General features: G+C 36.1%; 6 protein-coding genes across 8 annotated transcripts; 4 read left to right on the top strand and 2 right to left on the bottom strand.

Moving 5' to 3' along the window:
* Positions 1-7,618: 7,618 nt before the first annotated feature.
* On the top strand, positions 7,619-8,376 carry LOC145095105 (uncharacterized). The gene is made up of 2 exons (XM_079033045.1): positions 7,619-7,667; positions 7,772-8,376. Exons 1-2 carry the CDS (start codon positions 7,619-7,621, stop codon positions 8,374-8,376), a joined length of 654 nt encoding a protein of 217 aa, XP_078889171.1.
* Positions 8,377-9,722: 1,346 nt separating this feature from the next.
* On the top strand, positions 9,723-11,078 carry LOC145095103 (uncharacterized). Its single transcript, XM_079033044.1, has one exon. The coding sequence runs from the start codon at positions 9,723-9,725 to the stop codon at positions 11,076-11,078; it is 1,356 nt and encodes a 451-aa protein (XP_078889170.1).
* A 501-nt stretch (positions 11,079-11,579) lies between these two features.
* On the top strand, positions 11,580-15,433 carry AE7 (MIP18 family protein (DUF59)). 2 transcript variants are annotated; one of them, XM_079029547.1, is made up of 6 exons: positions 11,580-11,681; positions 14,378-14,533; positions 14,646-14,750; positions 14,844-14,943; positions 15,050-15,095; positions 15,174-15,433. In XM_079029547.1, exons 2-6 carry the CDS (start codon positions 14,403-14,405, stop codon positions 15,272-15,274), a joined length of 483 nt encoding a protein of 160 aa, XP_078885673.1. In that variant the 5' UTR covers positions 11,580-11,681; positions 14,378-14,402; the 3' UTR covers positions 15,275-15,433. The 2 variants fall into 2 exon arrangements, with proteins under 2 accessions (XP_078885673.1, XP_078885672.1); XM_079029546.1 differs by lacking the exon at positions 11,580-11,681 and adding an exon at positions 13,697-13,853.
* A 662-nt stretch (positions 15,434-16,095) lies between these two features.
* LOC145091755 (26S proteasome non-ATPase regulatory subunit 13 homolog B) lies at positions 16,096-18,365 on the bottom strand. The gene is made up of 6 exons (XM_079029545.1): positions 18,097-18,365; positions 17,218-17,664; positions 17,069-17,149; positions 16,805-17,001; positions 16,623-16,722; positions 16,096-16,530 (listed from the first exon to the last, which is right to left on the bottom strand). The coding sequence occupies exons 1-6, from the start codon at positions 18,244-18,246 to the stop codon at positions 16,345-16,347; spliced, it is 1,161 nt and encodes a 386-aa protein (XP_078885671.1). The 5' UTR covers positions 18,247-18,365; the 3' UTR covers positions 16,096-16,344.
* Positions 18,366-30,760: 12,395 nt separating this feature from the next.
* On the top strand, positions 30,761-35,527 carry LOC145091754 (secretory carrier-associated membrane protein 4-like). The gene is made up of 11 exons (XM_079029544.1): positions 30,761-30,947; positions 33,595-33,714; positions 33,785-33,847; positions 33,952-33,985; positions 34,093-34,281; positions 34,414-34,507; positions 34,595-34,640; positions 34,720-34,787; positions 34,903-34,951; positions 35,043-35,108; positions 35,217-35,527. Exons 1-11 carry the CDS (start codon positions 30,894-30,896, stop codon positions 35,247-35,249), a joined length of 816 nt encoding a protein of 271 aa, XP_078885670.1. The 5' UTR covers positions 30,761-30,893; the 3' UTR covers positions 35,250-35,527.
* Positions 35,528-35,683: 156 nt separating this feature from the next.
* LOC145091753 (Tetratricopeptide repeat (TPR)-like superfamily protein) lies at positions 35,684-39,234 on the bottom strand. Of its 2 annotated transcripts, none has more exons than XM_079029542.1 (2): positions 38,891-39,234; positions 35,684-38,616 (listed from the first exon to the last, which is right to left on the bottom strand). In XM_079029542.1, the coding sequence occupies exon 2, from the start codon at positions 38,402-38,404 to the stop codon at positions 35,891-35,893; it is 2,514 nt and encodes an 837-aa protein (XP_078885668.1). In that variant the 5' UTR covers positions 38,405-38,616; positions 38,891-39,234; the 3' UTR covers positions 35,684-35,890. The 2 variants fall into 2 exon arrangements, with proteins under 2 accessions (XP_078885668.1, XP_078885669.1); XM_079029543.1 differs by having other exon boundaries at positions 39,144-39,231.
* Positions 39,235-72,089: the final 32,855 nt, after the last annotated feature.

Raw genomic sequence — 72,089 nt, 5'->3', positions numbered from 1 at the left:
CTTAATAAATCATCCTATCAAGTTGCTATGGTGAAGGCAACCCAAAAGGACCATACACAACGGGGTCAAATACTTGCCTAATATAGTTGCAGCCTTAGACACTATTCCAACAGTCTCCCACTTGGATAAGTCTAGTAACTATATGCACAAGTACAATTCGGTTTGCAATCGTAGCTCTCAAAGACGCTGTCAAACTCTGATCTAATCAATCTTGTCCTTTAGATAAGGGATCGTACAGTCCTCTGTTAGATATCATGCTGACAATCCTATGGAATAGTTAGTCAAGCATTTAGGTTTCTCGATCTCTGATTTATTCGACATAGAACTTAATCGAACACATCAATCCAGTTCTGACCGGGCCCGGCACATAAGTCAAATCAAATCATCGAGCGGCCGAGATATCGCTTTTACCTTCTTAGATAAAAGTCACAGATAAACTTGACTTATATGCATTTACTTATTCATTAACCAACTATACACAACAATGTGTTTTATAACACCGAGTTACTGATGCGTTTTCGCATTATCAATGTACAATCAATTAACAAATAACAAACCATATATCTAGGTTTTAAGACTATATGATATTATCGTCTTGCGATCACCCTTTTATATCATATTCCATAAGGTGATTCCAGCAAGCGCGGGTTTGTTCCAATGCTCAAAACCAGTTCATAAGCACTCATGAATGTCGCAGCAGCCCTTTACTATGTCTAATACCATTTAGACAATCTACGCACCGATTCACGACAATATTCATTCATATCTACTTCCAACATATGAACGATTGTGGACATTTTGAACAATTCGATTATTCCTAATAAACTCAATTATTCTGGAAGTCAAAACATGCAAAGTGAAACAATAGTTAAACAATTAACATAAGACAGTAACATTACTCATAAATAAAACTCCTTTATTTAATCATCAAATGTTAATTACATTTATCTATTACACGTTTCTAATACTATCTAATCTATGTTAATATCATCCTTCAGCCCAATACTCCTAGCATGCTGCAAGTGCTTAACCCTACTCAGTCCTTTCGTGAGCGGATCTGCTGGGTTATCTTCTGATGATATCCTTTTCACTACGAGTTGTCCTTCTTCTACACGATGTCTAATGAAGTGATATTTTCTGTCGATATGTCTTGATTTACCATGATCCCTCGGTTCCTTGGTCAAGGCAACCGCTCCTTCGTTATCACAGAAAATCTCCATGGGCTCCTTTATGGCAGGTACAACTCCAAGATCACCGATGAAGTTGTTTAGCCATATTGCCTCCTTCGACGCTTCGCTCGCTGCAATGTACTCTGATTCCCACGTTGAATCAGCTACGGTTTCCTGTTTGGAACTCTTCCATGTTACTGCTCCTCCATTTAGGGTAAAGACCCAGCCCGACTGCGAACGGTAGTTGTCCCTGTCGGTCTGAAAACTGGCGTCACTATACCCTCGCACCTTCAAGTCATCACTCCCTCCGAGGACTAAGAACCATTCCTTTGTCCTCCGAAGGTACTTAAGGATATTCTTCACCGCAATCCAATGTGCTCTGCCAGGGTTCCCTTGATATCTACTAACCATGCTCAAAGCGAAGGCTACATCAGGGCGAGTACAAGTCATAGCGTACATGATTGAGCCAACTGCGGAAGCGTATGGTACTCGGCTCATTTCGGCTATTTCAGCTTCGGTACTCGGACTTTGAGTCTTACTCAACTTGGCATTACTTTGTATCGGTAATTCTCCCTTCTTCGAGTTTTCCGTACTAAAAAGTTTTAGTACTTTATCCAAGTAAGTATTCTAACTAAGTCCAATTAGTCTCTTACTTCTTTCTCTTACTATCCTTATTCCCAAAATATAAGAAGCCTCTCCGAGGTCCTTCATAGCGAAGCACTTCCCGAGCCAGGACTTAACCTCCTGCAAAGTCGGGATGTCGTTTCCTATGAGTAATATGTCATCAAAATATAGAATGAGGAAGCTTACTATACTCCCACTGGCTTTGACATATACACATGACTCATCTTCGCTTCGTACAAATCCAAACTCTTTGACTTTCTCATCGAAGCAAAGATTCCATCTGCGAGATGCTTGCTTAAGTCCATAGATGGACTTCTCAAGCTTACACACTCTATTCGGATGCTTCGGATCCACAAACCCCTCTGGCTGAGCCATGTAAACATCCTCAGCCAACTTTCCATTAAGGAAAGCGGTATTGACATCCATTTGCCAAATCTCATAATCATGAAATGCGGCAATTGCTAGCATCACTCTAATAGATTTTATCTTCGCAACTAGTGAGAAGGTCTCATCATAGTCAACTCCGGGAGTTTGAGTAAAGCCCTTCGCAACCAATTGTGCTTTATATGTGTGTACTTTTCCATCCACGTCGGTCTTCTTCTTGAAGATCCATTTGCACCCAACAGTCTTACGTCCGGGCACATAATCAACCAAATTCCAAACTTGGTTGTCATGCATGGATTGGATCTCGCTATCCATTGCCTCTTTCCACTTCGCAGACTTCGGGCCTGCCATGGCTTCCTTATAGCTATTAGGTTCATCAAGATTTATTAGTGTACCATCACTAATATATGTGTCCCCTTCAGTAGTAATATGAAAACCATAAAACTGGGGATGAACTCTAACTCTATCGGAACGTCTAAGAGGTAAGGACTCGTCAGTCGGTTCAACCGGAGTTTCCTCCTCAGGTTGAGTGCCAGCGGTAGAGGTTCCTTCATCTATCGACTCTTGAATCTCTTCAAGCTCGATTTGCCTCCCACTGTCTCCTTGGCTTATGAGTTCTCGCTCTCGGAAAACTCCTCTCCTCGCAACGAAGACAACATTGTCCTTCGGTCTATAGAAGAGATATCCAAAGGATGTCTGCGGGTAGCCGATGAAAATACATCGCTCACTTCGAGGTTCGAGCTTGTCGTGAGTATCTCGTCTTACGAAAGCCTCGCAACCCCAAACCTTGATATGTGCCAATGAGGGAGCTTTCCCTGTCCACATCTCGTGAGGTGTTTTGGCAACCTTCTTGGTAGGGACTCGGTTAAGGATATGGGCGGCAGTCTCTAAGGCATATCCCCAGAAAGAGATAGGTAGTGAAGCACGACTCATCATAGAGAGAACTATATCTAATAAGGTTCGATTACGCCTTTCTGCCACACCATTCAACTGCGGTGTCCTAGGAGGCGTCAATTGTGAAACTATTCCATACTCCTTGAGATAATCGTGGAATTCAAGACTTAGGTACTCTCCTCCTCGATCGGATCGAAGCATCTTGATTTTCCTGCCCAATTGATTCTCCACTTCATTCTGGCTTTTTCTTGATTAAATAGATATACCCATATCTACTATAATCATCGGTAAAAGTCACGTAGAAGCGGTTCCCATCCTTCGTGGTTGATCTAAACGGCCCACATACATCGGTATGTATTAGGTCCAATAGACCCTCACCCCTTTCACATGTACTTGTGAAGGGTGACTTAGTCATCTTTCCAAGTAAACAAGACTCGCATGTGTCATCTTCCCTAAGATCGAATGACTCCAACACTCCATCCTTTTGGAGTTGGGCTATGCGTTTCTTGTTGACATGTCCAAGACGACAATGCCACAAGGATGCTTTATCCATACTAGTGGAAGAATCTATATTCAAAACATCATTTCCTAAGTTATCAACAATCATAACAGTTTCATATATTCCATTACATGGTATAGCTTCAAAGTAAAAGACACCATTTAGATAAGCCAAAATAGAACCATTCTCATTATTAAAAGAAAATATAAATCCTTGTCTATATAAACCATGAAATGAAATGATGTTTCTAGCCATTTCTGGCGAATAGCAACAATTGTTCAAATCTAAACACAAATTATTCCTAAGCACTAAAGAATACACTCCAATGTTGGTCACAGGCAACGATCTTCTGTTCCCCATGATTAGATTGATTCTTCCTTGCTCCACATCCCTACTTCTTCTTAATCCCTGCATATTAGAACAAATGTGGTAACCACAACCGGTATCAAGAACCCAAGAAATAGCATGATTAGAATCGTTAGATTTAATTGTGTATATACCTGCGAAAGATGGCTTGATCTTTCCTTCTTTGATTGCTTGCAGGTACTCTGGGCAGCTTCTCTTCCAATGTCCTATCTTGTGGCAGTGGTGGCACTCTGCCTCCTTCGGGTTAGGACAGGGCTTAGCGGGATCAACTTTGGTCCCACTAGAAGAGGCACCATCTCGGGCTTTAACCTTGCGATAGTTCTTCGATGAAGCTTTCCTCTTCTTTCCCTTTCCTTGACCAATAGCCAAGACAGGAGCAGTAGGCGGATTGGGAGTTGGTGCAACAGACTTGTCTTTGAAGTTGCTCTCAGCAACCCTCAAGAGACCTTGGAGTTTGCTTAGGGTGACCTCTTCTTTGTTCATGTGGTAGGTCATCCTAAATTGGTTGTACATCGGAGGCAAAGAGTGAAGCACCATGTCGATCGCCAAGTCTTCCCCAAAGTCAACATTTAACTTGCGAAGGCGATCGACATACCTTTGCATCTTTTGCAGGTGCACGGTAAGAGACTCTCCATGACCCATCTTAGCGGAAATCATGTTGGTGAAAATCTCATAACACTCTTGTCTCACGTTTTGATGGTATCTCTCCAATAAGTCTTGATGCATCTCGTATGGGTACATGTCCTCGTAGGACTTTTGGAATTCGGAGTTCATGGTGGCAATCATGATGCAATGTACCTTCATTGCATCTCGCTCATGAGTTTCAAAAGCGGTGATTTCAGCCGGAGTAGCGATTTCGGGGTTGATCTTCTCAAGCTTCTCATCGAGGACATACTCTTTATCCTCATATCGAGCAATGGTGCGAATGTATCTTATCCATTCGCTAAAGTTCGTTCCATCGAAGGTGACCTTTTGGCAAAGGCTCATCAACGTGAAAGAACTAGCAGCAGCGTTGTTAGCGTTCGACATCTACAAATAGAAAGGACAAAGATAGATTAGAATAAGAATCCCTAATTATCACCCAATAAGAAAATTAGGGCTAGGATCCAACAATAACATTTACATACTAGAAAAGGGATGCCGTAATCTAACATGAAAATAAATTGAAGGTAAGTGAATGACGATTCACTAATTCTCCATCACAAAAACCTAAACTATTAGTCCTAAGTGTATTGAGAATTCCTAGGTTCGGATGAGATTCATTGAAACTATTCAATGTCATGTTTAAATCTCGATATGCCCCTCTTGTTTGTGACTGGGATACCGAGGATCACATAGCGGGTGTGAATTACCATGCAAATTCACATGGTGCCTTCGTTGTAACGATCACCTATTCGATGTGCCGGTAAACCACACACGCTCCATCGAACTATGATAAACAATGAATCACCCTTTTCCACCTTTACTTAGAACCAATTAGTGTGCCGGTAAACCACACACGCTCCACTAACTTCTTAGCAAGGGTGCAAAGTGTAATTTCATGGGATTGCATCAATTCACTTTTCCTAAAGTAACTAAGATTGGGAAATTTTAAAATATGTGTAGTTACTTTGTATTACTTATTATACTTTTAATGAGAGGATGAGATTTCCCTATCCTACCCGTTCGGCTAACGACCCTCCACCAATCAAGCAAGCGGTGGGTGTGAGTGTACACCCATTAAGCGCCATTTTATAGGCCGCAACCTTATACCCACCTTATACATCGGCTTCGTGAATGAGGCCTACTAACGGTAAGACTAGCATTTATATATATATATATATATATATATATATATATATATATATATATATATATATATATATATTATTCTAGTAATATCATATTAGTATAGGGTTGTATTTTAAACCTTTTAAAATCTAGGGTTTGAAATTTAAAATTGTCTAAATTAAAACTTTTAAATATAAATTTCAAAACTTGAGGACAAGTTTTAAACATTTAAAACATGGAGGATCAAATAACAAATAATTCCAATTAACAATTAATATCCTAATTATCTATATTTGATTTTATTCAAGATTTCTTTTTGAGATAATTACCAAAATAATCAAAACAATTAAGTAATTATCATATAAGGAAATTAAATATTTTATTAGTTGATAAATATCTTTAATTAGATCAAGATTATAGTTATATATATCAAAAAATTGGATTAGGGTTGATCTAATATGATTAAGGTAAGTTTCCATAAGATAATTATGAAAAAATCCCGAATCTGGCCATTCCTGACGCCTGGACTCGCCGAGTGCACAAAGGGACTCGCCGAGTCAGGCCTACTCGTCGAGTCCACTTTGGAACTCGCCGAGTCCATGACTCAGAAACCAAAAATCGAATTTTGCAGGTTTGTTTCAGTTAATCAAGCAACAATTTAATGAAAACCAAGCTAGGCTCTGATACCACTGATGGGTTTTAGCCATAAGAACTTTCCTATGTGCGCATGCAAAACCCTATTGCTTGGATCTAGGCTTTCTTATTAAACATGCTTTGAATCCAAGACTTCTAATGGCTAATTAGGTTAAATAACAACATTGAAACAGATCTAGAACCATACCTTTGAATTCCTTGTTGACCTTGTTGTCTTGGAGCTTCTAGAGTCACAATTGTCACTCCTCTAATGGCTTACAAACACCAATAGCAAGAAAGATGATTTAGGAGAGAGGAGAGGGGAGGAAATCGGCCAGGGTTCTCTTACTTTAGGTGAGGTGCCGATTTCCCTTAGCCATGGGGTCTATTTATACTTGTAGACTCCTTAAGGGTTACAGCCTAAACCCTAATCGGATAATCTTCTCTTAAGGCTATCCAAATCCTTTCCATAGATAAGTCATTGGACGATTTTGAAGCTATCCTAGCTTCTAGAATCCGTCCACTATATATCTATAAGGATTTATAGTCTAAAGCTTAACTATCAAACAATTGACAGTTTATACCCCTTTATTTAATTAATCTCTTTAAGTCACCAAATTAATTCCAATTAATTCTACGACTTATATTAATCAAATAACAATATATTATTCTAAATATTATTCTCATAATATACTAATAATATTTACTCTCTCTTAATAAATCATCCTATCAAGTTGCTATGGTGAAGGCAACCCAAAAGGACCATGCACAACCGGGTCAAATACTTGCCTAATATAGTTGCAGCCTTAGACACTATTCTAACAGAATCATCTAGAAACTAACACGTATTCTAGCTTCGAATCCGTATGTTAGAACATTTAAACGGCTTTCTGATCTAGGACCGCTTGATAATTATAGAGTGGCTTTGAATGCATCGACGGAGCTTGACCAAAGGGTGTACAATAAGCCGATCACATCTGAGGTGTGAATAGTTACATTTATCTTTATTCATTTTAAAATTAAATGTGTCATATTTATTATTATACATATCATATGAATCACCATATTGAACTACACCTTTGCATAGATTGCTAGTATTTGGGTTGAAGGAAATGACAACATCACTGCATATAAAAGAAGTATTATTGTCTATGGGAGGTCTAACTATAGTACTGAAATTCAACCTCATTTTGGTTGTTATGATCCTTTGTCGTATCCTTTATTCTTTCCCAATGGTGAGTCTGGATGGCATCCTAAAATACCAAGATATGGGGTCGCCATGGATGAAATTAATAGTGACAATGAAGACAATGATGAAGGTTCAGAAGGTACGCCTTTAACATTCTTTTACATATTTAAAACATGTAACAGATATTGCCTTAAATATTTGGATATTAAATTTATATTTTTCACATAAATTATGATATCACAGGATCTACTTCAAAAAAAGGCAGAAATACTGTAAGTATGCAGGAATACTATTGTTACAAATTCCAGATACGGTCGAATGATAATGTGATTTTGATGGGAGGGAGATTGTTCCAGCAGTTTGCAGTAGATACCTATATAAAGATTGAGACTACACGTTTGGTTTTTGTTGAAAAGAACCAAACCAAAATTAGAGCCGATTTATACCAGGGCGTTGTTGATTGCATTAATGCCGGTGAGGCTCAACCAAGTAGGGTTGGACAGAGAGTTGTGTTACCTGGAAGTTTCATTGGAGGTCCACGTGACATGCGTCGAAGATTTTTGGATGCCATGGCTTTAGTTCAAGATGATGGAAGGCCTGATATATTTCTTACAATGACGTGCAACCCAAAATGGAAAGAAATCGATGATGAGTTATTGCCTGGACAGTCAACTCAAGATCGATCGGACCTTGTTGCAAGAGTTTTTCATGCTAAGTTAGAGGATCTCAAGGTACAGTTATTCCAGAGACATATAATCGGTGTGGTGGTGTCATATGTGTATGTGATAGAGTTTCAAAAGCGTGGATTGCTACATGCACATTTCCTCTTAATAATGACACATGGATAAAAGATGAATAATCCAGACGATTATGACAAACTTGTGTGTGCGGAAATTCCCGACCCAATAAGGTTTCCTGAAATGCATGATCTTGTCAAAAGTCACATGATGCACGGTCCCTGTGGTAGTTTACGAGAAAAAAGTTCGTGTACGCAGGGTGTGCCAAAAATATGTCGTTTCAGATATCCTAGGCAATTCAATGAAAAGACATCACAAGGAGAGGACTCATATCCATTATATAGAAGGATAAATAATGGAATTGAGGTGACTGTAAGAAATACATCATTGGATAACAGATGGGTGGCTCCATACGACCCAAAGTTGTTAATGATGTTTAATTGTCATATCAACGTTGAGGTTTGTTCGAGTATAAAGTCTGTGAAGTACCTCTTCAAATATGTTTATAAGGGCCATGACAAACAAGTTATCCATATTGATAAAGACCAAGAAAATGTTGTTATTGATGAGATAAAAAAGTTTCAAGACGCACATTATGTGTCCCCTCCTGAGGCATTATGGCGAGTTTTTAGCTTTCCTCTTTCAAAAATCCACCCTTGTGTGATGGCCTTGCAAATACATCTCCCGAATCAACAGTTGGTTAGGTTCAAAGACGGTGACAGAATGGAAGACATTGTTGATAGGGAGAAAGAAAAAAATTCAATGTTGACGGCATTTTTCAAGAAGAATAAAGAAGATTCCAATGCGAGAAAATATTTGTATAAGGATTTTCCCAAACATTTTACATAGAATCGGAGCAACCATTGTTGGAGGACCAGGGAACATAAATCAATGATTGGTCGACTTGTTTATGCTAATCCAGCTGAAGGAGAGAGATACTACCTACGCCTGCTTTTATGTCATATCACTGGGCCTACCTGCTTTGAAGATTTATACACAGCCAATGGTGTATTACACCCTACATTTCGAAAAGCAGCTCTTGAAAGAGGTTTAATAGAGACCGATGATAATTTATCACAATGTCTTGTAGAGGCTTCCTTATTTCAATTTCCCAGCGCACTTAGAAGGTTATTTGCGACGATGCTGATTTTTTGTGAACTAGGAAATGTTTACAAGTTATGGGACGACCATATGATTCTCTTTCTGAAGATTATAGGAAACAATATGGATGTGCCGAGCGAGTGAAAAATATGGTCCTCATCGACATTAGAGTCTTCCTAGAATCTATGAGTAAAAAGCTTAGTGATTACGACCTTCCAAATGTCAGTGCACACATCGATTTACAATCAAGAGGCTATCGTGAAGTGTAAGAAGAATACTCTATAAATGTGGAATACGAAGACTTACATGCGCGGGACTCTCTCAATCCAGACCAGAAGCTTGCATATGATGAGATAATGAGGCATGTGGATCAAAATATTTCGGGTGTGTTCTTCATAGATGGTCCCGGTGGAACTGGAAAGACATTTTTGTACAAAGCTTTGTTGGCCAATATTTGTGCCCGTGGTCTTATTGCACTTGCAACTGCCACGTCAGGTGTTGCGGCTAACAACATGCCAGGAGGGAGAACAGCTCATTCACGATTTGGAATTCCCCTCAATCTTGATAATAACTCGATGTGCAAGATCACTAAACAAAGTGGGAAGGCTCAGATACTTCGCGAGGCAAAGGTAATCATATGGGATGAAGCAGCAATGGCTAAGAGGCAGGCAGTAGAAGTAGTTGATCGGACAATGCAAGACATCACAGATGAGAAGCTCCCTTTCGGTGGAAAGATAATGGTCATGGAAACTGACTTTAGACAAGTGTTGTCGGTCGTGAGTCGTGGCACTCGAGCACAAATTGTCGACTCTAGCTTACAAATGTCGCCACTATGGGCTTCAGTTAAAAGGCTTCGATTAAATATCAACATGAGAGCGGTAAATGACCCATGGTTTTCTGATTTTTTATTACGAGTCGGTGATGGAAAGGAGGAAACATTGGACGAGTCCTATATTCGTATACCTGATAACACGTCCATTCCATACACTGATAAAACTAAATCAGTGGACGCTCTGATTGATGCAATATTTCCTTCTTTGCAATCCAACGGCGCCGATTCAAAATTTATCATTTCGAGGGCGATATTGTCAACTAAAAATGAAAGTGTTGATGAGATTAATAATAAGTTCATCGAACGATTTTCTGGCGAGCAAAAAGTTTACTATAGTTTTGATGAAGCGGAAGATGACAAAAATAACTTATATCCGATGGAATATTTGAACTCACTAAATGTTAGTGGTTTACCCCCTCATTATCTTCGGTTAAAAACTGGTTGCCCTGTAATACTTTTGCAAAATATCGATCCTTCAAATGGGTTATGTAATGGCACCAGATTGATATGTCGAGCTTTCCAACAAAATGTCATTGATGCAGAGATAGTTGTTGGCCAACATGCTGGAAAAAGAGTGTGTTTACCAAGAATTCCTCTATGTTCGTCTGACGATGAGATGTTCCCATTCAAACTTAAGAGAAAGCAGTTCCCAATTCGGCTTAGTTTATCTACGACAATCAATAAAGCTCAAGGACAAACAATTCCAAATGTAGGTGTTTATCTACCAGAATCGGTATTCTCACATGGCCAGCTTTATGTGGCGTTGTCCAGAGGAATATCACGTGTCAATACCAAGGTATTAGTAAAGCCGGAAAAAACGTTTGATAATGATGGAATCTACACATCAAACGTTGTGTACAAAGAAGTGTTATGTGATTAACAAGGTACAATCAACAACTTATTATTTTGCAATTTCTTCAAATATGTATCTTAGATGCTTATTTGATGTTTAATGCAGGGCAGATGAAGTAACATGATTGCAGATTAGTATAGTTTATATATTGGAAATGTTATAAATATACAAAACTACATGGTTGCATATTGTTGTTATTTATATATTGGAAAATCAAGTATGAACTATTAGATGAATTATTTGAGATGTAGACTCAACTTTTGTCGTATTGTATGACTTTGCACCTAGCAAGAAACTATATGTTGAAATGAACTATTCGACACAAAATAGTCTACCAAATGGCCGCAATGAATAGCTCATGTCTAAAGGAAAGTAATCATCACATTAAAACTATCTTCCGAAAGAAAGTTTTTGCCGCCCGGCGCTTAGCGCAGGTAAAAAGCTAGTATATATATATAACCAAACTTCAGGAAGATTTTTCCTATTTAATTAGTCAAAACGCTACGATTTAGGCCTTTCGTTTCTGGTCGCCAATGCCATGAAGGATTTTCGACGACCGTTGTTCAACCGACGGAGCCACCGGCCGGAGACCTTCGATAGCCAGAGCTACACTGTCGCAACCCACCTCAGGTTCCATTCTTTCTTCCTTTTTTTCCTGCTTTCTTTCTTCCTTTTTTTCTGCTTTCTTTTTAAATCGCCAATCTTGATATAAAGTGATACCAAATTCATGGTTATCAATTGATGTTGGTGTTATTATCAATCGATGTTAGTCGATTTCTTTTTTTTCTGCCTTCGATAGCCACAACTACTTGTTTGCAACTTCTGATTTGTTGTTCATATATGATATCTGATGTATTTGTTGTTCATGTTTTTAAGGGTTACAAAAATGGTTCATGTTTGCTGGTTAATAAGTCCAAATATAAAACTGTTAGTTGTAATAAGAAAAATAAATCAAATTGTAATATATACTCAATTCATAAAGCCCTAATAAACATGACACCTAAATTAGGTGTTCCTTAACTTTTGCTTTATCTGTTGTTGTTTCAATTTGTGAACATGTTTTAGTTTTTTTCTGAGTGTTCTAATTTATGTGTGCTTCCTCTAACTTGAATTATTGTAACTTGCGATTACAGACATTTATTAAACTATAATGTTTAATAAAATTAATATGTTAACTATATGTTTGATTTACTATTAACATTTTGAGGGTGTTTGACTTAGCTTTTGAAAGCCAAAAAGTCTTTTTTGTAAAAGATGGAAAAGTCAGGATTCCGTGACTTTTCAAAAAGATGTCATTTACTCTATTAGAAAAGTTGGAAAAGTCAGAATTACCAAACATCTTTTTAACTTTTAGAAAAAAATAAAAGTTAAAAGTCACTTTAAAAGTTATCACAAACACCCTCTTAGTTTCAAAGTAGAAATATTAAATAATAATAATTTGGTAAAAATTATTATTTTAAGGGTAAATGACACAAAAAATACTCTTTTTACACAGAAATTCGATTTTGACACCGTGTTTTTTTGTGCCAATTTTGACACTGTGTTTTCCAGTTTGTTACAATTCTGACCACTTGATCGGTTAACCAGGTTGCATGCTGACGTGGCATGATAACATGTCAGTTTTGATGACGTGGCATGCTGACATGATATGCTGACGTGTCAAAATTGATTTTTTTTTCCACAAAAAACACTAAGTTTTCACTTTTTTCGATTTTAACACTAAGTTTAATTTTTTATTTCAATTTTGACACTATTTTTTTTTGTTCAAATCGAACATCATTTATCAAATTTTGTTCAATTTTGTCTATTTTACATTTGAAACCGTATAAATATATTTTTTTTATTACATTTTAAACCGTATAAATATATTTTTTTCGTTTAAAAACCACATTTTTATTTAAGTACATGGTGTTTTTTTTTTCTATCATTCAAAGCATTAACTATATCATGAGAATCAAACTAACGATAAGCTTCTAATAAGATGTAAAAATTTGATGGGTTGCAAACTTGATATCCGAGTTTTGATCGATTACACGCCTCCAAACCTCCAAACACATTTTAAAGTTGCATATTTAATATAAAATACAATTTTTATATAACTAATACATATTTATACATAAAAATATGGTTTAAGTGTAAAAAAAATGCATTTATACAAAACTATGGTTTTTAAATGAAAAAAAAAACATATTTATACGGTTTAAATATATTTAAAAAAATATTTATACGGTTTTAAATAGAAAATTGTCAACATTGAACAAAATTGGAAAAAATAATGTTTCATTTGGAACAAAAAAACATAATGTCAAAGTTGAATGAAAAAATTAAACTTAGTGTCAAAATCGAAAAAAAAAATGAAAACTTAGTGTTTTTTGTGAGAAACAAAATTCAATTTTGACACGTCAGTTATCATGTCAGAATGTCACGTCATCATCCCACGTCAGCATGCAACCTGATTAACCGGTCAAGTGGTCAGAATTATAACAAGCTAAAAAACACAGTGTCAAAATTGACATGAATAAAAACACTATGTCAAAATTGAATTTCTACGTAAAAAAAAATATATTTTTTGTACCATTTATCCTTATTTTATCTGTATAATTCTATTATCAGGCTAGTATATATAAAGAACCAAACTTCAGGAAGATTTTTCCTATATAATTAGTCAAAACGCTACGATTTAGGCCTTTCGTTTCTGGTCGCCAACGCCGTGAAGGATTTTCGACGACCGTTGTTCAACCGACGGAGCCACCGACCGGAGACCTTCGATAGCCAGAGCTACACTGTCGCAGCCCACCTCAGGTTCCATTCTTTCTTCCTTTTTTTTCCTGCTTTCTTTCTTCCTTTTTTTCTGCTTTCTTTTTAAATCGCCAATCTTGATATAAAGTGATACCAAATTCATGGTTATCAATTGATGTTGGTGTTATTATCAATCGATGTTAGTCGATTTTTTTTTCTGCCTTCGATAGCCACAGCTACTTGTTTGCAACTTCTGATTTGCTGTTCATATATGATATCTGATGTGTTTGTTGTTCATGTTTTTAAGGGTTACAAAAATGGTTCATGTTTGCTGGTTAATAAGTCCAAATATAAAACTGTTAGTTGTAATAAGAAAAATAAATCAAATTGTAATATATACTCAATTCACAAAGCCCTAATAAAAATGACACCTAAATTAGGTGCTCGTTAACTTTTGCTTTATCTGTTGTTGTTTCAATTTGTGAACATGTTTTAGTTTTTTTCTGAGTGTTCTAATTTATGTGTGCTTCCTCTAACTTGAATTATTGTAACTTGCGATTACAAACATTTAACTCACGCAACTGCAGGAAACGAAGTTGATAATTGTAGAAAATGGCACCCGCCTTAATCAATGCAAATCCAGTTGTATATGAAAAGAAGGAACGCCCTGTTCGTAGTAGACCTGGTGATGGCGATTTTGATGAATATGCAACTGAACTCATTGACCAACTAGAAATATTTGATATCCTTCTTCAACTTCATTTAATTTCTTTCATGAATCTCATTTATATTACTATTTTACATAATATACAATATTGAATATCCCCTGTCCTCCTTAGCGTAAGAGTTGTTACACCATATAAGAGACATTAAAGATCCTGAACATCCTTATTCTCTAGAAGAACTGAAAGTAATTACAGAAGATGCCATTGAGGTAGATGACAAGCGTAGCTATGTTCGGTAAGTTATATTTTTTCTTCCTTTTTTTTTTTTATAAAGTTTTATGGTAGTTTTTCTCTCTGTGAGTGTGACATAATTACTAGTTGTTTTCAGTGTCACTTTTACACCAACAGTTGAGCATTGTAGTATGGCGACTGTGATTGGCCTTTGTTTACGTGTTAAACTTATGCGCAGCCTTCCTTCCCGTTTCAAGGTATATAAATTTATACTTTAATTGCAGATTCAATCTTTTTGAAGAAAGTTTTTTGGTCATTATGTTGTATTGAAATATGTTGGTGACTCTACTCTCACTTTATTAGGTTGACATCAAGGTGGCTCCTGGGACTCATGCGACTGAAGATGCAGGTCTTAATTCTCTTTTCTGAATCTGTATATGCACATGCATACATATAATTACTTAATTCTCTTCTTGTGGTTGTGCAGTGAACAAGCAATTGAATGATAAGGAACGGGTTGCTGCTGCACTGGAAAATCCGAATCTGGTTGATATGGTTGATGAATGTTTGACTCCATCTTATGAATGAATTGAATGCATCATCCATTACAGAAACAAAAGTTCAACCAACCAAGACTTTAGATATCTATAAATAATACACATGTAGATCTCTATTTCTTCTAGTGAAAGCTTTTTGTATCCTTGTAGTCATATTTTCACATATAAAATTTATTTGTGTTTTTTGGTTTGGTTTGATGGTTTTGGGTGAATCACCTTTTTCTTATGCATGATATTATCTTAATTACATGCATTAGAGGTCAGGTCATACATATGATGCCCCTAGTCAATAGAGTTTTTATTCCATTCACGAGCTAAAATATTACCATGCTCTTTGGTTGGACCTGTATGTGATGTGATCCTTCAAATTTCAAATCGTAGGAACAGCAACATGTGATTAGTATCAAAAGACTTTGGGATGTAAATTAACACATTATAAAATTACCATATATTTGATTCCATTCAAGTATGGAACTCCTTTGTATACGCTTCCATTATTTTCGTGATCATTTACAGAATAAGTTTAGATAAGAAGAAACATTATATGTATTAATATTATTAAAGGAGAAACAAAGTTATTAAGTAACAATGCACAAGCCCATAAGAATGACCAATGAGTGTAAGATGTAGACATTCAAGCATCTGGTGGACTATAAGGAAACTGTTCTCATTGATAGTATTTAAAAGGAATATTTCAATCATCTATACAAATGAGGAGGGATTGGAACTATATTCATGATTTTATTCAAGGAAATTGACTTGGATTGTATGTTACATTCTTTAGAATTCAATGGAATTTAATTCTGTAATAACTAATCATAAGAGGAACACAAGTCAGAAGTGAAAATATGATTCTCTGAAAGAAAAGCAACAGTTGTGTATATTAAAATCTCCAAAAAGAACTCCAATCCACCCATAAATCAATCAAGAACTCTACGAAAAAAAAAAAAAAAAAGTAAGGTACACATGAGAAGAGAAGAGACGCCTGAAAACAGATGCCAAATTACACAGTGGTGCAAAACCAGTCAGCTCAACATTAATCTCTTGACACTGCTCTTCTTTAGTTTTTTTCAAGAGATTGTTACAGACATGAAGAAGAAGTTAAGAGGCAACTAGATCGGGAGTCTCAGCTTCCACAGATAGCAACGCGGTGTGTACTTTCCCCACCCAGCCATCCAGACGATCACGCAACGACTTAATCTGAGCAATTCCCAGAACCCTTGGCTGCACCCATGATACGTAAACTGTCCCATCAACTTGGTCGATTATACCCTCAATCAGATGAACCTGCAAATGCAATCAACAGCCAACATATATGACATTATTATTTACTAATAATAATAATAATAATAAAACTGTTTTTATACAAATGGACTTACAGATAGACTCTTCATCAGAAGATATTCCACATCTTCAACCGTAAGTTTTGTCCGTTCAGCAATGATGCTCAGTGGAATAGTTCTCTCTTCCGATGGTCGACTACAACCAAACAAAATTACATATAAAAAATCAAACTCAAAACTCTTTTGTCTTTTAAAAGATTATCAAATGAAGAGAAAACCTGAAGATAATTTCCATCAAGCAGAGGATGTTGATCTTTTCCAGAAGTTTCTTTTCGTTCTCCACCAAAGCAGGCTGACCATTAAGAGCAGCTGTATGAACACGACATAATTCTTGATATTTCACTAAATCTCCGGAGTTAAATGCTTCTAGAATGTAGTACAGCCATTCAACCTTTGTCCCTATCAGACTCTTTATCTGCACAAAAAAACGTTCAAATTATGTATCATATCAATTTACAAGAAAACAAAATCAAAATACTCACAATTGGATGTGCAAGCAGCTCCCCAAAATTGTACACATTCTCTCCCAGCAATGCAGATAGCGACAGATCAAATGCAAGATCCTAAAACATAAAACATTTACAAAGCTTAAAGAAAGAAACAACATTTTGAAATTATGATAACTGCATACCAGCTTAAAAGAGTCTGAAAGAGACTCTACTGAGGTGTATGCTAAATAAAGAAGGGCGCTTTTGTAAAACTCAGCAAACTCTTGGCGGGTTTTATGGTACTGAGATGACACCCAGTAATAATTGGCGTATACTGATGGATCAATGTCAGTCATGCTATCAAGAGTGCTCTTTCCATCTTCTAGAAGGTTCTTGCACTCCTTTTGATCACCTTTTTCAAGATTAAAAACGGCTATTTGCATTTTGATGTAAAGAACTGGCTCCTCTATACGTGTCTCTTTTGTGGCTCTGAGCTTCTCAATGACCCCATCAAGGTAACTGATGGCAGCTTCTTTTTCTGAGTATTGCCTTGAGACTATGACTGCAAAGTGTGCTAGCTTGAGGAGGTTGATTTTGGTCTCAAAGTCGGTTATGAAATTGTTATATAGTTGTATAAGAGCATCACCAGCCTGAAATAAAGATTATGGAAGGATTTAAAACAGTATGGATTATATCAGTTTTATTTCTTTAACCAAAAAGTGGGTCCTCTAATTTTCTTTGTCAAACCTGTACTCTTCAAGTTAAGAACAGTATGGATTTTTCAAGATCCATTCTTCTATAAGTATTTTATTTTGTGGACATTGATGTAGTTATCTGTTTATTTCTTTAACCTTCAGAATTTATAGCTATTCTAACGTGAAAATCCTACTTCATTGTTGCCTAACCAGGCACATAATTTTCATCCAGACCCTTGATTTGAATAATAAGAGATAAAATTTTCAAACATCCATAAAATCAAATCAAAGCGAAACCCTAGACTTCTTAACACAAGAGGCAACAAGTTCCATTTCACAGTAAAACCAAATTGCATAGAATATCTTATGAACGTAAGCGAAAGAGACCTGGAAAACGGCAAGAGCAACGAACTGTTCAAGCTTCAGAGTGAGTTGATGCCATAGCTTCCTTTGGTACAGATCGGCAAGCGTATTGTACCAATCCGATAGCTCCGGATGACTACTACGAAGAGAATCAAGATACTGAAGAGCCGCCATCTTCGACTGAATCCGACGACAATGAGCTGCGAGATGGAGCCTCCGGGTAGAAGATTTTAATACAAAACCCTTCCGCTGTATCGTCGGTGTTTTCTTTTGCTCAAAGAAACGAACATGTGGGATTGGAGATAAATTTGAGAATTTGGTGATTTTCCAATCTGGATCTTTGACCCGAACCGAATATCACATGGGTTGTTAGGTTATCTTTCCCAACTCTTTTTGGAGTTGCTAATGTTACAACTTATAACCATTGTTATGCTTTTCTTAGAATAATCACTAATATGAACCAAAATGCATGTCAAATATTATAAAATAACCATTAAAATTCAATAATGTGGACCAAAAGCATGTCAAATATTATAAAGTAACCATTATTTTAGTATTTATCATGAAATAACTATGGGATATGCAAACAAGGATTTTGTGTTTCGCAAAAATAAGATAAATACATATTAACGACGGTATCTATTGACCAAATCATACATTGTATTTTATTTTACAAAAAAATCAGTTGTTTTTAGTCTTTAAGGGAGTAGTAATGTAGTATAGTCATGGAGTTGTCTACAGAGTTAGAGATATATTTTTCCGATTTGTGCCAATACACAACAAATAAGGTGTTCAAAACCAGATATCCGAAATTTCAGATAGTGATTTTTTGGTATACGAATCTGTATCCGAAATTCGGATATCCGAATTTTCAGATACGAATTCGGATACCAAAATCGAAATCCAAAATTTGAACGTTTGAAATTATAAACTTTCATCTATCAATTAATAATCCACAAACAAATAATATTCATTGACTATTAATTATCAAACAAATTAAAATTCATAACATCATTAAATGCATGTGATTAGAGCACATAGCTACACATAGTGTGTATATACTTTTAAAATAAAAATAGTAAAATCATATCAAGTATTCCTTAAACATTAAGAAGCAACATTTGACAGCCTAATTGAAGATAAAACATAAGGTTTTATGTTATCGGGATACGACTTTGCTTCTTTCGTTTGCCTTCACTGGGGTGATAACTCTTCTTGGTCGAATGTATGTTGAATGTTTTTGTGGTCTGTGAACATAGTACACCTTGTACCCTACAAGTACTGTCTCCAGACCTTCAGAGCAATTACCGTTGCTCCTGACTCAAGATCATGTGTTGAATAGTTAACTTCTTGTGTCTTAACCTGTCTTGAGGTATAGGTAGTGACCTTTCCTCTTGCATAAGAACACAACCAAGCCCTTAGTTTGATGCATCGCATTACACCACAAAATCTTCTATCCCCTTTTGGGAGGGATAATTTCGGTGCGGTGCACCAGGCTTACTCTAGTGTTTGGAACACTCTTTCTTGTTTACAGACAAGTCTGGTGCTCCTCATGGTGAGAAACTTGGCTTGGAGAATCTCCTTCTAAGGAGTTTGTTAAGCTCGCTAGGAGGTCCTTGCACCTTGGTTGGAGCTAGACAATAAGGTGATTTGGCTATTGGGGTAGCCCCTGGAACTAAGTCGATTTGAATTCGACTTGACGTTGTGGTGGTAATCCCGGTAGTCCTGCTGGAAAGGTGTTGGGAAAACCGCGTACTTCTTGGATGTTCTGAATGTCCTTCACTTCTCGGCACGTCTCGGCGATGTGTGCAAGGAATGCATGATATTCCTTTCGTAAGCATTTCTGAGCTTGCATACATGAAATGATGAGAGGGTTCGTACTTGGTTCGTCGCTGTAAATAACTAGGGCTTCGTTGTTTAGGGAGGTTAGGACGAACTGCTTTATCAAAGCACCTGATGTCGGCTCGATGTAGACTTAACCAACTCCTACTGATTATGATGTCAAAACCTTGGGGTGGATTAGCTGTCGTGAAGATCTAAAAGAAAGTATGACTACTCATGAATTAGGGAAAAGGATAGGTATTTCTAAGTTTATTCTTACGAAAGCACGATCACTCGCAGTCTTGGGCAGTCTCCGTCCTGAAGTTTATAGTATAGCTCATACCTGGTTCATCAATCACAGTCTCGGGTATACGAGTCGTATAATTAAGATTGAGAAGGTGGGTCTTTGGATTGAACTTTGACGTACTGCACGAGTGGTACTTCGGGGAGTTTTGTTGAGTTTTCTTTGGAAAGGATAAGAAACATGAGGTACTCTATGCATGAGTACTTCGGTGTTCTGGAATGACGGTTTCGCTAGAAATACGTTTTTCGGAGAAGGAGAAGTACGCACGAAACTGGTATAGCGAGGATCAAATTGAGTCAAGTTGTATGATGATATCAGACTTACTTGGAAATAAAGGTATTAGATTTGATCATAAGGGTGTTACAGACAAAACACAACAGTGCAACTTTAACAGAGTTACAATACTTTGGTTTTACTACAAGACTATTGTTGTGAACAAGGTATACTACAAAAGGCAAGTATACGTAGCACGAGGGTCCCCTTTTCTGACGGGATCTCTCAAAAGATAAGGCTCGAGTTGCACTAGTTTTAAACATGATTAACAGCATACATAATGTTGACGATTGGAAGTGAGTCCCTATTATAGTTGGGTCCTTCATTGTCTTTTTCCATTCTGAGGTCAAACTCCCCCTATTCCACTGTCATTCTTCTTTGTTGGGCAGTCCCTCTTGAAGTGTCCCATTAAACCACATAGATGGCATATCCGAGAAAATTTGACATTGGTGGTTGAAATAATGTGTTGGACCCGAGTCCTACAGAAGCGGGTAGTGTGTCTGTTCTTGTTGCAGGTCTTTGCAATGTAACAGACGACAACTACCTAGGTGATGGAAGCTGCACTTATTGCACTTCGGTAGGTTTCCAGCATACTGTCTGGCCGGGTTAGGGATAGTAGGAGTTGCAGATGTCGTGGCTGCGAAGGCTACCACCGATGATGGTTTCTTGTTTGTCCCTCGAGGTGATTTGCCTTTAACTCTATCCCGGAATTTTCGTTTATTGCTCTTTGGTTTGAGGTTCGGAGTGTCGTGGTAGTTTGTTACTCGTGGGTGTACTTGGTTGTTACTTGGATTGGAATTATTGAAAACCATCCCGCTAACATCTGCGTTGTTAGCGTTAAGGTGATTCAGAACAACTGTCACGGTAGCTGAGACTGCAGCTTGAAAGGTAGCTGCATCAATCTAAAGAGTTGGTGTTTGGCTGATGGGTTGATTACTTTTCTTCGGCGACATGATTCTATAACACGAAAGAAAAAGGATTTTGTGAGCGATTTTGGTTGATCCTAAATGTATTTTGGTCGCTTAAGTAAAGAGTAAGAGTATGTTCTCGAAAGTTTGACCTACATCCCTATGATGAAGTCCTAGTACGGATTGGAAGTATGTTCATGATGGTTTGACCTACATCCCTATGATGCAGTCCTAGTACAAAGTAGAAGTATGTTTGTAGAATGGTCTTAAGACGTTTGTCGTTCAAGCCGAGGTATCGTTGGTTGGTGAATAACATGATCCGACCACTAAAAGAGACTTGGAAATGTCTCCGGAGTTAAATTACTATAGTCCAATGACTTGACTAAAGCATGTTTCAGATAGACTCCAACGAAGGTATGATGAGGGTTTTTGAACAAAGAGTGACACGGAAGTTAGCCGACTGTCAATATCATCGATGTTTAAGATGTAATAAGTTTAGGAAAATTTTATCTTGAAGAAGGTCTTACATTATATCCAGAGCAGAAAGGTTTTGGCCGCATAAAGGCCTAACTAACCATACTTACAGTATAAGATAGTTACATAGAAAAATGCTACATAGGACATACATAGGAAAACGATTCCTTTAAACAAGGAAGGGAAATAAAGTATTTTTTACTCGCGGTGGTCATCCTTTTAGTGAACTCTTAGTTCAGCCAATTGACGTTCCATTATCAAGCAGGTGTCTTTCGTACACTCTCTGGCGTACTCGTAGCTCTATGACTTCAGCTCGTGTTTTAGCTAATGCTTGCAGCAGGGTCTCATGGTCTCACTCAGATCTCTCATGAGTGCTTTCAAGACGATTGGTGTGGATGGTATGCATTCTTGCATTGGCATTTAACCTCTTCAATATAATGGAGAGTCGTCTTGCCCTGAATTTCGTTTCGGGCAACTCTACGGATCAGGATTTGTAGAACTTTGTCTGCTGAGCTCCCTTCGTTTAAGTTGTAGTAGTTTCGGTCTCCTTTAGACGACATAGGTTGATCTTGCTCTTCGCTCCATGTTTCCAAGCATTCTACCCAAAGAAGCTATGCGATAATTGGGGTATAAGAATCTAACACATAAGTATTTTATAGTAATACACAAAATACTCCTATAGTATTTTAGGTTTATGTTCTATTGTTCTCATTGTGGTATTGTGGGTAAGTTTTTAGACTTGTTGCAACTCACAACCACACTTAGGCACATGCTAGTCAACCCTCGGATAATATAGTTGATCAGGCTATATCATCCCAGTTTTGACTATATGTCTCTAAGTCTACTTGTGTTGTCCAACAATCCCATTTTTAAGGGGCTGATACCAATCTGTCACACCCCAAAACCAAGAACGGCGGAAATGTTCTGGGGCGAAGGACGTCATGTAATGTATCACAACAATGCAAAGTAGTAAACAAGCAACAACATCATCCATTGCATTAATAGTATAATTTTAATTACATGTGAGTTCTTTCATAGTATAATTCTACAAAATGAATATTCAAAATAAAAGACGAGTCTTGACCGCTCCGTCTTCACAAAACCTGGCAGTCGTACCTGTCTATTTGTGACCTGAGAATACAAGTTATTTTGAAAGCGAGTATCAACAATAATGCTGGTGAGTTCATAAATATTTATGTGACTTTGATTTGTAAAACTGTAAAGAAAGACCTGTAAATGTTTGAAGGAATGTTTGTACCAATGAACATGTTTGTAAGTAATTGTAAATGTTTGAAAACCCTAGAAAATCCCATATTTTCTACTAGTAGAAAAAGTAGTCTTCTACCAAGACCCGACTGTTTTTAATGTTTGCTTTTAGAAATCCAATACTTGCCCATAAGTGGGTGGTAGTTTAAAAGTCACACAATGAACTGCAATAGTGTTTTTCATGCCTAAAATAGTAGATTTGTGTACGTATAAAATCGCTAAGGTATTTGATAACCCCGTAAATCAACGTGTTTTTAATACTCCATGTGAGTTTTATAACCATGCTAATGACTCATACTGCCTGTAACAACGTTCTTCAGGCATTGGAATGTTATGACATTTGTCACCCCAGACATGCCGGTCTAACTGTAGCTAACAGTTTAGGTGCGGGATTGTCAATCCCGTATAGATCTATACACAAGTATCACGCTCCCCCTACAAGGGATTATGGTATATAATACAGGACTTAATAATGCATACTCGAAAGTACGTGAAATGTCTCACAAAACCTAGTATAAAACAGATTTACATATGAAAATGTCCATTTGTTCTTGTATATGAAAATATCTCTTTGATATGGTACTTGTAGTATGTAAAATTTCATGAATATCTAGTACGCTATCTTATGTAATCGTATCTCTTGTAATTGTATGTCTTGAAATTGTATTCCTTGTAATTGTATGTAATTGTATCTCCTCATATAGTATGTAATGTATTTGTATAGACTCATGGATAAACTGACTCTTGTGTGATCCCTTGTACTTGGAATGGTAAGTAGTATCTCCTAACTATACCTATTATAGTTTCTAGTATTGTATGTGTATAACCGAAATATGCCTTTGCTACTCAAAGGTGGTGAACCAACTGACGGAAACTTTTATGTCTATATATGTACATATGATATATATAACTAATATTTAGACGACATTCGGATGAATAACCGATGCCCTAATGCCACATCCCAACGAGGAAAAGGAAATAAAGCGAGCTAGTCGTCCTAAGTCCTTCAAACATTACTTATATAACTATACATATATAGACATGCATTTGCCAATATAAAAATATAAAAGAAGTTTTGTAAAACCTTTGAAAAATTTAATAAATAAGAAATGATGACTTGATGTCAGTTTATAAAATGATTTGAAAGTAGTTTGTTTGATAAGAACAGTTTTAAATATAGGAAGACCTTTGTTAGAAACATGATTCTAACAGCGTTTGAAAGGAATCATAAAGTATGTAAGACAGTTTGATAAAGAGTTTTTAACATGTAAAAATGTTTGTCGTAAACTATTATAGTTTTTCCAAAAGTTTGTTTCGTTTGTATAGTAAACCCTAGTGAAATGCTCACTCGTTATGTAAAGTGTAACTTTTGTAGTGACATAAATGAACACATATACTCAAAGTATAGATAAAGTGTTTGATTCGTATATGTATAACAACATATTTAATTTAAAAAGAGTATATAATGAAACTGTAGGTTACACACGATAATAATCGTGTGTTTACTTGTATCCCCCCCCCCCCCTTAAAAGTGTATAAAAAGCATTGATAACATATTTGAAAATGTTGTTTATATGGGTATGAACTCACCGAAGAAAATGTGTGATTTGAAGAAAACGAGCTTTTTCTCGGGCGGCGCTCCGACCGGAAAGTGGCGAGATTCTCGGGAATCTCGGGGCTTCGGACCTTGCGTCGTGTACTAGGGGTGTACCGGGAGTTTCAGGTGGTTTAGAGGGGCTTTAGAGGGGTTCCAAGGTGAAAGAAATGGGTAAGGAAGCAAACAAATCCGGGCAGCCTCGTATGATATTTATAGGTGTTGAAAGAGGGATTACGCTGGGCGTAATTTCGGAGTACGCTGGGCGTACTCGTTATGTTGGGCGTAATTTCGGAGTACGCTGGGCGTACGCGACGTCAGTGATTACCGCATACTCGGACGAAGCATCGAAGGGACGTGGACAATCTGGAGCCTAGCATCCGAGTACGCTGGGCGTACGAGGGTACGTTGGGCGTAAATCGTCTTGGTGTGTGTGCCTCGAACTTGTAAAATCCATAACTTTTGCATACGGGCTCCGTTTTTGACGTTCTTTATATCCACGCGAATGTGAGAAAATAATCTACAACTTTCATTTAGACTTCGTCGGCTAATTTTGACTTTATTTTTATTTATATTTTATTTAATAGGCCGGGACACGATAATTTCGTTAAAAATCCATAACTTCTTTATCCGACGTCCGTTTTCGTCTGTCTTTTTACCATTGAACTACTATTGTCGAGACCTTCAACTCTCGTTTAAGTTGTGTCGGCTAAAAATCGCTCGATCTCTATTTCGAGTTTTTAGTTGTCTACCGCTGTCACGAAACTTAGAAAATTTGTAACTTCTTCATACGATGTCCGTTTTGGGCGTTCTTTTTATGCATGATCATGGTTTAACGTAATCTACGACTTTCGTTTAGATACCTAAGGCTAAAAATTATTGTATTGAAACTTCGCGTTTTTCGCTTAATCGGTGTTGCCTGGTTTTGTCGAGAATATTCGGTTGGTCATAACTTCTCCGTTATAACTCGGATTTTAGGGTTCTTTATATGTACGAAAACATTGATATGATTCCTACTACTTTATCTAACCCAAATAATATTTTTAGGAAAGTTATATTTTGGCCTAAATTTGACTGGTGTTACATTTTATTGTCTCAAAATATCGGGTTGTCACAAAGACTGCAAAGAGGCCAAAGGAGGTTGAGGCTCCTTTAAATAGAGGTGCAAACCACGTGATTTAGGGTTTCATCTGCCAGCTCCTACTCACCGAGTCCCAATATGGACTCGTTGAGTAGGTCACTTAACACACGATCCCACCATGCTGCTACTCGACGAGTAGGTCAACCAACTCGTCGAGTAGAGCTTAACCCAAAAATTCTTATTTAAACAATACCTGAGAATCGGGGCGTTACAACGGTTCTCAATTATCTGATGCATTAAGTCTCTTTATTGACATGAAGAACACAAACATTAAACCTGATGAAATCACAGTTGCTAGCGTGCTCTCTGCCTGTGATCATCTATGCTCAATCGATATGGGCAAATCCGTCCATGACTACATTTGTAAAAACAACATAAAACAAGATTTATACTCTAGGAACTCTTTGATCGATATGTACTATAAATGTGGTTCAACAGAGAAGGCACTGGAAGTGTTTGAAGAAATGGAACATAAAGATTCGGTTTCCTGGACCTCAGTTATTTCAGGACTTGCTGTGAATGGAAATGCCAATTACGCCCTTGACCTCTTCTCCAAGATGGGCTGATTGATGAATTCTCCAGACCGAAAGGAGGTGACAATATTTTCATCACAATTCGGTTTCCTTGTATGTTCTGTATATGTGACATCCCCAATTCCACAGCCAGAAAAGACCGATTTGTTTATGCTTATTTAATAATCAGAGTTTCATTTTTGAAGAATAATATTGCAGAATTTGTTCCCAGAAAACATGATAATGATATTATCAAAGCATTTCCGAAGAAATATATTTTATTTATATTAAAACATTGGGATATCATCGTCAATACAAAAACATAAGCATAACAAAATATTACAAGACTTACAGTAATTAAACTAGTGGCCTAATACTCCTTGAATCTCTCAGTAGAATGTATCTTTTATACCACTACCTATGATATAATAAACTAAGTGAGTCAGGTTGGGAAACCTCGTGAGTACATAGGGATTTCAATCCCATAATGTTACAACACACACACACACACACACACATATATATATATATATATATATTAGAACTCACAAGATATAATTTCACATCGTATAATCAATTTACCCCACCCATCGATCCTCACAACGACATAATCCATACTCTCAGATCTAAAATGAATGACTTTACATAATCCATACTATCAGATCAGGTATGAACGACTACGTCTAATCCATGCTCTCGGATCAATGAGAAATGACTATGCCCACTCCGTACTCTCGGACTAGGGACGAATGACTATGTCTAATCCATGCTCTCGGATTAATGATAAATGACTATGCTCTCTCCATACTCTCGGACTAAGGACGAATGAGTATGTCTAATCCATGCTCTTAGTCTGATATTTATCACGACTAATTATTAGTCTGGATTCATCATTAATTCAAAGTCTACTTCAAGATTTATCAAGTAAGGAACAACCAGGTAGGATCATATCGGAGGTAGGGTCCATTTGGTATACAAAGTATACTGTTTTGAAATACCACTTTAAACACCTCAGTAAATCCAACCTAGACATCATCCCAGTAAGTAGATCAATCAATATCGACTTGTAATCACTGATAAATATTGTTTATAGGTTCATAATAACGATAACGAACTTAAAATTAAAATAAGTTATACTTAAAGTACGGTAAGCATAAATCAACTTACAGGTGGTTTAACGAGAAACCTGACTCTACGTGGGCAGGAATTCTAAACCAAAAGCTCTATTTCCTGGGGCTTTCCGACGCTCTGCAACTTTGCTACTAACACCTAGGAAGTGATAGAGAAAGGCATTGAGGCCTTAAGGGTTTGGGAGAGGATGGAATGGAAATGTGTGAAGAAATGAGTGAAATTCGGCTCTATTTATAGGCTGTCCAGGGGCCTCTCACTTCGTGAGACATGCCTCTCATGTCGTGAGCTTGCGTAGGCACCCAGGCTTCGCCTGATGCTGACACGTGACACCGAACGCAGGTAAAACTGTCGATCTTAAAAAATTCATAACTTTCGCATATGAGCTCTGTTTTTGACGTTCTTTATATCCACGCGTAGGTATTTACAATTACTACAACTTTCCTTTTACTCCATCGGCTAATTCTCGACCGATCTTAAATTTAATAGTATGAGAAGACTACACTGTTGATGACCGTGTAAAATTCATAACTTCTACATACAGACTCCATTTTTTACTGTCTTTTTATCATTGAACTCCCATTAATGAGATATTTAATGCTCATTTAGATCATTTTGGCTAAAATTGACCGATCTAAAATTCGATTTTTGTGTTGCACTGTTGCGCTGAAACTTCGAAAAATTATAACTTCCTATACTGAAGTTAGATTTGGACGTTCTCTATGTGCACGCTCTCGATTTAATGAATTCTACGACTTTCATTTAGATTATTAAGGCTAAAGTAATTTATCAAAAATTCACTTTTTACGATACGTATAGTTGTGTCGGTTTAATCGCGAAACTTCGAAGAATCATAACTTCTTCATTTTAAGTTTGATTTTAGCGTTCTTTATATGTACGAAATCCGTGTCACATATACTATAACTTTTGTTGAGATTATTTATCTTAAATAATCTTCTATCAAAAAGTCATTTTTAACGCTTATTATCTCTAAAGTGTCTAGTCCGAATCTGCGAGCGTTACAGTATAACAGATAGGGTGTTTGGATCCTTTGCAGAGACTCATGAAATGTATGAAGTAGCTGATGGACCTGTTATAAAGGCTGCTATGGACGGCATAAATGGTGTGGTAAAACTATATCCAAATTTAAAAACACTATTACGCTAATTGCCTGAGTTTATTTCTCGTACAAATTAAAAAATGGATTGAGTAAAACACTAGTTGGGGCTAATGTATGACTACAAATACAGTATTTGCATATGGTGTAACAAGTAGTGGGAAGACACATGCTATGCATGTAAGCACAGTTGAGTGGTATTTACAAGCTCATATTGCACTGAGTGGTATTTACAAGCTCATATTGCATTTATGATGGCAGTTAACTAAAAATATATTATGTGTGACCCATTGTTTGAGGAGTTTAATTAATATGGATAATGAAGTAATAGCTACGGTGTATCTTAAAAAGGATATGATTGGAGCTTGTGGGAGTATATATTAGTAATATATAACTTACATTGGACTTTATCTTCTTAGTGGCTAAAAAATAAAATTTATTTAATATTTATGTACAAAAAATGTTTATATTTTAATACAACCTAATTTAATCAAACTAAAAAAAGAAAATAAAAAAATGAAGTGTTAGAGTGTTACCACTCCCTACCAAATGCTAAGATTAAGTGCTAAATGGTCAAAACTGAGGTGTCATTCTAAAATTTGACGTTAAAAATGTTACCACTTCCTTTAGCCTAATCGGCTGTCTGATTCTGAAGTGATCGGACGACGGAAAACAGACGGAGACGTGCAAAGCAGTCGTCAGATCTTGAAACCGATCACTACTCCTAGGCGTTCACGGGAAATTGTCGACGCTGCCAAAAAGTTGGATGGCTTTCTTATAGGTATATGATATGATCTCAGACTTATATAACGAAGATACATACATTTTTCTTAATATCTTTTCCCATAAATAGGTGGAAGCGTGACACAGCGGACACAATAGTGACACTATACCTGCAATTTTAATGACGTGTCGCATGAGCATGCCCCTGGCCTACATCATAACGTTGTATGACTTGTATCCATCTCATCTTTCCAGCGAATCTTTTTCATTTTGGCCCTCATAGTTTTGTATGTTTTCATATCACACGCCAATCATTTATGTTTCTCTAATTTACCCTTAGATTCTCGTATGTCCATCAAATAGCAGTAGTAAACGGGATCCTTGTCTTAGTATTGACCATACAAAATACGTTACTCGTTATAATTATAACAATAAGTCAAAGTGAATTCGATTAGGAACCATCATGCGAACGACACACGAGAAAAGACTACATCATAATATCAACATTTAAAAGGAAAAAAAAACGAGATGCATTTTTAATATTAAATTTCCACTTATCTTAATTTTCACATGAAAATATCATAATATTAAAATATTTTCCTTTTCATCGTTTCATCAATATTCCAAGAACATCATATCATACAACTTTGCAAGTAAAATCATAAATTTTGATTTATCATCTTCAGCCTATTATATTACTTATTCATTGTATTTTTGAAAAAGTCATTATTTAAATCATCTAGGAAAAGCAATTTTACTTCCTTGACTCATCAATGCAATATTTTTAATTAATATACTTTACAAATGACTTAAAATTCTTGTATTTTGTTGATTGCTGACTAATATACTTTCCAATGGTTTAATATTATTGTATCAAACCATGATTTCTAACAAATAGTAACATAAACGAAACACATCAAAAGACGTCATCATTTTATAACTTCATCCTTTCTAATAGTAAAAAAAATACCAAAAGTTTAATCATAATACTTTTTCTCAGCTACACAATAGAGTGCACAGCTTATAAAATTCTTATTTGAAAAAATATATTTTACATTTAAATCAAATTGGCCAAATAAATGATTATGCGCCAATTTTAATGGTGTATTCATATATTATTTGTTAACACCAATGTCTAGTGTAATGTAAACAATGTTGCGACATTTACATTTTACTCGGTGAAACTAATTAGTTAAAAGTTGTTAATTTTTCACTAGTCATAAAACCAATATGAAAAAGATAAATTATAATGTATTCATAACAATTTTATAAATTAATCATGAAATCATGAGAAAGCATACCCACGAATAAGTTTATAACTAGGTTGTACAATAATCTTTAGTGAGCACAAGATGAACTAAACTGAAAACTTGAAGGGCCAAAACTGAAAAAACTCGCTTCACAGTTAAGTATCCCGCGTTCCACGCAGAGCTTACGCAGGTGTTGTTCCCACTCACGAAGAGAGGGTGAGAGAGACGTAAATCACTAAATCTAACAACACACCACAAGATACGGTGCATAATTTTTGGTTTCAATTTCAACAGCGGTTAAAAATTAGTCATGAATCGCCGCGAAGATACGAATCCTTTTGATGAAGAAGTCAATCCATTCTCGGTAATTACTGATTTCACGCACTCATTATTGTTAGATCTGCCATTATTTTAGCTTGTTGAGTAGTTTTTTGAAGAAAATTCGGTTTAATTTAAGGTTGGCTTTCTATTTGAGGATAATGTGCGTATATGCGCAGTGTTTAGGGTTGTACATGTATTTTGCATGTAATTTGTGTAATTTTGCCGTAGATCTGAGGTAGTTGATGCTGAAATGTTGATAATTGTGTGGAGAACTGCAATGTGTCCTATTGGTTCGTTATTTTGCAGAAAATAAATAGAGAGTTAATTCGAAATAGAAAAGCGTTCTTTAGGCAGCGAACATGGACCTTCTCATGAACACTAGACTGATTTCAGTCACTTATGCCCCCAAATTCTGTAGCGAGATCCTAATTCATTCCAAGAAACAGAGATTTGATTTGGTTTTTAAGGTCGTAGGAGTTGTATTTCGATTCTATTACTTTTGGACGAACTTATGGAGGTGGAACTACTTTCAAATTAGAACATGATACTCCTCTCCACAGAAAATGCAAGATGACTTGTGCACCATATTAAAATTACTAATGTTATGTAATAAAACGATTACTAAGCGGGGAAATATGAAAGTAGTTTAAAAACCAAACCTAACATAAAATGCTACATTTTCTGGGAAAAAGCAAAATGGAAGGTGTTGCATTTTTGGTATGAAGGATGCATCAAAAACTATAAATCATGTAGGTTGTAATTTTTGTATCAAGATCTCATTAATATTCTGTTGCCACATTTAACAAGTCAAAATACATCTCATTTGTCGAATGGAGTAATAGACTAGCATAGATGCAACAGATAAAGGTTCTGATTTTTGTCATTCTCTTGAGTTTTTGTTTTGTCAAATAATATTAAAATTACCAAAACAGAGCAAGATGCTTCTTGTTTGTTTATATTTTATATTATGAATAAGAAAATTATATTTTTCTTTGGCAAGTTCACCCAATTTCTTTTAATGGTATCGGATAGCTGATTTTTGAATGTGTAGGCTCAAATTTCATTATTTTATTGTCGTGTAACATAACATAGACATTAGACAAGCACCAGTGCATAGACCTGGCAATGGGACGGGTTTGGAGCGAATCGACCTTGATCCAAACCCGTTTAACAAATTTCAAAATCCAATCCAAACCTGCTCCATAACCCGTAGGGTTTTGAATAATCAAACCCATACCCTTATCCACCGAATCAACAGACATCCAAACCCGCCCGATAACCCGTAGGTTTTTTGAATAATCAATCAAAAAATGTTTATTTAGAAAATGCATTACATACTCGAGGACTTTCGATTGGAATTAAATTCTCTATTGTAGTAACTTCCGATTGATTTTTAAATGTCGAAGGCGGTGATGGAGAATAGCAATTGCAAACTTTCTTCCGCTTGATAATGACTTTATTGATTTATAAATGAAATTAGTGACGGCTTGATGAAATATTAATGAAATGATACCATTGTTATTGTTAATAGACCATCTAGAAATTGACTTCTCAAGTCCTATGTAAAAATATTTTGGCCTTTGGCTTTTTCCCTTTGGACTTTCGATTAAATTTAAAATTAAACTTTAGACATGATAAAATATAATTTATATTTCTAAAATTTATACGGGACGGGGTATAAATGGATCAGATCGGTGATGATCCATACCCGACCCTTTTAATAAAAGGGTTAGCAGTACGGATCGTTAACGGGTAAACGGATCAAAAACTATGCTCCAAACCCATATAATTCTTAAGGGTTTAGATCGGATCAGGGTCAAAACCCGCTCCATTTCCAGGCCTACCAGTGCATTAACCTTTATTCAAGCATCTTTGTTCCCAAATGTGAATATGCATTTTGAGTTTTGCTATCAATTGGGTTAGTTTTGATTCGAATATGTTGTCACAAGCATATAATTATGTTAACACAATATGTTTATATTCTTTTAAATCTAAACAAGTCTATGTCTTGTGTGGGATATTAGACTTGTTTGACCATAAAAATCTAAACAATCGTCTAGTTCTTGTATTCAAGGAGTACTACTTTTTTTATACATTACAGTTTTGAAATATTGATGTTTTAGAGTTTCATACACACAAATATTCAGGTTTTATAGTTTACTTCTGTTTGTCATTCCCATTATTCCTCTCATTCTGATCCTTGTTAGGCAATTATGGTGATAAGATGTCTGTATTTAATATTTATGTAAACTACCAGATAGAAAAGGTAGCAGATACTCAGCAGTCAATGTTAAAATTTAAGCCACAACCACCCAAATCTTACGTAAAATTGGTTGTATCAGAAAGACTTAAAAAATGGAAATTTCCCAAAATAGTTTATAGAAACCACCTGCAAACTTAAAAAAAAAAAAAACCTTTAGATGCAAAAACGGGTTAGGTAAGTATTATTTTCCCTCTGAAACAATCTTATAAATATTACAAGACTCAAGAATAATGATAAAGTAGTTAAATAATCAGCAATTCTTAAGTTGTTGAACTGGCTATTGTTTAGTAATAGTTATAACAGTTATTAGAAAAGCAAAAGCTAATGTTATATTATTTAGTGGATGTGACATTAGAAATTCTCAATTTTGAATTTTGAATTTTGATTTGGTTTTATAGTGTTGTTATTTTTATGGGTTTGATTGCAGAAAGGTGGTGGTGCAGGTGCTCCAGCATCAAAATCCCGTATCCCTCAAATGGTTGCTAGTAGCCTTGGTTTTGGTCAAAAACATGACGCAACTGTGGACATACCATTGGATTCAGTGAATGTAATGATTAGTAATTAGTAATTTCTGGATGCTTAGTATTAAATATTAATTAAGCCATGTCATGTTACAGGATCCAAAGAAAAAAGAGAATGAACTTTCTAATTGGGAAGCAGACTTGAAAAGAAGGGAAAGGGTAGGTGTTTGAGTTTTTATGTTTTTTTATTAATTGTATTTAATTCCTATGCAACCAGCTGAGGCGACATGAAATTATGTATTTTTGTGCATCACACAACACAGGACATCAAGCGAAGAGAAGAAGCTGTTGCTGGTGGTTAGTAATAGTATTACTATTTAGTATGATATAAATATTGGGAATAATAAGAGTGAAGGTTAGTAATAGTAATAGCTTTTCCTTATTGATGGTATATGAAAAAACAGCTGGCATCCCGACAGCTGATGATAGAAACTGGCCTCCATTTTTTCCAATAATTCATCATGATATAAGCAATGAGATACCAGTTCATGCTCAAAAGTTGCAGTATTTGGCTTTTGCAAGTTGGTTAGGGATAGTTCTGTGCCTTACATTTAATGTTGTAGCCGTGACTGTCTGTTGGATCAAAGGCGGTGGTAAGTTCATTTTATCATCTACATACTACTTTTCTTTTACTATTATTATTATTTTGTCATCTACTACTACTACTACTACTTCAAACTTCAAACTTCAAAGTCCAAACCAAAATTATAAAACTATATATACAGGTGTGAAGATATTTTTCCTTGCAACAATTTATGCTCTTCTTGGAGTACCTCTTTCCTATGTTCTATGGTACAGGCCACTCTATCGTGCAATGAGGTGGGTATACATTATCTCTAGTCTTAGCTAAAACCATTATAAAAAATGGTTCTAAATTAATGTTTTTGTTTCATCATGTGTTGACAGGACTGACAGTGCTTTGAAATTTAGTTGGTTTTTCTTGTTCTACCTGGTAAGTTATGCTAGTTAATGTAGAAGAAGCATTTGCTGATGTTTCTTTCTCAATTTGAAAATTTGTTTTAATTTTGCAGCTTCACCTTGGGTTTTGTATATTTGCTGCTATTGCTCCTCCAATCGTCTTTCATGGGAAGTCATTAACGTAAGTTATCCTCTTATCTTCACTGTAGTGTATAGTTTTAGAATAAAACGACGTCTTGATTTTTTTTTTTAAATCTAATTGTTGTCTCTCTTTTTTTTTTTTTTTTAATCACCAGGGGCATCCTTGCTGCTGTTGACGTTTTCTCTGACCATGCATTAGTGGGGGTCAGTGCTAAATATTGCAAGTTACAATCACTGTTGATAAATTGTTAGCAAAAATAATCACCAGGTTTTTATTCTTCTTCTGTTGTTGCAGATTTTCTATTTAGTAGGATTTGGGTTATTTTGCTTGGAATCACTTCTAAGTTTCTGGGTGCTTCAGGTTAGATTTAAAAACTTTTATTCTGTTTTAACTTCTAAATCAGGAGGATGTCTTGTTTTGTATATATAATAATATATAGTCCCTCATGCTTTTTTTATGTTTCTGCAGAAAGTTTACATGTTTTTCCGTGGGAACAAGTGAGATGAGATGAGATGTTTTTTTTTTTTTTCAAAAGAGAAGATCAATACAAGATTGCTGATGTGTGTTCGTATATTGTTAGTTGGAGTGAGTTACTACTTTACTAGTTAGAATATGAATATGATTTGTGCTGTTAGCAGGGTTTTGTGCTTATGCTTTTCTTTTGGCAGTTTATCAAGTTTTTCTTTTCTTTTTCTTTTTATTTTTTTTGTGAAAAAGCTAATAATTCCAAGGATCTTTATGAAAAATAAAATGGTCGTATATACTTGTCATTTCTACTATATCATAGCGCATTGCTACATTTACATAGCTAAATATGATATAAAATTGTAAATTTATCATATTACATGGTTATAAAAATATTTTATATGGGCTGCCAAAACTATATAAATAGATTGCAGCATTCTTTACAATGAATCATTTCTAAAAAGACAAACTAAAGAATAATACAACTTATATTCCTCTTGGGGCGTTAGACAAGAGAAACAAAGGACAAAATGCAAATACAAAGCTGATCAAAACTGAATCATCATATCCTTTTTGTCTCCACAATTTGAAACTTTTGGTTTGATATGTATGTAACCTAATAAACAAACATATCTAGTGTACCCCAGGCCAAAACTAAAATAATAATCAACTCAGTTTTAATAAAACTCTATCATGTTATGGTGTTTCTGAAGAGTTGTCACATGCCCTTCATCCTTAATCACCAAAAGGAAATTCTTTAACAACATATAAATCTCATCAGACCGAGTATTACCTTTGTCCGCAGCCCCAAAAACAAAGGTCTCATTATTCACCTCGATCCAACTATAAGCAGGCACTTTCTCAACTCCTCTATCTTTCATCATACTTCGCGTCTTATTAACACCTTCCCATTTCCCAGCATCCGCTTGCACATTCGCCAACAACACATAATACCCCGAATTCCCAGGATCCATCTCAAAAAGATGTCTTGAAGCCATTTCCGCCAACTCAACATCCCCATGGACACGACAAGCACCAAGCAAACTCCCCCAAACACCCGCATCCGGATCAAAAGGCATCCCCTTTATCGCCTCAAAAGCTTCACTCAATCGACCCGCCCGCCCATACATATCGATAATACACGCGTAATGCTCCTTCCCAGGGGTAATTCTGTAATCTTCCGTCATGGACTTAAAGTAACGGAAACCATCATCAACCAAACCGGAATGATCACATGCGGAAATTACCGCAAGAAACGTGACATGGTCCGGAAGGAATCCGGATTCTTCCATCTGGCGGAAAAGAGAAACACATTCTTGAAGACGACCGTGGTTTCCATAAGCAGAAATAATACTATTCCACGACACTTCGCTCTTCTTTTCCATTATGTCGAAAACAGTCCTTGCTGTCTCCAAGTTTCCACATTTAGCATACATATCGATTAGCGCACTCTCCGCGTAAAGATCGGTTTTCAACACACCTCTTGTCATGAACCCATGGACTGCTTTCCCATAACTAAGCAACGGTATGTTTGCACAAGCAGAAAGAACAGCCGATATGGTCACCGAATCATATTTGGAACCCATTTCACGGAAAAGCTCAATAGCTTTTTCTGGTTCTCCATTCTGGCAGAAACTAGTAATCATAGAGTTCCAACAAACAGGATCTTTCTCAGACATTCTTACAAAAACTTCATGTGCTAAATCAATCCTTCCACATTTCGCATACATATCTATAACTGCTGTTCCCACATGACACCTTTCGACCCCGTTTTTTACAATTTGACCATGTAACTCCTTGCCCGATTTTAAAGCGGCTAAACCAGCACAAGCTGGTAAGGTGCTCGAGAGTGTGACAGGATTCGGTTTCATTTTGTGGTTAATCAGCCATCTAAACATCTCCAATGCATCAAAATTCATCCCATTAAGCACATAACCAGATATCATGGCTGTGCATATCACAATATCTATACCGGGAGTATAAGTGAAAACATTTTTTGCCATTTCGACTTTCCTACATTTGAAGTACATATCAATAAGTGTATTCTTCAAGAAAACATCCAAATGTACATTATGTCTGAAAATATAACAATGGATCTCTTTACCATGGTCTATAGCAGTTGACTCGGTTATACATGGAAGGAAGCTAGCCAAAGTTACAGTATCTGGTTTCATGCCTATAGATATCATTTCACAAAACAAACTAAAAGCTTCATTCATAAGTCCATTTTGTACATACCCACCGATTATCACATTCCAAGTAACCGATCCAGCTTCTTGTATGCTATCGAATAACTCTCGGGCATCAAACAGTCTTTGGCACTTTGTGTATACGCCAATTAACGTGTTGAGCACTTGAGGATCCAAAACAAATCCACACTTAGTAAGAAGCCCGTGAAGTTGAGTGCCAAGTTTAATATTTGCATCAGAGGCACATGCAGAGAGGACACACGCATAGGTCACTGAGCCTGGTCGAACATTGGAACTCCTCATTTGGTTAAAGAGTAAGAGAACATGTTTGGGATCCCCGTGTTTCAAGTAACCATTAAGAATAACGTTCCATAATACATCATCTCTCTGAGGCAATTTATCGAACAGGTCTTGTGCGTCATTAATGCAGCCGTTTTCCGCATAGAGTTTGATCAAGGAACTACCTACGTAAACATCCGTCTCAAAACCCATCATTTGAATCGTCTTATGAATGGATTTAGCCAAACGGATTGCTCCCAAACGACCACATGCCTTTATCACGTATGGAAAAGTATACTTATCTGGACAAGTTTCGTGTCCTAACATCTTGAAATAAACTAAGATTGCATAGTCGAAGCACCCCATCATGGTGAACCCTCTAATCATCCAATTCCATGGCGATGCGTAGAAGAGATCAAGTTGATGAAAAATTGTCTTAGCATCATTGTATTTCCCACAAAGTATATACATCCCAAGTAATCTTGAACCCAGAAGACCCACATGGTTGATTCCGTTGACGATTATCTGGGCATGAAGTTGTTGGCCTTGTTGAACGACTTGAGGACCAGGATTAGGGGTTGAACAAGATTGCAAGACTGATGCGAGTTTGGATATTAAATCTTCCTTCGTATTCGGGAAAAACTCAATAGATGTATTTGTGTTTATTGATGATGCTATTTGGGAAAATCTCCTGTGGAATGAGAAGAGGTTCTTTTGGTACATTCTATAAAGTTAATTCCTCATTACTCATATCCCATGTTGAAAAGCTATGCCTATGCCAAGTCCATAACTAGTAGTATTTGTTTTCATTTCGAAACAGTTTAAAATCGTCCAACTGGGATGAAGCTTCAGAGCAAGGATCAGCTCTGTTTTGAACTACAGCAAACCAGGAAGGGAAAAGACTGTTGTAGGTCAATGTTGAAGTTTATATCTATCTGCAATTAAAATAGCTCAAAGGTAAACGAACTTAAATGTGGAATATATCCTCTAAGCGAAAGGAGTTGAGGGTCTTCAACATAATGTAACAACTATTATAAGATTAATTGTACATTGTTGAACACTAATCTCACGACAACAGTAGAAATTAGCCGATAACATGATAATCGATAGATTACTCTGCTTGTTTGTAAGGAGAACAATTTACAAGTTTGCCATCTAGCACAAGAAAAAACTCGAATAAACAAGAACAAAAGGATGAAGTCTCCTTACCTTGGTTACGTGCGGCAAACCAGACATCCAAATTTCCAGAAACAAAAACAAAATAGACAGATTGGTTGAATACGTTAGTGTAACTAGTTCATAAATAGAGAACACTCTTTAGGGTTCAAATATCCCGAATCAATTGAGACTTTATCATTTTTTTAGGTCTTTGTAGACTGTAGTGTAGGTAGTTACGATTAAAAAACACAATCTAGGGTTTAGGATTCACGCATAGAAGAAAGAACAGAAGAAAACTGGTTACCAGGTTGTTCGACAAAGATAAACGATCCTTGGTCGTGTGTTTGGATTTACCATTTCTGAAACGGGGCTAAAGGCGATAGGTAGTAACTGGCCGGACATAACATGTTACCTAGATCATGTTACTCGATGGTACACTTCCAAAAAAATTAGTTAATGTAAAAAAAAAAAAAAAAAGTTTATAAGTAAACAAACCCAAAAATTAATTACCTAATAAGTCAATTTCTTTTTAAAATATAAAGAAATTTATAAAAATAGCCATTTACACTAATGACATTACAAAAATAGCAAAAAAAAATCGAAATTACAAACATAGCCAACGATTTCGCAGATGGAGATGCCCCATCTGTGAAATGAGCTTCTCATCTGCGAAAGTACAAGCACCTAAAGCACAGCTGTGCTTTAGGTGCTTGTACTTTTGCAGATGAGAAGCTCCGTCTGCGAAATGGAGTCTCATCTGCGAAATACCCTTGTTTTTGAGTATATAAACATTTTTTTTCCTCCATTTTTCACCCTTATCTACATAAAAACCCTCTCTATCTTTGGGCTTCTCTCGGAATTTTGGCTTAGTTTTTGAAGAAAATAGAGGATTATGTCAACAATCCCGCAAATATGGTTAGATTTTAACTCTTTTAATGTTTAAAGTTATTTTTTATTTTATCATTTGTTGTATTATTTAGTGTTAAAAAAGGGTAATTTTGTTGTGTTTGATAGTTTTAATATTTCTTTAGTATACTTGAAGTTTAAATACTATTTTGTTAGTCTTTGTTTGAATGTACAAGTAGAGACTGCGTAGATAATGTTTACAATTTGTTATTTTAGTTGTTTGTTTAGTTGTTGTATAACCTGAAAACTTGTATATTCTTATCATATAATTGTTTATATAAAGTGAAAAATAGTTAAATTATAGTATGTGCAAAATAGTCGTTTGTATATATATTTGTCGTATAAGTATAACATTTGTATAAGTTGAAAATTTGTCGTATATATATTGTTAGAAATTGTTTGTGTTTGTCGTATAAGTTGAAAATTTGTATAAAGCTGTTGTCGTATAACTTGCGAAATTGTTAATTTGGTTGTCGTTTTATTTGAAAAATTGTTTGTTTATATGGTTATAAAATGTTAGTTTTAATTAGAAAGATAAAAATTGTTTATATATTTGTCGTTTAAGTTGAAAATTTGTTTAATAAAATGTTTTTATAATTATGTATGATATTGTTTTTTTTATCGTAAATATATTTGTTGTATAACTTGGAAAATTGTTTATATATGTGTATGTTATTGTTTTTTATCGGAAATATATATATTAGTAATTAAGAAATTGTATTTGCATTACTAATTGTTTATGTACTTATTGCAGTTCGTAATCATATATTTTAAAAACAAAATATTTTTTAGTTATCTAATTTGTTTTTGTGTTTTTTTTTGCAGCATGATTTAAGTTTTATCAATACGAAAGTCTTTGCGAACTTAAAAGGCTCAGGCGGTAACATATGGGAAGTATTTGAAGTTTTAGATGATGTCAGACGTGCCATTTTCAGAGATACTGTCTTTGGTTATTTTATTGATGTCCCTCGTTTACAAGGGGACGCATTATTGTTTCATAAAATGTTCCTTCATCAGATCCGGCCAGACCCTGTTTTATCTCCAGATGGAATAAAACGATTATATTTTCGAGTAGGCAATACGAAAATGGTTTATGGGCCGGAAGAGTTTTGTTTGATTACCGGCTTCAATTTTGGGGAGTATCCAAAAAACATTGGGAGAAAAGGGTCAGAAAAATTATTAAGCAGTAAAAAAAGATGTTTATTGCGTGAACGGCTATTTCCGGACCATACTAATAGTTCGGTGAAAATCGGCGACCTGAAACGTTTAATTTTAAATCGAACATTCCTAGCACTTGACAACGTTGATGCAGTTAAAGTATGTTTGATATACATTTTGTGTGAAGGTTTTTTGGGTAAAGAAGTTAATGATCGGGTGCCACAAGATTGGTTTTTTTTTTGCTCAGAATTTGGATCTCTGGAACATGTATATTTTGTTTACGTTAAAAGTTCTATTTTATTACAGTTATAATTTATATAATAATCATTTTTGTTTTTTTGTTTTGTTAGCTTCGCTTGGGGTAGCTATCTCTGGGATTTTACTTATGTTGACCTTGAGGATACATGGAATAAAATACATAATTATTTATCACTTTCTGAGCGTGGTCAAACTTTAAAGTACTCCGTCTCAGGATTTACGGCTCCAATAAGGGTATAAAAATTTTCTTATATTTAAATTGTTTTATTGTTATGTTTTTTATTTTAATTTTAACTTTTATTACTGTAATTGTAAAAAATTATAGATATGGATATATGAGATGATTCCGGCTGTTCGTGCATGTGGATTTGCATCGAGAAAAAATAAAGACTTGCCTCGGATGAAACGATGGAGTGGAACAAAAAAATTGAAATGGGTTGACGTGAACAAGATTTGGTCAAAGATGCAGGTTTAAAAATATTTCGTTTATTATTAATAAACTTGATTATTATACTTTTATATGCATTTTTAATATGTTTAATTTTTTAGGAGGGGCAACCACCAAGACAAAACATGTTACCGGGTGATGGTGAGATGACATCTTGTTATTATATGTCATTTCAAGAGTATGTATATGGTGAAGGGAAAGCAGTTCCATCCCCAGTACGGGACCATTTTAGGAGACAAGACGAATCTTCGTCTAGTATGTCGTCTAGTGGTCGCTCTCATGGTAGAGGCCGGGGCAGTGGGAAACACAACCTAGACAAGGTGTACGTTTCGCATAATTACATGCTCGATTGAACCATGTCACTTCTTCCTTTACATCCATCCACTTAGTAACAACATCTGATTTTTCTCTTTTTTGTCCTTCTCCCATCTCATGGTTAAACAAAGATGTTATGCGACTCCATTCATCACCAATTAGGCAACGCGGGGGAGCAAGTAACGATACACCATCCTTAACACTTAGCCAGCATCGTGTTAGAACTAACACCTCGTTTGTCGTCCATGGCCTTTCAGAATTGGAACCAGGTACTTCATTCGAAGAACTTGCTGCATTCGACGACATTTCTAATAATGGGAGTTCGTTTCGTTTAGGTGATTTTGGTGTTTGGTTTTTAGATCTTAAACATCTATTTATATAAATAAATAGACTATGAATTAATACTTTGACTACGAAATGGTTATATTTGGACTACGATTTTCAGCTTTAAGCAGTGTTTTGTCTTGTCAAACTGTCATTTATCTCTTGTCACTTAAGGGTCCCACTGCGATGTGCAGGTTACTACAGTGACTTGTCATTACTGTCTAGTCATTTCAAAGTTGGACTTCTCATTACTGTCTAGTATGTATAAATACCACTTATAGCTCCAGTTTAATACAATATCGACTTTATTATAAGTTCCTCACACAAATTTGAAATTTGCTCATGCAACGAAGTAGATTGTTACTACTGTGATTCGGTAGACCTTTTTTTTACACCCTCTTCAGCCGGGCCATATATGTCACATGAAAATTTTGAAGAATTAAAGAAGGCTGAAGCACAACAAGAAGAGGACAAAGAGTCATCCCGACTTCTCACTCAACTTGCTAATGATATTGAATCGGAATGCAAACAAGCTCAAGAATGTATTGACCTCAATAAAAACAAAATCAAAGAGCATAAAGATTGGATAAAAAAGAGTAAGAAGGCAATCAAAACGACTGAAAAACGGCTTGCTGAGAAGGATGAGCAGTTGATACACATTATGGTAAAAAAGGATCGTTTCGAAGACAAAATGAGAATTGGGGATGACTATATAACAATGGAGAAAGAGAAGTACCCGTTGCAGTTCCTTGAGTTTAAAAATTAGTTACAAAGTTGTTGTAATATTATCATGAAACAGATTAGGTTGCCAAAGGATCGTTTGTTGTTTTTTTTAAATAACATGTTGTAACTGTTAAAAAAAATCTGCAAACTATATTTTATAATATAAAGGCTTCATTCATTGTTATAATCAACAAACTTAACTAAAATATGAAAGCATAGCAATGTCTTGTAAGAGTTAATAAAAATATTACAATACATAATAAGTTAACAACTCGTCATTACTCTTAATTTCAAGGTTGTTTTATATCAAAATCAGCGTTATAGGTTTGTGAGCAACCCGCTGAACCACTAATATTATATGCCATTTCTGCAGTAAAAATTATGTGACCTGCTCTGCTACCGGACGCCCTTCCAGTACAATTATTTCTCGTGTGTCCTAGTTGACCACATGTAGGACACTCTTTTATAATTGGACCCTCGCCTTGGGATGGAATGCGGTCTGTGTTTCTTGGCCTGCCTGGCTGACGTTTATCCATTATAGGTGGCTTAACAATCATCAAATCATCGGGGATCTCCCATTCGGATGGCTTCGGCAGAGGATTTATTGATTCCACATATGTTTTCCTCAGTGTTTCGGTAAGGTAAGCATTTAATGCAAACCTCGAGCAGTCTTGGTAATTGTTCACTGTTAAACATCTTATGACATGACCACAAGGTATCCCATCAAGTTGCCAATGCCTACATGTACATGTCATATGTTGAAAATCAACAATCACATTTTGTGCCCCCTTTTTGACCTCGCATTTCGTATTTGAGATCATGAGAACATCCCATTTGGTAAAAGTTTTCTTGTTTTCTTTTACAACTTCATCCGCCCAAGGGGTAAGTGTTGTTGTTGCTTCCGCTAAAAAAACAGCCAAAATGAAGAAGTTAAGATCAATAACATCAAAACTAATAAAACATTAATATTACAAATTTACTTAATACCTGCAAAGTTACGTCTTTGAAACCACCATTGTTGCATTGTAGCACGAAAAAAATCGATCAACATAAGTATTGGCACCTTACGTGCGTGTCTAGATAATGCATTTATAGACTCTGCACTGTTGGACGGCATAAGATTGTATCGGTTCCCTTTAAAATGTGCTCTTGACCAGGTTTCTGGATTTATACTTTTTAAGTACTCCCATACTGGTTCTTTTGTCTTTTTCATAACATCCATGGCAGCATCAAAAGCATCAACTGTGTACGCCCTACACGCCTCCCAAAAAATTCCTTTAACCGTCTTACTCTTGCCGAATCTAGATACTATGTTGAAATACAAATGGACACCACATATTCCATGATGAGCGTGAGGAAAAATGTTGGCAACGGATGTTGCTATAGATGGAGACCTATCAGATATAATTGTAAGCTCCTGCATATTTCCTATGCAATCATGTAGTTTTTGAAAAAACCATGTCCAAGAATCGGTACACTCATTTTTGCATATACCATATGCAACCGGTAATATTTGGTTTTGTCCGTCCTTAGTAACCGCAAGTAACATGGTACCTTTGAACTTGCCCTTTAGGTGAGCTCTATCTACTACTAGGGCCGACTTACAAAAATTGACAAAGTGCGTACCTACAATACATTATATATCTATTCAAATAAACCAAAATAAATATTAAAAAATTAAATTAGGATATGATAATACTAACCGAGCAACCGAGTGCGACGTACAAAAACTCAAAGCGATCATCAGCATCTGTTTTAATATGTGTGACAGTACTCGGATTATGTTTGGCCAAGTTGTGACAATACACCGGAAGTTTGGTAAAAGAATCCTCTTTCGTACCCCTTAACGACAACAATGCATATTGTTTCGCACGCCATGCCTGATGGTATGAGATATTGATATTCAATTGAGCATTCATATCATTAACAATTTCTTTTCCCCAATAAACTCTACTATAGTCTTCAGCCAAAACATCAGCAACATATTCACCCAAAACATATTTGTTTGCTTGTCGATGATTAGGTTGCAACAATGTTGAAGAACATGTGTGTACATCAACAAATTTATTCACTTGGAAAAGTCCATCAGAAATTTTAATTGCTTTTGCTCTTAGTAACCAAGAACAATTTTTCGAAACACACACAGCTTCATACCTTGATTTGGTGGATCTACTTGTCCTCGTCTGGAAACCTTCTCGAAGACATTTTTTACCAATACACCGCTTTAAAAGTTCTTTGTTCTTAAATATACTCTCACATTGAATCTTTTGAAGATTCATGTCTACCATCTGTGTTGGGATATCTTCATTAATATCAACTGGCCATGCTGGTACAGGGGGCATACCGTGAAAAAGGTTATCGGGAAACTTAGCTTTAACTTCATCACCCAACTCATCTCTATCGGAATTGCTTTGTAGCTCAGTTATATCTAAACATACATCACCAACATCAACATAATGCCCGTAAACATGATTTTTTCATTTTTTTGACTTGAATTTTTTTTCTTTTTAGTTTTATCTACCACACGCCTATTCATAAGTTTAACTTCTTGTTTGGCAACATCATCACAACGACCACCCACATGATTAAGATATGTACCAACATCATCATCACCAACAGACTTGTAATTCTCGGGATCCGCATAGTGAATAGGTGAATAACTAACATTAACATTTTCAGCAACACTGTGAAACTGAGGTACACTAGGAGTATTGAAAGTACCTATCGGATCGTTGCTCCCTTTATAACTGCATAAATTACCAATAAGCTGGTTTCCAATTTCACCACCCCCATTAACCTCCTCAACTTTATCAACCACCACAAACACTTTCACAGCCCTTCCTCCACTACATTTGATTACGTTTATCAACATTCTAACATCCATGTCTTCAACTATAGCTATATAATAATTTAATTCAGGATGGTGGAAATGAGGACTAATTCTTTATTTGTCTAACAAACCAATTTTGCTTCTTACCAAAGATACAAAATCACTATAACTAATATACTCAGAAAATATCAAAGCAAGTTCAGAAATACCTCCCTGTGGACATATGTATTCCAGATTAGTTTCATTAACTTGCCATCTCCCACCGGTTACAAGACAAACCAAATATTCAATCATTTTTTGAGCAAATTGTAGAGAGAGTTCCTAAACAAATAACAACCAAAATGATATTTTTTCTACAAAACTTTTTATATAGCAACATGATTTCGTAGTCAAACCAATTCATTTCATAGTCAAACTTAAAAAAAAATAATAATAATACAAAAAATACCACGATTTCGCAGATAGAGTGAGAGTAAATCGCAGATGGACCTATTTCATCTGCAAAATTACCCCTATATATACAGCAAAAATATTAAAAAAAAAAAAAATTAAAGCCACCTGCGAAAGTACAAGCACCTAAAGGTGCTTGTACTTTCGCAGATGAGAAGCTCATTTCGCAGATAGGGCATCTCCATCTGCGAAATCGTTGGCTAATTTTGTAATTTCGATTTTTTTTGGCTATTTTTGTAATGTCATTGGTGTAAATGGCTATTTTTGTCATTTTCTCTAAAATATATTACTTTGGTGGGATATATACATTAAAGTTCTAATATTTTCATCGATTTGACAAGAAAGTCCTAAACTTTATTTTTTTGACAGTAAAGTCCAAATTACCGACAATTTTTGACACTTTTACCCTTTTTCCCGGTTAGCCGGTAATTAGGATTTTTTTGTCAAAAAAAAGGTTTAGGACTTTCTTGTCAAATCGTGAATTAGGATTTTACAGTAAAAAAAATAAAGTTTAGGACTTTCTTGTCAAATCATTGAAAATATTGGGACTTAGTGTATATATCCATTTTTTTGGTTAGAAATTTAATGGTATGATACTCTTTAAGAATAAGAGTTATTGAAACCTTCTATAGTCAGCTAGATCCTATTGAAATCTTTAACATTTGCTTCTTGTTAAATCGTTTTTTAATCTCAACAAACCGACATTGAAAAAAATTGAGATAATCAAGAAAGAAAGAAATAACCAGGGTTGTATTGGGTTTTTGCAGTCCAAAAAATGGAGAAATAAGAAACCGAAAAAAAAATGAAATTGCCATTCTTTCCCTTCTCCACATTTACACCTTTTTGACTAGGTATGTTTTGTTTGTGTTTGTATAATCTGTCCCCACTTTTTAGTTCAAGATTTGGTGGCGAAGCAAGAAAAAAGTTTTACAAGTCTTTTCACTATTTCTTGCTCTCTCTTTTGCATATGTTTCTCCTGATCGTTATTGTGTTAGGGTAAAGATGACCCACAAATAAAAGTTCTTGGATTACTAAAATACGCTAAAGTCCCAATATTTTCAATGATTTGACAAGAATGTCCTAAATTTTATTTTTTTGACAGTAAAATCCTAGTTGACGATTTGACAAGAAAGTCTCAAACATTTTTTTTTGACAAAAAAATCCCAATTATCGGCTAACCGGAAAAAATGGTAAAAGTGTCAAAAACTGCCGGTAATTTGGACTTTACTGTAAAAAAAATAAAGTTTAAGATTTTCTTGTCAAATCGATAAAAATATTGGGACTTTACTGTATATATCCCTTACTTTGGTAAAAAAAACTCTAAATTTGACATGGAAAAAAACACAAGGTCATTTTATAGAATTTGATTGTTTAAGATATTAAATGTAAAAAATTAAATTTACTAGAGACTAAAAGTTTCAGAAATGAAGACCAATAATATAAAAAACACATCGTTTGATGAGTTAAAGCTTAGAATGTTGTTAATGGAGTTTTAGGTTTTGATTTGCATTTCAAGTTATGGTTTTCAATTGATCTGTTTCTCCAATTTTTCTTTTTGGTATCAATTTTCTTTTCATACAAGGATTGTGATGCATTGGGTTGTGGTGGTGGAAAATTCGATGAAGAGACAGTGGGTTGTGGTGTTGGTTCGCTGAAGTTGAAGGACCGAAAAAAAGGTTGGTGAAGACATCAATGTTACTAAAGATGGAAAGGAAATAGAAGTTGAGGAGGATGAAAGATGGGACGATGACTGGTGGGACCCAAATTAAAATTTTTAAATGTGGTTTCCAGGTTTAGGGTGATGAAATACAAATATGTGGGGTCTATTAATTTTATTTAAATCTATAAGAAATAAATACATAAATAAGAAAATTAATTAAAAATAAATTAATAAGGGCACAATAGTCTTTTTAGGTAAGACATGGAACAAACACGCAACAAAAATAAACAGTAGGGACAATCCAAGTTAGAAAAATAAGTTAGAGACCAAACGCACAAATTACCCGGTAAACCACATGGACCATTTCTATAATTTACTGTTACTTTTTCGTTTTGTTCATATCTGGGTAACTATTTTTTTTTTGTACACATCTAGGTAACGAATTTGTTGAAAGTGTTCACATATCACCATTATGACCGGATGTTACCTATTACAGTCGGTCATAATGATCATATATGGATGCTTCTAAAAAGTTCGTTACCTTGATGTATACAAAAAAATACTACCTCCGTCCTAAATTCATAGTCCACTTTTGACTTTTGAAGTCTTTTTTCCTTCAACTTTCACCTTAAATATTTTTGTTTTTGGTAGATAATACTTGATGCAAAATATATGAATGGATTGTATTTTAAATGTTTTTCATTGTTATAAGTTTTATCAAGTAATATGTAACACAAATAAAAATATTTAAAGTGAAAGTTGAAGAAAAAAGACTTTAAAACTCAAAAGTGGACTATCAATTTGGGACGGAGGGAGTAGTTATTTAGATGTGAATAAACCGAAAAGTTAAGTTTCCATTTTTTATCTAGTTGTTAGAATTTCATATTAATAGACATGACATTTATAAAAATCTTATGGAACCAAAAATTCATAAATACTAGTTTTTAAAAGAAGAGTAAATTACTAAAATCGTCCCTATGGTTTAGTTAAAATTTCACATTTGGTCCTAACTTTTTTTTTGCACTTGGATCGTCCCTATGGTTTGATTTCATTACGATTTTCATCCCTATGGTTTGGTCAAAACTGCACGTTTGGTCCCTAATTTTATGTATCTAAGGGACGAAAAACGCAACAAAATTAAACCACAGGGACGATCCGAGTACAAAAGAAAAGTTAGGGACCAAACGTGAAATTTTGACCAAACCATAGGGACGATTTTAGTAATTTACTCTTAAAAGAATTTGTAACGCCCCAAAAATACCGGCTAAAAATTTCATTTTTAAATTAGTTTAATACGTAAAAACATCATTACAAATCATTCATAATAATACTCCGTGTCTGAAAACCGGTAATATCATAATAATATTTCAGAGTACATCCCAGAAAATCCATAGAGCGGAAAAACAAGAGTGTGTGTGATATGCTGCTACCGTGCCGGCTCCTTTCCCTTAGCTGAAGAGGTACCTGAAACCAAAACTGAAAACTATAAGCACGAAGCTTAGTGAGTTCCCCCACTGTACCACATACCATATAATCACATAACGTACGTATATTGTCAGGCATATCTGGGTGCCCGACCTACCCCTGCGGTCCTCTCGACCGGACGTTGCCTAGCATACCTGGGTGCTGGCCTCCCCTTCGGTCCTCTCGACCGGATACTGCCTAACATATCTGGGTGCTGGCCTCCCCTTCGGTCCTCTCGACCGGATATTGGGGAACTATTTCTACCCTCTACTACTACCACATAACATGTATCACAATATCATAATTTATCTAACATGGCTAGGTATGACTACCCCTTCGGCCCTACCGACCGGATATCTTGGGGACTATCTCCCCCTACTGTCACTAGCACATAGCATCATATCATACTAGCACATAAACATAACACATGTAGTAGTAATCCCTAGATGAATATCACAGAGACAATCATCTACATACAACTCCTACTGGTGGGCCGACATTGTGGCCGTAGACCCACCGCTACTGGAAGGTAACTCACCTCGATGTAGTTGCTGATCTGTGTGGGGATTAACTGTCTGTTGTTGTTGCTGCTGCTCCGGAAATCCTCCGGCTATAATTCCCACAAAACACTCAATCAACCACTGCTAACTGTCCCTTGGGGTAAAATGACCATTTTACCCCTGACCAAGTCATAAGCCAAGGTCAGAGTCAACTTTCAGTTGACCCGACTCGCCGAGTTGGCTCTCCAACTCGCCGAGTCTCTATCCAATCGATTGTTCTGTATCCCGTCTCTACTCGTCGAGTTAGGCGTTGACTCGACGAGTTCTCCTTCTAAACTGATGTCCAAGTCCTTCATCCTACTCGCCGAGTTGTATGAACAACTCGCCGAGTTCATCTTCATTCGATGAACACTTTATGCTGTGACTCGCCAAGTTGTATGAAAAACTCGTTGAGTCTGTTCTTGATCTAAGAAGATTGTCTTGAACTCGCCGAGTCAGGGCATTGACTCGCCGAGTTCCTTCATGAATGAGTTCGGCTTCCAACTCACCGAGTCCACCCTGGACTCACTACACTACTCGGCAAAACGAAAAAGGGGAAAACCCGGGGACTCGCGTCTCGACTCATCGAGTCCGATGAACGACTCGCCGAGTCGTTACCATGCAATTACTATATGGTCGATTCTGCTTGAATCTAGCTCATGCCATACATAGATCCGTGATCCTGGGGCTTGATTAACACGTAAAGTTTCCAACTTTACGTGTAAATAGACAACCATGAGGGTTTTAGGGTCCAAAATGCACCAAAAGGGTAGATCTAGGGCTTCCATGCAATACGGTTCCAAAAAGGCAGTAGATCCGAGCTCCTGGAGCTCAACCATGCCTAGATCTAAAGGTTAATCAGATTATTACGAACCCTCAAACATACACAAGCCTGGAAATGGTTCAAGAAGGACTTTAATGGAGCTATAAGGGACAATAAGCATGAAGACAAGGGGGAAATCGAGTCATACCTTAGGGAACACACCGAGATAGCTCCAAGATGCTTGACCTCCTCTTCTTCTTCTTGATCTACTCTCCTTCCCACTCCAAAACTTCATGAGAACACACCAAATGCTACAAACTCACAAAGAAACAAAGCTTGAACGAGGTATAGGGCTCTGAGGGTGAATGGGGGCGAGCTTGGGGCGGAATAAGGGTTTAAATAGGGTGCAAACCCCTGAAACTTAGGGTTTCATCCAACAGCGGTGACTCGCCGAGTCCAGAATACGGATTCGCCGAGTCGCCAACTTAAAATGTGTCCCGGGTCTCGTCTCTACTCGGCGAGTCGGGCCTACAACTCGCCGAGTACAAGGCTAAAAATGAAAACACTTATACAAATTTCCACATACCAGGAATCAGGTGCTACAGAATTAATTTAAAAATAAACTTGTAAGTTATTATCTCCGTTTTGAAAGGGACCAAACTTGCAGAACTACGAAAATGCTGATAGTTTTATTTTATTTATTTTTTTATAGTTTTTTTTTGAATTTGTTTCATCCATAATTTAGTTAATTTCCATGCATATTTTCCCTTTTTGTTATTTTGTGGCTATTTCGGGTGCTTTTTAGTTTCGTGAGCTTTATTGCAGATTTCAAGGAGACTAGCGGTGCGGGAATGTTCGGGACGTATGGAGGGCGATTGGACTTAGAGGATGTCAAGAATCATGGGCTTGATAATAATGGAGTTGATGCATGGAGCAGGCTTGATGATTATTTGAAGGCTTGGAGAAAATGAACTTTGAATTTGCAAGAACCAGAAGAATATTCGAGGTGTGGAGATTATCAATCGGGCGAGTTCACGAGCTATGGGTGATTTGGAGAAGCCAAATTTGGCTTAAAATGAAGAAAACTTGAAGAAAAATGGGATAGGAGTTGATTGGACTCGAACTGGGCCAAGTGGGCTAAGCTGTGGAGGCTTAATACTAAAAGAAACCCATAATCTGAGGCCACCCGCGCAAGACTGCGCGGCCGTGCATGACATAGCAAAGGCAATTTCGGAATTTCAATTAGAAGTCTATATGGGGAAGGTTGGTGTGCCACTTTTATACACTCTTGCACATCCAAATTTGAGGCATTTTCTTTGGAGTTTTTGGAGACTTTGAAGGCCAAGAACACTTGAAGAACATCATCTTTTCATCTCTAAATCTTGTTGAATGTTTGGTACAATCTTTTCTCACTTTGTTTTCTTGAGTTTAGCCATTTTAGGCTAAACTAAACTTGGTTAACTTTGGTGAAATCCTTTGAATTTGTGTTGAATGTTGAAGACTCCATGAACTTGCTCTTGAATCTTTATGAGAACATTTTGTGTTTTAACATCTTATTACTACTTGTATGTTTTTATTCATGAGTTTAAATATGCTTGTGGTGATTAGTTGGCTAATTTATTGATTAAGTAAAGGATTCTAAAATTAGCAAGCAACAAATGATTTTTGTGTTGGTTTTGCTTCACACATCAAAAAACCTTTGCTCCAACATGGTGGTGAAAGCATTTGACTCTTCTTGGATTTGGTGACTTTTTGGTTCTTAATGCTAGTTGAGTTTCACTAATTACATGCTTAATGGAAATTTTGACTTTGACTAACGAAATTGTTATGAGCTTCTCTAACCATTTTAACAGCTAAGAAAAGTCTAGGTAATCTCAAGCTTCTTGGATTACTATAGCCAAATTAAGGATTTAAAAAAAGTATTGCACCATTGGATTTTGATGATATGTTCATCAAAAGTCAAAGTGAGGAAACCTTAAGTCAACCATATTTCTCTTATTGATTTTACATCAAAATCTTATTTTTGTTGAATTGTCCATTTAAATCTTAGTTTCATTTCAAGTTTTCAAAAAGATCAAAACCCCCCATTTTTATTTTTATTGTCATTTTACAAGTATCTTTGCAAAAAGATTTTCATTGAATAACAATTTGAGCCAATCTCCATGGATTCGACCCCTTTACCACTATACATTATTTTAGTGTAAAAGATTTAAGGTTATATATTTTGTTAGCCTCAACAACCACCAAATGCAAAGAGCAAACTTGTAAATATTCGAAAGTCCCTTGGCCAAAGTGTGAAATCAAAAAAAATATAGACCAAACATGGTAATATATTGCAGGGACGCACGGGTGGTGTATTGTGTGAATTTTTTTATTAAGTAGGGACTACATTTTTTTATAAGTTACGAAATTGTAAGCTTAGTCTACTAATGTTCAAAACCTTTGTGCAAATAATCTGAAATGCAGAATACCAGAATCTATCAATATTCAAAACTTCTGTAAAAATGCTTAAAGACTAAATTTGTTAATATCCAAAAATTTTATAACAAAATTAGGAAATAGGAAATTATGTTTGTTTCATGTTTGAAATTATATATTTAATAAATAATTAAGTGAATCTTGTTGTTAGTATTATGTACACCTGACAAAACATGACACGACACGACAACCCGACACGCAACCAACATGAAATTAACGGGTTTGGATAAGAGATTTCAACATGTTTATGTAAACGGATTGACACGACACGACACGAAAATTAAACGGATTGGGTTAGAATCAAGACTTTCAACTCGAAGATGACTTGAATATTGACCCATTTAATTATATATCAATTTTTATAAATTCTATATTTTTATAAATATATTTTATATTATAGATTTGTAGTGGATCAAAAACATCAGATAATGGTTTTCCAAACCATTTTTTTGTATCTGAAATCGACTTTTTGCTAGTGTTAATTTCTGAAATTGACTTTCTTAATCGACTTTTCATGGATTTCCATTTAGTATTCGAACGGTCTCAGGTAGTCGTGGCAACTATTCTGTATCTTCAACATCTCTATCTCCTATTATCTCGATCGTTGGTCTCTAGCATCTGTTTAGTGATATTTATTTTAATTTCTGTAGTTTGATTTTGATTTTTAATGTTGAATGGTGGTTTTGTGTATCTGTGAAGATTTTTTTTTTTAATTTTATTGTTATCATGAATTTGATTTGTTTCTATGATGAATTTATTTTACGCTGGAACTTTTCTAATTGACATTTTAAAACTGTTGTAGGATATGAAATATATTTATGATGGAATGAACATAAACTGTTTAATAATGGAGGGGAATATGAGATCCATAACATAACTTGATAAATTGGGGTTAATTTAATGTCTTTGTGAATATAACAATTTGTTTACATTCTATGCATTGTCAATTGTACAAATGTTTTCAACTCCTTTGAGAGAGATATTTATGATAAATGAACTGACTTTATGATATCATTATGTGGATGTAGCAATCACGAGTAAAACAAAAGATGAAGACACGTAGTATCTCTTCTTTGGTTGCCATTTTCAATGTTTGTGTGGTCTTGGTTCTGTTCTTGTTCTTGGAGTGCCATTTTGCAATCTATCATGCTTTTGGTAATGGAGTTCAATTCCGTTCCTTTGTATATTTATGTTTGGTTTGTAAATCTAACAAAAGGTTTGCAATGTAAATAATGACAAATGATTTTGATGTTTTTATGTTGACAAAACTGCAAATTTAGTCCTTGTGGTGTTGTAGAAAACTTTGGATAGGGTCCAAAAAGTTTTTAACTTGCATGGAAGGTCCAAAATCAAAACTTTTCTGTGAATTTGGTCCAAATAAATATGAAAAATACTATTTTGCCCTTATTATTTCTTTTTTATATTTTCTTTATTTATTTTGATTGTTTTAATATAAAAGAAAAAAAAGAAACGTGCATGACCAGACCACCCCACATCTCTCTCTCTCTCTCTCTCTCTTAAAAAAGACTTCCATGATCAATTCCTTTCCATAGCTATCACCTTCCTTTCCATTCAAGATGCCCTACAATAGTCGTCGACCCTTCTCGCCGGTAAGCTTCTTACCTCACACTGCCTCCATTCCCCCTTTTCTTCTCGAGCCAATGGGTTTACGTTTTGGAGCTTGAAGCCTACCATCTAGACCGAAACCTCAATAAATTCAACAACGATGAATCCGATAGCAAATCCAACGGATTGAAACATGTTAACTTGTGACAGCCTATTAATCTCTTTCCCTCGGCCATCGAAATCTTCTAGGGTTCCATTTTAGATTTGATTTTGTGTTTTCTGAAAATTTCTAGGTTAGCTTAGAATTTTGATTTTCAATTTCTACAATCGTGTTTGTTATTATGTGGGTGGGTGTAGATCTTTTGGTGAAGAGATTTTTGGGATCCATTCATTATCTCAAAGATTTTGTGAGTTTCAATTTCTGCAATTTGTGTTCAATTTCAGCAATTCGTGCTCATTAATGAGGAATTGAGAGTTTTCTTTATGCATATTACTGATGAAGAAAAGTGGGTTGAATTTTATAAACATTGGAATCATCCACCTCATGATGCATATTCTGAAAACCCATGAGCTTTTATGTGTTTTTAAAGGTGGAATCCCTGACTGTGGTGTATAGATGTAAGCATGATTGAATCGATTGGTGTTAAACTAATTTGGGTTTCTATGGGATTAAATTGGTGAATGCAAAACCGATGGATTGAAGCTTTTAAGGTAAGTTTTTGTTGGTTTTTTGACAGCTCGGTTCTTTTGAAAGAAACGTAAAACCTATGTCTCTGGTACATTTGGAGATTAATTTTTAATATGTAATGGTGGGTGTTTTTGATCCAGTTGTAGGTTAGAGCTGGCAATCCCATTGAGTCCTTTTTTTTATTTTGTTTGGTTTTCTGACGAAGAAAATGGGAGGGAGGAATAGTAGGCTGCAATGAAGCTTACAATCAATCTTCAAGTGGAATTTTGTTTCTTTACAGGTTTTAAGAAGAAGAAGAAGAAGAAGAAGAAGAAGAAAATGAGGAGGAGGAGGATGAGGATGAGGATGAGGAGGAGGAGAGAGAGAGAGAGAGAGAGAGAGAGAGAGAGAGAGAAGAGAGATAAAGAGAAGAGAGAGGGAGAGAGGGAGAAGGGGGAAAGAGAGAGACGGTATGGTGGGTGTATATATTTTTTCAATTTCCTTTTATTTTGTAGTTATAAAAACATTATAAATGGTAAAAGTAATGTAAAAAATAAATAAAAAGGGCAAAACCGTCATTTCAGGTCTTTCAAGGACCAAAATCACGGGAATCTTCTTATTTTGGGACCAAAACCACGGAAAAGTTTTGATTTTGGACCTTCCATGCAAGTCGAAAACTTTTTGGATCCTATCCAAAGTTTTTTACAAACCACAAGGACCAAATTTGCAGTTTTGTCTTTTATGTTTAGCATGTAACTGTATAATTCTTTCTAGCAACTGATTTTGATGTTGGAATTTTATAATTTAGTGATATACTTAAATAAAAAATAATACAGAAGGGTAAAATAGTTATTTTTATCATTCAACATAGCAATCCAGAGGTTTCAACCAAACAACATGTTAAAGGATCTTATAAATTCAGAGTCTCTTAAAAATCAAGATCATAAAAATTCAGATTTGCCAAACAACCCCTTAGTCTAATCTAAAATTGAATCCTCATTTTGGAAAAATAACTGTAACGTCCCAAAAATTACAAAGAGGTTTTTTCAATTTAAAATGGTAATAACTAATTAAAACCTTTGTTTCAAAACCATTAAGCAACATTCATTTGATTAAAACCATACAATATCAGAGTTAAGTTTACAAAACTACGGAAATGAATGTCTTCAATGCGTATGTATAGTCTCGTGACCCCTTCTCACGAATGACCTGCAAAATGTTTAATCCACAACTGTAAGCATAAAACTTAGTGAGTTCCCCAGTATACAACATATTCCACCATACATACAATGCATCCAAGAAAATTTTGACTCTATAGCCGAACAATCAAATATCCTATCCACATACATATATCATACATAATGGGCCCATACCTAGGGAGTATATGGGCCTATACCCGACTCCATTGCCATGAGCCACTCCCTGGTCTTCCATACCCTTGCCATAGGCTACCCCCATGGTCTTACATATAGTTGCCATGGGCTACCCCCGTAGTCTTACATATAGTTGCCATGGGCTACCCCCATGGTCTTTCATACAATTGACATTGGCTACGCCCATGGTCTTTTATACAGTTGACATGGGCTACTCCCATGGTCTTTTATACATATTCCAGGAGCTAGATCGCAATCTAGCATACCAAACATAAAGCCATATGTAGTAAGGGGTTAGATAGACAGTCGATAGATGACCCACCCAGGAGCGAACAATCGGACACGAACATCATAATCAAACATTTGGCCAAGAGTTATCAGGCTATCTAACTTAAACTACATAGAACCCAAAGATATCGTTACCACCTAACCATATAACATAAACACATAACAAATTCTAGCACATCCATACCCTTAGCAACTAGCCTTCCGTAGTTACTTTGCATTGACCACTTCTTAATTAAGTCCTTTACTAGTCGGTCATACATATCTTGATAACTGGCCTAACCCGGTTACCCTAACTAAACATAACTCCTAGCAGTATCATACGATCAATAGATAAGACCCTACCAGTCTAGCATACCAAGACACTGAATTTCCTAAATTGTATATTCATAACAAAGGAGTTATCATAGCCACTAGCATACTTGTACCCTAAAAGTACCACTATCCTATCATGTAAATGATATACAATGTGATACGTTGCATAGTGAGAAACTTACCTGAATTGAAGAACCAAAGAAGCACAATAACACTCTCGCACCTTGCACTACTCAAACCCGCGAACTGACTGACACCAAGATAGATAAATCCTCAATGGGCAAAGGTTATATTAGCCCATCAAACTTTTCATGTTTTTTTAAAAGGTCACTAAACTATTTTTTTTGCACATTAAAGGAATATACTTTCATTTGACCGTTTAATTAGATCCTTTTACCGATTGTAAAAGGTTTATCCCATATTTTCGTGACATGTGGCACCACTGTGGAATATTACTGTTGTAATCTTGGTCCCCAAGAATTGCCAAGTCATCGTTAATGGTCCCCCTTATAAATCCGTCTTCCCAACCACTTTGTTACCCCAGTACACATTCCTTTTAGAAAACACTCATCTACGTTTATTATCCTTCTACAACCACTTCTCCAACCCTCATTTAGTGTATGAACACACACACACACACACACACACACACACATATATATATATATATATATATATATATATATATATATCCTGCTAAAGTAAGTTTTCCCATCTGGCATAGAGTTCACAGATAACTTGACTGTTGACCCTGGATTAGACCTTTTTATCTCTTCACCATAGGACCACAACTTTGCATAATTTTCCACTATGGTACCTTCAACAAGAGACATTGCATGTTGCTTAGCTCTCCTACATTGTCCCATACTAACCTCTATGCCAAATTTAGTCTTTACTTCCTCTTTTAACATCCTAACATTGAATTTCTGATTCTCAAGTACTTCCTTGGTGAAATGACTATCAATCCATCTGTAATTAACAATTAAACCTAACTTAAAATTTCTTGCACAATTATGGTCAATGATAAGGGACTTGATTTGGAATGACTGCTCCTCACTCATCCATGATGCCCACAGCCTAAAAGTGCATTGACCAGTACTACACTTAACCAATAACCTTTTGCCGTCGTTTTATTTTTAAAGTACAATTGATATCTGTTTGCTACAACATAATTACAAATCATAAATTTTAATTGTTGAGGGTTGGTGAACCTCATACTTAGAATTGGAAACTGTTTCTTCCAAGGTATGTCTTCATTAAACATCAGTTTTCCTTTCACATCTGGTACATTATCATCTTCATCATCTTTCGGACCACCTTCTGTGACCTCATTTCCATTTGCCTGACTTACTCCTTCATAGGTTACTCCTTCCATGTTGCTTTCTTGTGGACTCATGAAGTCAATTAGGTTAATACCTTCTTCCCCTTCGATTGACATGTCTGGCTTCACAGAACAATTATCCTCATTTTCATTTTCATTTGCCTTACTTACGTGCACAATAGTACCAAAATGGTCCATGTAAACAGGAACTTGTACTCCACATTGATAAGCAATGTCTATAAATTCTTGATATTGAAGTTCATTCAAAATCAAGGTTAAACATTCTGGTATTTGTAAATAAGGTTGACAATAATAAAGTTTCTCACACTTCTCTTGTGTGAATCGTTCAAGAAAACCCACAAACTCATTATATGACATACCAACAATATCGACGTTCTCGAACACATGATGAACACCATCAAAATAGCAAAAAGGTTTGTTGATGAACACACCTTGGAAATAAACTTTTATTGAGAGGAATATAGCCATCGATCTTCAGTTACTATGGTGGGAAAAGGGTTTTTTTCAAAAAGGAGGGGTTTCTTCAATGAGGGGTAGGGGATTGTATAACACAAACAATTTATTTTATAACAAATTAATATAAGTGTACCACACGTGTCCATTTCATTAAATGACGCGTCACCAACATTTTCCCTCATGGCATGTACATTACCTTTCAACCCGGTAAAAGGTAACATAAGGGTATTTTAAAACGGTCAAATGAAAGTATATTCCTTTAACGTGCAAAAAAATAGTTTAGTAACCTTTTAAAAAATCAAGAAAAGTTCTATGGGCTAATATGACATTTGCCCATCCTCAATCAGCAACCCAAATTCTCCAAGTTTGACCCTAAGTCAAACTGGTCAAAATTCAATGGTCAAAGGCCCACCAAGTCAACGGTCAACTTATCCAAAGCCAACATTATGTTGTGGAAATATCAATACAAATAGTCAACATGTAGGAAATTGCCACGTTATGGCCCCTCCTTGGCCACATCATGGCAATGCCAGGACAAAACAGTCGTAATTCTAAACTTCGCCACGTCGTGGCTATCCATTGGCCACGTCGTGGTCACTGGCAGAATGTCATTTCTCTCATTAAGAGCTTATTACATACATATCAAGGCTCATACTTCTGTATCTACTTCTTTTTAATGACTTAATGGATAAAGTTTCAAACTTTATCCGTTTGGACTCCACTCCAAGGCAAGATCTTAAAACCTAAATCCATTAAGCTCTTAATATGACCAAAAATTGAACATGGGACCAAGAACACTCAATCCAAGACCTTTTTCTCCACTAAAAAAAAGTTGATGGCCCCAAGAGTACCATGATAAGCTCTGGAGTTTCCCCAAACTCCAAGAGCTTCCAAGAAGGGACCAAAACCACTCAATAAAGACCTTAAACATGAATCCTGAAATAACAAGGTCAAGGTGCAAGTTTTTTACCTCTAAAGGTACAAAAATTTAAAGAAGATGATGTATCTAGTCTTTCTCTATGCTTCCTTTCACCAAGAAGGAGTTCCTTTCTTCACAAGCTTCATTAAGACAAGAGTAACCACTTCAAATCAAGCCATCAAGCTCATAACGATGGAAAAGTGGCTAAGGTTTCAATTTGGAAAGATGGAGGTTGAAGAGGAAGCCCTAAGGTGGGAGTTAAGGTGCTTAAATATGGTAGAAACCCTAAAATCTATGGGCTTGGGCTGCCACGCTCGCCACGTCGAGCCCACTCTCTTGCCATGTCGTGACGCTAATCTGAAACACACATTCTATAACATCCATGCCACGTCGTGGCATATGGTTTTACTTAAAAACTATGTCTTAAACTCCTTTATATCTTCTACTGATGCATTCTGGGAAACGGGTTTTACAATAACATTAATTGAAAATTATGTTAAAAACGAACACACGATTTGTAACGCTCTCTTAAGAACTTGTAAAACAAAATAATACTCAAACATACGAGTAATAGAACTATTTGTGTTAGCGTAAAGATCCATAACATAAGGAACCATATCATTCATCCATACTTTCTAGATGAAAAGTACTTTTAGGGTTAGTAAAAGTGATTTTTGTCTTTGTCAGTAAAGGTATGTCCACTAAATCAACTCTTTTTCATTCTTCACTTTCGCTATATACTATTAACTTTTAGCAATTTGTTTAGAAGATATGCCATATTTTATGGGTTTATTAGATTACAACAATATGCACAATGCGAAAAAACACTTAACAATTAAGAAGGGCACATGCAACCTAAAATGATCCATGTCTTCACATTAAGGCACCATACTTTGAATAACAAAACTATGATGAATCCTAGTAAAATTTGAAAATCACAAAGTAGAGTTACATACCTTAAACTTGTTATATCAAACAAGTTTACTTGATTCCTTCATTTGTTGAGCTTGGAAAGCTAATGACTCACACCCAAACCCTAGAACTAAAATACACTTGAGGACAGTGTAAATTTTCATTCATAAGCTTCTAAGAAAGAGTATCCATGAAAATTGATGCCCAATGGGTCCTATTTATAGTTTAGGTAACTTAGGGACAAAACAAGATTTGAATAATTAAATAATGGATTTAATCTAAATCCAAAATCCTTTCCTTATCAGCATCCAAGAGGCTTCTGAAAACCCTAGAAGGCTCCCAAAACCGTCCACCCTCGAATGATTCTAGAATTGCCTGTTTTGTTCAACTATTGAACAATTACAATTCACCATTTGCACCTTTAATTAACTCTAATTAATCTCAAATTAATTCCAGATTAATTCTGATTAATAATTAATTAATTCTAATTGATTTCTCGTTGATTTATTAATGATATAAATTAACAAATCAATTACTTTAACAATTGATCTCATATTAATTTATTAATCACATAATAAATTAACAAATCAACTATCTATATCCAATTAATATATTAACCATATAATATATTAACAAATCATTTCCTCATAATTTCTAATTAGTTTATTAACCATATAATAATCTAATAAATCATCATCTCTGTATAAATGTCATTCTAATCAAGTTCTAGTTATGAGGGTAACCCAAAAAGGACTTTGATTCTAAATACAAGAATATATCAATTTAGTTACTAGCTTAGACACATTAATTAAACAATATTTAATGCTCAAACGAATAGCGGTGCCTTGAATATGGTCATAATTTTTTGACATTCAAGAAACTATGATAGTCTTTGATTATCAAGAAGTCAAATGAGTTTTTGACTTACAAGAAAGAAACTAACTGTTATTCTTATTTCTTCACATGTTTTTTTTTTACTATTCATACATTGTTTTCATTCTTACATGTGGTGTTGCTTCTGCTTGGTTAGCAAAACTTATGACTTTAAATATTCTATGCAAAACATATATAGCGGTTATTGACTTACAAAAAGTTGGCACATCTAATATAAAAAAGCTATGCTTGATTATAAAGCACTTAGAAAAGTTATAACAAAGTCCTAAAACTTAGATGTCACAAAATATGGTATTGACAAATAATTTATTCATTATAGATTGTTAGTTTTATATGGTTGTAGTGAGACGAAGATGAAAATTATGGGGAAATCTTAGACCCCATGAAGGAAGCCTACAAGGTGTTATTCTTCTTTTAGCTTGGAAGTATGCCTAAAATGTAAACCAATCTGACCAAGATGTCCTTAAGGCCGTCTTAGACTCTTGAGGGGCGTCCTTGACCTAATTCTAGCTTTCACTGCTCGTTTTGCTTGTAGGTTCTGCATATTTTAGTCATATATGTTTGATTGCCTGCACATTTTGTTCAATAATTTATCAAAGCATATTCATTCTTGGAAAGCACACACAAAGTCAACTCATTTAATACATTTATTTTGTTCCCAAAATGGCCCGATCAAACACTTAGAAAGTGGTGTGATCTTCTTTATTTGAGATTGGTTTTGAAAAAAATGTAAATGATTATTCTTTTTTTTTCATAACTAAAAACGATTGTTGTTATCTTGCTAGTATGTGGATGACATTGTCTTTGACGAGAAACAACTTGGAGGAAATTGAAAAAGTAAAGAATTTTCTTAAATCCATGATTTTAAACCTTGTATTCTATGAGAAAACAAAACACATTGAGATTGATGTATATTTTGTCAAAGAAAATATGTGATCGAATTTTAAAAATAGATAAAATTGAATTAGAAAATCAATATGTTGATATTCTTACCAAATCACTGATCTCTAGTCAATATTAATTCTTGAGTAAGAAAACGAGGCTTGTTGATCTTTGTCACAAGTAATTTCTTGACCAATGTTGAGTTTATGGGGGTGCTGAAAAAAAGTAAATGATCACTTTATACAAACATAACATTGGTTATTATTAATGATTTATTTTGTGTTAATTGTTGTGTAGGCTGTTATAGTATTAATTTTGTAGAAGTTGAGGGGTTGCTAAGAATTTAACACTAAAATGGTGATTAACAACAACTAACCTTTAAAATTACGTTTTTTTAGAGACCTTCATATTTGACATATATTTACTGTTAAAAAGGAGCCAACATAAATTTGAAGGAGAGTTATAGGATTTTTGGCCTCCAAAACACGAAAGTGAAGAGTTGGAGACTTGGAGTTGCCTTAAACGCCTGTCTCTCTTAAGTTAATTGTCATCAGGATCTTGTGTTTTTGATTCATTTTATGTAATAGATGAGGTCGAATTCAAGTATAGAGAGTAGTTTAATTATAAGTAAAAAAGTTATCACTAAAGTTTACTTTTTGTTCCACTAAGACTAAACGGTATTGTACATAAATTACCAGCGGTATGCTGATGTGTACCCTTTAACGCCGGTAAACACCCGACCGCAACAAGCTTTTTTCTGGCGATAAAGTACCGGCGATGGGTTTCTACCAGGGGTAATTGTTTGAAATTTGACCATTGGAGAGGAAGGGGACGTTGCTAACAATTGCCAACACATACTTTTACATTTTTAACAAATTTACACACTTTTTACATATTCAAAATGTCTTCCAAAACCCCAAACTCTTCCAACCCAAATGCTTCGAACCAAAATGCTTCCAACTCATTTGCACTTTTCGGTTACGATCCGACATCACCACCACCTTACCGGCCACAAATGGATACATCTCAAAACCAAGCATTTCTAGGCGGTGTTCCAAGCTTTTATTCACAATTCCAAATGCCACAACAATTTTAATTCCAATCCCCACCACCACGAACAACATCTTAAACCCAAATGCAAACCCAATTTCAATTTCAGTCCCAACTGCCTTTCATACCCGCAATCAAAACTCTTTCTAATTTCGAGCCCGAAGAACGATTTCAACCCAAAAAAAGGAAAGCCGACCCGAGAAGATGGACTAAAAAAGAAGAGATGGAATTAGCAAGGGCATGGGTCGACATATTAGAAGATAGCAACACGGGAAAGGGCCAATCGTGTGCTCAATTTTGGTTATGTGTTACAAATCGGTTTTGTAATGGGTCGAGACCCAGATTATCGGACGTCCGACCAATGTAACTCGAAATGGAATCATGTTAACAAACTCGTGACACATTGGAATGAAATTTACACAAACTTCGAAAAACAATAGGCTAACGGAGAAAGTGAAGCGAGTTTGTTGAAAAAAATGCACGCGACATTCCAAGATGACATGTTGAAGCCTTTTAAGTTCATTCATGTGTGGGAAGTTTTCAAAAGAAGCATTAGGTGGAAGGAGCTTGCAACACGTGAAGACATTGCTAATCCGCCAAAAAGAAGCTGAACATCTTCATATTCGAGTTCACAACAAATATCATCGGATGGTCACAGAGGTGTTGATCTTAACGATGATAAAGACGACATCAAAGAAATACGCCCACCTTCTCATCCCATGGGAAGGGACAAAGCAAAAGCTTGAGGAAAAGGAAAAGCGACATTGTCAAATTCTTTAATCGGAACGGAGTGGTCAACTAGATCGGAGTAAATGATGACACAAATGGCATAATTGAATACAACTTTGGAGAAACATATGGCTGAAACGATCCGACTCATAGAATATTTGTTGTTGATGCAAGATGTGAGACACCATGACCCCGAAGATCAGGAGGCGGCTAAATTGGTGAAGGTTTCGATTCGTGAAAAATATAAGCTCAAACGCAATTGAAATTTGGATGTTATGTTTGTTTTCTAGGTTTTTTTAATTTTTCACTACATGTTTTTTTAGGGTAATGTATTTTTCGATTTGCACACAATTGGTCACTGAGTTTTTTTTCATCCACATTTACCCCTTTATCTTGTTAAACTGTACACATTCAGTCTGTGACATCCCCAAAATGACGGCCAGAAAATACCGATTTCATTTATGCTTTTTAAAGTAATTTCAGAGTAAATCCTTTTGATTTAAAAGTGTTGCGGAATTTGTTCCCAAAACAAAACATGATAAAATAATATTTATCAAAGCATTTCATCAAGAGATGCATTTTCATTATATAATCAAAACTCGGGATGTCATGTTCCGATACAGACCATAAAGCATAAACGATAACATTACAAGTCATTCAACAAATATATACATATACAGACTTGTAAACAAAACAACTCGATGATTCATCCATCTTACGCCCTTGCGCCACTTCCTGTAATACAAATAAAACTGAGTGGGTCAGGCTTGGGAGCCTGGTGAGCATATAGGGTTTTCAACCCACAATAAATAAATTATATTTAATTTCACCAACCAACAATAACCCGATTACCCATTCCCGTTATCCTCACTTTACATCCCTAAAACAACATCTATCTCAAGGGACCTAATCTAGGATTTTCATCGGGACGGACATTACTGCTAAGGGGTTTCCTCAACAATAGATATCCTAAAGGCAACCATGAGGGGGATAGAGTACACCGGTGAACACATCGTTCACAACACCTACAGGTTATGAACCTGCTAGCGTTCCACAGGACTGTCTAGAAAGAGTCTGTGGTCATTATCCATACTCCGCTGAATAACTAGATCAACAACAACAACAACATCGAGGCCTCTCATCTGTTTATTACACACCAACTATCTACCCATGTTCTACCCAACATATTAGTAGATAAAAATATATATTTTCATACATAGTTTAAAACCTGTATAGCATTTTCATTCAATACATATTCCAAATAACAGATGAGGCACACCCACATAACACGTATTTCATAGAAATTAAATCAGATCTATGAGATAGAAGAGAATGAATATACATTCACACATAAAACAACAAAATTATACACATAACACGTACTTCGTATAAAATACTTCATAATTATGCGTTAGAAGAAAATAACTACACACTCACTTGATCAGAAGATGATCGGACATCACTACGGCTTGTAGAAGTAGTATTATTCGGCAGATCTGGAAGATCTTCACAAAAATCGGACTCCTCGCGGGCAGAGCTTCGGCTCGGAAATCTTACTTCTCGGGATCTTCGGGACCTCGGGACTTGCTTCGGGGCTCGGGAATGATACCGGGGCTTCGGGATAATTCTTGCACGAAAAACGATGCAAAAACGCGAGAAAAAGGGAAGAAATGAGCAATGAACTCGGTTGCCCTCGACCTCCTTTTATAGGGGCTGGAAGGTCGAATTACGCTGGGCGTAACTTGAGATTACGCTGGGCGTAATGACGATAAGATCGCTGACTCCCCCCCCCCCCCCTTCGGATAATATCGGAATATATATATAAATAAAATATCGAAAATATTTAATAAGCTTCAAAAATTCATATCTTCCTCATACGAAATCCGTTTTCGACGTTCTTTATATCCACGTGTAGGTGAGACTACGATCTACAACTTTCGTTTAGACTCCGTCGGCTAATTTTGACTTTATTTTTATTATTTATTTTTAGTAGGCCGGGACAGGAAAATTCCGTTATAAATTCATAACTTCTTCATCTGACGTCTGTTTTCGCCTATCTTTTTATCGTTTTACTCCTATTAACGAGACCTTCGATTCTCATTTAGATTGTTTCGGCTAAAAACCGCTCGATCTCAAATCGAATATTCGGGCTGCATACTGCTAAGTCGAAACTTCGAAAAATCATAACTTCCTCATACGAAGTCAGATTTGGGCGTTCTTTTTATGCACGCTCTCGGTTTAACGAACTCTACGACTTTCGTTTAGATCACTAAGGCTAAATATTGCTCTAACGTAAATTTCACTTTTTATGTCATTCAACGTTGTCGGTTCTGTCGCGAAACTTCGATAGGTCATAACTTCTTCGTTATAACTCGGATTTCGGCATTCTTTATATCTTCGGAATCCTTGTTTCGACCACTACATCTTTATGCAAATATATTGGGATTATCCCACACTTCAAATTTGACGCTTATTTTATTCTTAATTCATTAAATTATAATAATTAAGAAAATAAACACATAATTCACATAGTACTCAAATATTTCATCATTAATACTTCAAAAAGAGTTACAAGGGTTAACCTAGACTATTACATCAATGATAATGCCTAGCCTGGAAACGCGGGCGTTACAATTCTCTCCACCTTAGAATGATTCCGTCCCCGGAATTACATATCAACAAATAAATGCAGATAGCGACCCATCATGTCACTCTCTGTCTCCCAGGTGAGATTCGGCCCATTCGTGTGTTTCCATCAGACAAGCACTAACTCGACCATCTGGCGTCGCAACTTCTTTGTCTTTCGGTCAACAATTGCCTCTGGTTCTTCAATCAACCTTTTTTTCTCATCGATTCTCAACTCCGAAAGTGGAATCATGTTGGGAACTTCTCCCGTGAACTTCCTCAAATAACACACATGAAAAGTGTTATAATTCCATTCAGTTCTTCTGGTAGTTCGAGCTTGTAATCTTGGTTCCCAATCCTCTGAAGAACTTTAAACGGTCCAATAAACCTTGGACTTAATTTTCCCATTTTACCAAATCTTATAAGTCCCTTCCACGGCGAGACTTTAAGCAAAACCGAATCCCCAACTTCAAAAGTCATCGGTCTTCGCTTTTTGTCAGCATAACTCTTTTGACGATCCTGAGATGCTAACATTCTTTCCCTAATTATTTTCAACTTTTCAGCAGTTTGATGAACCATCTCCGGTCCCATAAACTGTTTTTCCCCAGCCTCAAGCCAACAAGACGGCGTATGACACTTTTGTCCATACAAAGCTTGGTAAGGTGCCATCTTAATGCTCGAGTGGAAACTATTATTGTAGGAAAATTCTACCAAAGGTAAATGTTCATCCCAGTTACCTACGAATTCTAGAGTACATGCTCTCAGCATATCTTCAAGCGTTTGTATCGTTCGTTCGCTCTGACCATCATTATGCGGATGGTAAGTTGTACTTAAACACAACTTGGTACCCAATTCTTCTTGTAGACTTTTCCAAAACCTCGAGGTGAAACGACTATCACGATCCGACATAATCGTTAACGGAACACCGTGAAGCCTCACAATTTCCTTCACGTAAGAATTTGCAAGCTTCTCCATAGACCATTTCTCCTTGGCTGCTATGAAATGTGCACTCTTAGTGAATCGATCAACGACCACCCAAATCATGTCGTGACCATTCTTTGTTCTGGGCAGTTTAGTGACAAAATCCATAGCAATGTCTTCCTACTTACCCATAGGCACAGGCAATGGTTCTAAACTCCCGTACGGTTTCTGATGTTATGTCTTTACTCTCGCACAAGTCACACACTCAGCCACATACTTTGCAACATCAAGCTTCATCGCTAGCCACCAGTAGTAGGGTTTTAGGTCCCTATACATTTTAGTGCTACCGGGATGAATCGAGTACATGGTTTTGTGAGCTTCTTCCATCAGAAGATCTCTGACTCCTCCTGCCTTAGGTATCCAAATCCGATCTTGGAACACCTTCAGTCCATGACTGTTTACACCGAACACCAACGTTTTGGCCAAACGTTCCTCCTTTCGGTCATTCTTTTCAGAAGCTTCCTCTTGAGCTTTCTTTATACTTTCCACAATGGTCGAGACAACTTCAATTCTCAACGCTCTTGGCCTTTTCCTTTCAAGATTGACTTTCCGACTGAGAGCATCAGCAACAACATTAGCCTTACCGGGGTGGTAAAGTATCTCACAGTCGTAGTCTTTAAGTAATTCTAGCCAGCGTCGTTGCCTCATATTCAATTCCTTCTGAACAAAGAGATATTGGAGACTCTTATGATCAGTGAAAAGTTTGCACTTTGTGCCATAGAGGTAATGCCTCCATATCTTCAGAGCGAAAACTACCACTGCCAACTCCAAATCATGAGTCGGGTAGTTCTTTTCATGCTCTTTCAGCTGTCGAGATGCATATGCTATCACCTTTTCTCTTTGGGTCAAAACACAACCCAATCCAACCCCAGATGCATCACTATAAACAGTGAAGTCTTCAACTCCATCGGGTAGAGAAAGTATCAGTGCCTCGCATAGTTTCTTCTTTAGTTTCTCGAATGCTTCTTTATGCTTATCATTCCAAGCATAAGTAGCTCCTTTGTGGGTCAAAGCTGTCAACGGATTAGCGATCGAAGAAAAGCCTTGGATAAACCTTCGGTAATATCCGGCTAATCCCAAAAAGCTTCGAATCTCCGTGGGACTTTTTGGTTGCTCCCACTTCATCACAGCTTCAATCTTTGCTGGATCAACCATTATACCTTCTTGGTTGACCATGTGACCCAAGAATTGGACTTCTCGAATCCAAAAATCACATTTGGAGAACTTAGTATACAGCTTCTCCTTCTTCAAGACTTCTAACACTTCTTGCAAGTGTCTGCCATGCTCTTCTTGGCTCTTTGAATAAATCAGAATGTCATCTATGAACACTATCACAGATTTATCTAGGAACGGATTACAAACTCTGTTCATTAAATCCATGAATGTTGTTGGAGCATTGGTTAGTCCAAACGACATAACCAAAAACTCATAGTGTCCATATCGGGTTCTGAATGCAGTCTTCTCTATATCCTGCTCTCTTACTTTCAGCTGATGATATCCTGACCTTAGGTCGATCTTTGAAAAATAACTTGAACCTTGTAGTTGATCGAACAGGTCATTAATCCTCGGCAACGAATATCTATTCTTTATTGTTGCCTTATTCAGCTCTCGGTAATCAATGCACATTCTCATACTTCCATCTTTCTTCTTCACAAATAACACCGGAGCTCCCCAGGATGATGAACTAGGTCTAATGAAACCTTTGTCCAATAACTCCTGAAGTTGCATCATCAACTCCTTCATCTCCGTCGGTGCTAATCGATAAGGTGCTTTTGCAATTGACGTTGTTCCGGGTAACAAGTCAATACGGAATTCCACTTGTCGATCAGGCGGTAATCCAGGAAGATCTTCGGGAAATGCTTCCGGATAATCACACACAACAGGAATATTTTGCATCACCTTCTTTTCCTTCTTAGCATTGATCACGAATGCTAAGTATGATGTACACCCCTTGGTCAAACATTTTCTGGCTTTCATTAGAGAAATGATTCCAGAATTTACTCTGCGTTTATCTCCATACACCATAAACGATTCCTTCCCAGGCGGGTTTACTTTCACTATTTTCTTCTTGCATAAAATTTCGGCATCATTGGCACTAAGCCAATCCATTCTAAGCACGATGTCGAAACCATTAAGTTCGATAGGCAATAATTCCTCGTGGAACTTATTCCCATTCAGATCAATTAAGATGTTTTTCATACGATGGCTAACAGGTACAAACTTGCCACTAGCAACTTCGACTAATAAGGCATTATCTAGTCTAACAATAGGCAAAGCTAGTTTTCTACCAAATTCATGCGATATAAAGGAGTAGTTGGCTCCAGAATCAAATAAAATTTGGGCAGACAATGTGTTTACGAGAAAGGTACCTGAAGCGACATCAGCTTCATCTTTAGCAGCTTCCAGTGTCATCTGGAATGCTCTCACCTTTGGCTTTGGCGGAATGTTGGGTCTAGCTGCCTCCTCCTTCTTCGGGCAGTCCCTCGACATGTGTCCCTCCTCACCACAACCATAGCAAACCTTCTTAGAGAGGGTGCATTCATTTTCATAGTGCCCTGGCTTTCCACATTTGTAGCATGTGGCCGCTACCTCACATTTTCCATGATGCTTCTTCTTACATTTGTCGTACCATTTCACTTCGCCTCCACTTCCCCTCGAACCAGACTTCGAGAACTTGTTTTTCTTATTGGACCCTGAAGTTCCATCGAACTTCCTCTTTTCACCAACTTCTATCATTTCCAGACCCTTTTCCTTCTGCTGGGCCTCCACATTCTTAGCTGCACGAACAACCGCTTTCAGAGTAGTTGCCATCTTGACTGTCGGACCAAAGTCGACAGGCAGTCCATTAGAAAACCTCTCAATCTTGGAGAGTTCCGTTGGCACTAGGTACGGAAATAACTTCATTTTCTCAGTGAATGCAGTAGCATAGTCATCTATGCTCATCCTCCCCTTCTTCAAGTTTTGGAACTCATTGTTCAGATCAATCAGATCTATCTCTGAACAATACTGCATCCTTAGTTGTTCCAAGAACTCCTCCCATGACATTTTCAGGGCTTTCCCTCGTGGCATAGTATATGCCAACAACTTCCACCAACTCAATACTCCAGTCTTCAGTTGTCTAACTGCAAAGACAGTCTTCTGTTTGTTGCTACAGTCGCAACTTTTAAATACCATCTCCATTTCGGAGATTCAATCCATTATCTCAACAGGCGTTGGGCTTCCAGAAAGACTAGGCGGCTTGGCGCCCAAGAAGTTCTTGTACATTCGCCCATCCTTGTTGTTTCTCCTTTCTGGATCGTTCCTTCGTTCTCCTTGAGTCCCAACTTGACTTATAATGCGACTATTGTTCCCTTCCTCCGATTGCTCGGGAATCAGTTCGGGTTCCTCAATAGGTATGATAGGTTCGTCCGTATGCAACATCTGTTGCATTTCTTCCCTTTGTTCGGCTAACATAGCCCGAATCATGGCTTGCACCCCAACCATCGTTATTGGTTCTGGTGCTGCTGCTACAACAGGTATTTGCTCAATCACTGGCGGTTGATTCCTATTTTCATCCGCGTTTCCAACGCCACTCCTTGTTCTCACCATTTTTGATCTACACACCGAATAAGGTGAAATTAGATCCTCATTCACGATAGATATTCAAATCATCCTTATTACTCCAAAACGTTTACATGCTAGTTCTAATACCGTAGACATACACTTAAAATCCTACACACATAAGGTTTCCAGATCCGGTCGGCAACAGACCGTAGATCCGAACAATTAATATCATATATGGCAACATATAACATTTAGCACATAAAAGAATTTTAGGCATCTTTCCTAAAATAAACTAGTGCTCGTGTCTAAAATCCAACAGACACTTAACTCAAATTTCCACTTAGCATTCTAAGTTTAAGTCTAGAAATCCTACAAATTTCTAGTTCGCTTAAACT

Source organism: Lactuca serriola, chromosome 3 (assembly GCF_051521515.1).
Source record: "Lactuca serriola cultivar US96UC23 chromosome 3, Lser_US96UC23_V15, whole genome shotgun sequence".
Taxonomy (NCBI): Eukaryota; Viridiplantae; Streptophyta; class Magnoliopsida; order Asterales; family Asteraceae; genus Lactuca; species Lactuca serriola.
Note: the sequence above shows the minus strand (reverse complement) of the source record. Positions and strands in the feature narration are given on the sequence as shown.

Excerpts from the sequence above, each read along its gene's own strand:
- LOC145095103 (XM_079033044.1), top strand. The coding sequence starts at position 9,723 with ATGAGGCATGTGGATCAAAATATTTCGGGTGTGTTCTTCATAGATGGT.
- LOC145091755 (XM_079029545.1), bottom strand. The coding sequence starts at position 18,246 with ATGGCGGCTCTTCAGTATCTTGATTCTCTTCGTAGTAGTCATCCGGAG. Across the intron at positions 17,665-18,096 it reads TTGCTCTTGCCGTTTTCCAG|GCTGGTGATGCTCTTATACA; the intron begins GTCTCTTTCGCT and ends TCTTTATTTCAG. Across the intron at positions 17,002-17,068 it reads AGCTGCTTGCACATCCAATT|ATAAAGAGTCTGATAGGGAC; the intron begins GTGAGTATTTTG and ends TTTTTTGTGCAG.
- AE7 (XM_079029547.1), top strand. The coding sequence starts at position 14,403 with ATGGCACCCGCCTTAATCAATGCAAATCCAGTTGTATATGAAAAGAAG. Across the intron at positions 14,534-14,645 it reads GACCAACTAGAAATATTTGA|CCATATAAGAGACATTAAAG; the intron begins TATCCTTCTTCA and ends AGAGTTGTTACA. Across the intron at positions 14,751-14,843 it reads GACAAGCGTAGCTATGTTCG|TGTCACTTTTACACCAACAG; the intron begins GTAAGTTATATT and ends AGTTGTTTTCAG.
- LOC145091754 (XM_079029544.1), top strand. The coding sequence starts at position 30,894 with ATGAATCGCCGCGAAGATACGAATCCTTTTGATGAAGAAGTCAATCCA. Across the intron at positions 33,986-34,092 it reads AGAAGAAGCTGTTGCTGGTG|CTGGCATCCCGACAGCTGAT; the intron begins GTTAGTAATAGT and ends ATGAAAAAACAG. Across the intron at positions 34,508-34,594 it reads CCACTCTATCGTGCAATGAG|GACTGACAGTGCTTTGAAAT; the intron begins GTGGGTATACAT and ends ATGTGTTGACAG.
- LOC145091753 (XM_079029542.1), bottom strand. The coding sequence starts at position 38,404 with ATGTACCAAAAGAACCTCTTCTCATTCCACAGGAGATTTTCCCAAATA.
- LOC145095105 (XM_079033045.1), top strand. The coding sequence starts at position 7,619 with ATGGATGAAATTAATAGTGACAATGAAGACAATGATGAAGGTTCAGAA. Across the intron at positions 7,668-7,771 it reads CAATGATGAAGGTTCAGAAG|GATCTACTTCAAAAAAAGGC; the intron begins GTACGCCTTTAA and ends ATGATATCACAG.